Source organism: Lepus europaeus, chromosome 5 (genome assembly GCF_033115175.1).
Source record: "Lepus europaeus isolate LE1 chromosome 5, mLepTim1.pri, whole genome shotgun sequence".
Lineage (NCBI taxonomy): Eukaryota > Metazoa > Chordata > Mammalia > Lagomorpha > Leporidae > Lepus > Lepus europaeus.
This window is the reverse complement of record NC_084831.1, coordinates 19,169,409-19,228,748: the sequence shown is the minus strand read 5'-3', so window position 1 is coordinate 19,228,748 and position 59,340 is coordinate 19,169,409. Positions and strand designations below refer to the sequence as shown.

Below are 59,340 nucleotides of genomic sequence, written 5' to 3'. Positions count from 1 at the left end.
TTAGTTCCTGGACCCTCCTGGAGCAGCCCATGCCGACACCTCCACTTCAGCCATGGGCTCCAAGGGATTACTCAAGGGAGCCGGCTTGGCAGGTGTTTACCCAGCAGGCTGATGGGCAGTTGAGGGTCTCCAGGGTCCCTTCTGGGCAGAGAGAGAGATGAGGGCCCAGCAGGGGGCTGGGAGCCAGGGCAGAGGTCAGGCCTGCAGGAAGGGAAACAGGCCAGCAGTGGGCTCCCAGGAGGCTCTGAAGGGCTCAGACCCACTTCCTCTTGGTGTCTTGACCTCAGAATGGCTTTCCTTCGTTTGTGATCATTGTTGCTGCCGTTGGGCGCCTGCAAGGCTGGGCCTGGTTTGACTCTCACCACTACTTGTTTAACTGTGGATTCCGGAGGGGTGATGCAGAGCAGCAACCTCACCATCGGAAGCCTCCCCACTGGGGGACCCAAACCAGGACCTGTCTGACGTCAGAGCTACTGTGCTCTGCCCTCCCCCGTGGAAGAAAATGCAGGTGGTTTGTTGAGCACCTACTACGTGCTCTGTGTCGGACACTTTTGCCTGATTCTAACCCTGAAGATACCTTTCCCCAGAACCGCTCTACGAAGCCATTAACATCAGAAGGGTGAGACAGTGTGAGGGGACTCCACCAGGTTCCTGGGAAAATGGAATTAAAAGGCAAAGTTTATTTTGGTGCAAAAACTTTTTTGAAATCCATGGGTAATATTTTTCAGGATATACATTGTCCATGAACTTTCTGGAGTCCCCTTGTCTGTAGGGACCTCAAAAATTTTTGTGCCAAAATAAAGTTACCTTTTAGTGACATTTTCTGTGACGTTTGCGACGTCCCCTTGTACAGGCCATGACTGGGGGAGGAAGCACTGAGTTGAATCCCAGGAGTGAGAAGGAGAGGAACTGTCCTCACTGGAGGTTATCAGGCCCTGTCAGAGCCACCTCCTAAGCAGCCCAGAAGCCAGCCTCCTGCCCACCCGCCCTGGCCCCACGCTGGCCTAAGTCACTGTCACTTGTCACTTAGATCAGTGTTGGCCTGTAGTCTCCACTTTCTCCCAGTCTCAGTAAAACACCTGCTCACGGCAGCAGAGCGTCCTGTAAACATACAAACCCTGCTCTCCTCCGCTTTACCTCTGTATTAACCATGTCTGTCTTTGAATGAGAGAGACAGAGAGAGCTTCCATCTGCTCCCCAAATGCCTGCAACAGCCAGGGCTGGGCCAGGCAGAAGCCAGGAGCTCAGAGCACAATCCTGGTTTCCCACATGGGTGGCAGGGACTCCAGCACCTGGGCCATCATCTGCTCTCTGGGTACACGTGAGCAGGAAGCTTAATGGGAAGTGGAGGAGCTGGGACTCCAGCCAGGCGCTCCGATATGAGACACCGGGCGTCTTCACTGCTGAGCCAAACGCCCAGCCTCAACATGTCCTTTTATTTGCTGTCTTTAGATCTTTGGATGCCTGGGCCTCGCCGACCCTGACGAGACAGCCTTTCCCAGCCAGCCAGTTCTCGAGGGGAAAGCACTCTCCTTGTGCCCAGCCCCGGTCCCAGCCTCCTCCGGAGGCTCTAAACAGCTCACTCACCAGTCCTCTCCTGGATCACCCCAGGGCCAGAGGCCAGATAACTGGGGATAGCTCCTCCACCCCAGAGCCTTCTGCCATCCTCCAAGGCGGCCAGCCCTAAGCCTATTTCCCCTGCTCGGCCCACCCTTTCCCGAGGAAGCCAACTGAAAGCTCTTGTGCACCTGTTTCCCGGGCGCCAGCCGCCTCCTCTCCGCTTGATCTGCGAGTCCAGCACGCTCTCTTTTCAATGGACTCATCTTTGGACCTGTCGGCCTCACCACACCTAGCAACACAGCCTGTATTTTAAGGCAAGCCCCAGTGGCTTCCATCACACCTAGGAGAGAGTCCAGCCTCCCTTCCACGGCCTAGCAGGCCTTCTGTGGTCTGGCCCTGGCCACCCTCCAGGACCTGGCCTCCCACCTGCTCCCCCAACTCACGGTGGTCAGCCCCTGCCCCCACAAAGCTGCTTCTGCCCTGGGGCTGTTCCCCTCACTGTTCCCTTGCCAGGAGCTTTCTTGCCCCAGCCTGGCACGGAGCTTCGGCTCAGCAGCCATGTGCCTGCTCAGAGGGGCCGCCCATGGACATGGGCCATCGCGGCACAACGATCACTAACACCGTGTGGGTGTTTTCCGTTTTCTGTATATCAGACACAGTTTTATATGCTTCCTGTGTGTTCATTTTTTTAAAAAAAGATTTATTTATTTATTTTATTTGAAAGTCAGAGTTACAGAGAGGCAGAGAGAGAGAGGTCTTTCATTCTCTGGTTCCCAAATGGCCACAACAGCTGGAGCTGGGCTGATGCAAAGCCAGGAGGCAGGAGCTTTCTCTGGGTCTCCCACGTGGGTGCAGGGGCCCAAGTACTTGGAGCATCCTCTACTGCTTTTCCAGGCCATAGCAGAGAGCTGGATCAGAAGCAGAGCAGCTGGGACTTGAACCAGCGCCCATACTGGATGCTGGCACTGCAGGCCAGGGCTTTAATCCACTGTGCCACGGCACCGGTCTCGTATGCTCACTTTTGAATCTCCACAACAACCATGTAGGGTGGGTATTGTTACTAATTCCATTTCCCAGGTGAAGAAACTGTCTCAGAGAAGTGATGTGACCAAAGTCTCATAGCTCATGGGCAGGAGAACCAGGACTCACACTGGGCAGCCCCAGGGCCAGCACTGTGGCACAGTAGGCTAAGTTACAGCTGGCAATGCCTGCATCACATATGGGAGCACTGGTGCAAGTCCTGGCTGCTCCACTTCCAATCCAGCTCCCTGCTAATGAGCCTGGGAAGACAGCAGATGATGGCCCAAGGGCTTGGGCCCTGTCATTCACATGGGAGACCCAGATGGAGTTCCTGGATCCTGACTTTAGCTTGGACTAGTCCTAGCTGTTGCAGGCATTTGGGGGAGTGAACCAGCAGATGGAAGACCTCTGTCGCTCTCCCTGTCTTTCCTTCTCTCCCTTTCAAACAAAGGAATCTTACGAAGAAATCAGCCTGGCAGCCATTGGCAGAATCTGTGCAGTCACTGCACCTTATTTTCTGGTGCAGACGAGATTCACAGTAAATATTAGCTACTGCTGGTACTGTTGTCGTTTCGACCCGAGCCTGAATTTCACTCCGCAGTTTTCTTTCATTGAATTTGAGATCCGCTGGGCAAGTCATTCACTGTCCAGTTTGCCACAGTCCCTCCTGCTCCCTGCTGTCTTGCACCGATTTTCCCGACTTGCCTGGGCCCTGAAGGCATTCGTGTTTGTGCATGAGGGTGCCGCTGACTCACTCACTCCTTCCGCGCCCACTCTGCCAGGCCCTGTGCCAGGGGAGTGCGGCCGCCCTGCCCTCCAGGCTCCCTGGCCACGCAGCGAGGCAGCTGTGCACGCACGCAGCTCCCCTGCACCGCGGCTGTCACGGGACATCACTGAGGGCTAGGGGAGCACCCAGGAGCCAGGGCGGATTCCCCAAGGAAAGTGGCGTCTCTCAGGGGTTTGAGAGACTGGGCAGATGGGAAGGTGCACAAGCAAATCACAAGGAGCAGCCACATGCGCATCCTGGGACCGGTTGGTCACACCCGCGTGGCAGAGGCGTGGGCGGACCGGCTGGTCACACCCGCGTGGCGGAGGCGTGGGCGGACTGGCTGGTCACATCGGTGTGGCAGAGGCGTGGGCGGACCGGCTGGTCACACTCGCGTGGCGGAGGTGTGGGTGGACCGGCTGGTCACACTCGCGTGGCGGAGGCGTGGGCGGACCGGCTGGTCACACTCGCGTGGCGGAGGCGTGGGCGGACCGGCTGGTCACACTCGCGTGGCGGAGGTGTGGGCGGACCGGCTGGTCACACCGGCGTGGCGGAGGCGTGGGCGGACCGGCTGGTCACACTCGCGTGGTGGAGGCGTGGGCGTACCGGCTGGTCACACCCGCGTGGCGGAGGCGTGAGCGTAGCTGGCGTGTTCTCACCTTGAAGGGCTTCCGGTGACAACAGTGGCCTTTGCTGTAGGGGCTGCAAGCAGTCCTAGAAGGATTCTATGTGTTTATTTTGAAAGGCAGAACTATAGAGAGAGAGAGGGAGAGAGGTGAGAGAGAGAGGGAGAAAGAGAAGTCTTCTGTCTGCTGGCTCACTCCCTAAGTAGCTGGAATGGTCAGGGCTGGTTCAGGTCGAAGACAGACCTCCATCCAGGTTGGAGTATGTGGCAGGTGGCAGGGGCCCAAGCACTTGGGCCATCTTCCACTGCTTTCCCAGGCACATCATCAAGGAGCTGGATCAGAAGTGGAACAGCCAGCGCTCTGATGTGGGACGCCACTGTCATAAGCTGCAATTTAGCCTCCTGTGCCACAGCACGGGCCCCCAGCACAAGTTTAAAGCAGGGGAGGGCACGGCGTTGTTGGCGAGGCTTCCACCCCGCCCCACCCCACCTCACCCCCATTCCCCCTAACCCGACCAGCAGCGTGGTGCTCACCGGGCCAGCCGGTGCTCTGCAGCTTAGCACGAATTTGCCCAGCGTGTGATGGGCTTGCTGATAACAAGGCTGGGAGCCAGGAGGAGACCGAGAGCGGGAATTCCGGCCTGCCTTGGCCTCTGGGCGGCCCTGCACTGGCCCAGCCTCCAAGAATCTTTTCTGATGAGAGGTTCTGGGAAGCAGAGGTTTGCTGAAGCCAAGGGAACTCCCACAGCCGGGAGGGGCAGAGACGGCCGCGCCCTCCCCCCCCCCCCCCCTTTGCAGAAAGCAGCTCCGGCCTGGCCTCCTTTTTCTGGGATCCACGGGGGACTGACTGCCTTGGGGGGCATCCCCCCAACTCAAGAGTTAGGCCTGACAGAGGGGGAGTGTGGGAGCGGCCTCGGAGCCTCTGCAGCCGGGCAGCAAGGCCAGCCAGCTGGCCTCCGTGCACCTCAGTTTCCTGCTATGGACCTCCCAACGTGGTTATGCCAGTTGAATCGGATCGCACGTGTCCAGCACCAGGCACACACGTGTGCCTTCCCGAGTTCAGAGGGAAGTGGACGGGGCTGACCACGTGGATTCAGCACCTGTATCAGCAGAGGAGCGAGCATGCGGGCAGAGGCGTGCAGGGGGTGGGCAGGACTGGAGAGGGCCATGTCTCCAGGCAGTTCGCTGTGTGCGGTACAGGTTGGAGCCAAGAACGAAGAGGTGAGAGACAGATCAGTGGAGTCGGCGTGGGAGGGCCTGGAGGCAGACTGATGGGCTTGGGCTCAAGCTCGCAGGCCCGAGGCATAGCAGTTACCCGGGGACCTGGGCCGCCACTTGGCTGGGTGACCTTGGGCAAGACCCCGGTTCTATTTCAACTTTAAGTTCCCCAGCAGTAGGCCCTGAGCCTTGGGGGCTGGCACTGAATCTAGGAGGTGATTTCAAGACGTAGAAGTGAGGGCAGGAAGGCCGGCGCCATGGCTTAACAGGCTAATCCTCCGCCCTGCGGCGCCGGCACACCGGGTTCTAGTCCCGGTCGGGGCACCGATCCTGTCCCGGTTGCCCCTCTTCCAGGCCAGCTCTCTGCTGTGGCCAGGGGGTGCAGTGGAGGATGGCCCAAGTTCTTGGGCCCTGCACCCCATGGGAGACCAGGAGAAGCACCTGGCTCCTGCCATCGGATCAGCGCGGTGCGCTGGCCGCAGCGCGCCTACCGCGGCGGCCATTGGAGGGTGAACCAACAGCAAAAAGGAAGACCTTTCTCTCTGTCTCCCTCTACTGTCCACTCTGCCTGTGAAAAATAAAAAAAAATTAAAAAAAAAAAAATGAGGGCAGGAAAGGCAAGGCAGGAGGAAAATAAAAAGTACAAAGAAGTGCACGCTGCTGCCCTGCTGGGATCGGTTCTGCTCGGGTCCTCCATCCCCCATCCCGAGAGACCTGGGAAACCCACCTGGGGTGGGCGTTTAACCCCAGCGCCTAGGATGCCTGGGTCCCTCATCAGAGCGTCTGGTCCAGTTCCTGACTCCAGCTTCCTGCTGACACTCACCCTGGGAATCCATCTAAAGATAGGGCAGCTGGGCAATTCATGCCTCGACTCCCTTGGTGGTTGGAGGCTGTCCCTGGGGTGCGTGACAAGGCCCCTTTCCTGATTCATAGATGGCAGAGAAGGGCTCTGGGTGCAGGGGCACCAGAGGCAAACCCCACAAGGGAACTCGAAGCAGGGCGTGGCATAGGAGGCAGGTATCACACGCTGTGGCTGTGACCTTTTCTGCCTGTTTTCTCATCTGAAAAACGGCAAGACTACTTTCTCATCTGAAACTGGACAGCCTCTCGGGAGGGCTCCATGAAGGCACGCAGCATGTCTGGCAAAGCGGGCCATCTGCAGACTGGCAGGTTAGGCTAGGCTCTGCTCCCAGACCACGCCCTCTGAGAATCCTTCCTTGGCCTTCTTGTTGAGAGCAACTCGCTCCCTCCACTGTCCATCAAAGGGCCCTATTTCTTTCTTTTTTAAAGATTTATTTTATTTCTTTGAAAGACAGAGTTACAGAGAGGTAGAGCCAGAGAAAGAGAAAGGTCTTCCATCTGCTGGTTCACTGCCCAAATGATCACAATGGCCAGAGCTGAGCTGATCTGAAGCCAGGAGCCAGGAGCTTCTTCCGGGTCTCCCACGTGGGTGCAGGGGCCCAAGGATTTGGGTCATCTTCCACTGCCTTCCCAGGCCACAGCAGAGAGCTGGATCGGAAGTGGAACAGCTGGGACTAGAACCGGTGCCCATATGGGATGCTGGTGCTTCAGGCCAGGGCTTTAACCCGCTGTGCCACAGTGCCGGCCCCCAAAGTCTTTCTCTTAAAGAGGGTCCCTCCAAATGGTATAAGCTTCAAGCCCCACAAAACCTAGATCTACCTCTGTCCCATCAGGTTGGAGTAACCAGCGATACCCAGGCTGGACCACTGAACCCTTACATCAATTCTGTAATGTAAATACTGCAATCATCCCAATTTTTAAAAAAAAGATTGAGTGACTGGCCTGAAAGGCAGAGTGACAGAAAGAGAGAGAATCTTCCATCTCCTGGTTCACTCCCAGATTGGTTGTGACAGCTGGGGCTGGGCCAGGCTGAAGCCAGGAACTCCATCCTATGGGTGGCAGGGACCCAGGCCCCTGACCATCATCGGCTGCTTCCTAGGGTGCATGTCAGCAGCAAGCGGAGCAGCCAGGACTCTAACCTGCTCTCTGCCGTGGGATGTGGACGTCCCATGCGGTGACTTAACCAGCTGCGGCAGAGCACCTGTCCTGTTACCCCAATTTACAGGAGAGCAGAGAGGACAGTGACTGCCCAAGATGTCACATGTCACAGTCACTGCACGGTCAGTGAAAGGTTCCACTGGGCTCCACAGAGCCTGACCTTCGCTCCAGGGCTTTGCAGGGGGAATGGTGACCCCAAGGTCCCAAGCACATGACTGCCAGCCCTTCCCACACACCCAGCCCTCAGCCCTGGGGCACGCGTGGACACATGCCCAGCCCTCAGCCCAGGGCACACGTGGACACACGCCCAGCCCTCAGCCAGGGCATACGTGGACACACGCCCAGCCCTCAGCCAGGGCACACGTGGACACACGCCCAGCCCTCAGCCAGGGCACACGTGGACACACGCCCAGCCCTCAGCCCAGGGCACACGTGGACACACGCCCAGCCCTCAGCCAGGGCATATGTGGACACACGCCCAGCCCTCAGCCCGGGGCACACGTGGACACACGCCCAGCCCTCAGCCCAGGGCACACGTGGACACACCCCCAGCCCTCAGCCAGGGCACACGTGGACACACACCCAGCCCTCAGCCCAGGGCACACGTGGACACAAGCCCAGCCCTCAGCCCAGGGCACACGTGGACACACACCCAGCCCTCAGCCAGGGCACACGTGGACACACGCCCAGCCCTCAGCCAGGGCACACGTGGACACACGCCCAGCCCTCAGCCCAGGGCACACGTGGACACACGCCCAGCCCTCAGCCAGGGCACACGTGGACACACGCCCAGCCCTCAGCCAGGGCACACGTGGACACACGCCCAGCCCTCAGCCAGGACACACGTGGACACACGCCCAGCCCTCAGCCAGGGCACACGTGGACACACGCCCAGCCCTCAGCCCAGGGCACACGTGGACACACGCCCAGCCCTCAGCCCAGGGCACACGTGGACACACGCCCAGCCCTCAGCCCAGGGCACGCGTGGACACACGCCCAGCCCTCAGCCCAGGGCACGCGTGGACACACGCCCAGCCCTCATCCAGGGCACACGTGGACACACGCCCAGCCCTCAGCCAGGGTACACGTGGACACACGCCCAGCCCTCAGCCAGGACACACGTGGACACACGCCCAGCCCTCAGCCCAGGGCACACGTGGACACACGCCCAGCCCTCAGCCCAGGGCACACGTGGACACACGCCCAGCCCTCAGCCAGGGCATATGTGGACACACGCCCAGCCCTCAGCCAGGGCACACGTGGACACACGCCCAGCCCTCAGCCCAGGACACACGTGGACACACGCCCAGCCCTCATCCAGGGCACACGTGGACACACGCCCAGCCCTCAGCCAGGGCACACGTGGACACACGCCCAGCCCTCAGCCCAGGGCACACGTGGACACACGCCCAGCCCTCAGCCCAGGGCACACGTGGACACACGCCCAGCCCTCAGCCCAGGGCACACGTGGACACACGCCCAGCCCTCAGCCCGGGCACACGTGGACACACGCCCAGCCCTCAGCCCGGGGCACACGTGGACACACGCCCAGCCCTCAGCCCGGGCACACGTGGACACACGCCCAGCCCTCAGCCCGGGGCACACGTGGACACACGCCCAGCCCTCAGCCCAGGGCACACGTGGACACACGCCCAGCCCTCAGCCAGGGCACACGTGGACACACGCCCAGCCCTCAGCCAGGACACACGTGGACACACGCCCAGCCCTCAGCCAGGGCACACGTGGACACACGCCCAGCCCTCAGCCAGGGCACACGTGGACACACGCCCAGCCCTCAGCCAGGAGACACGTGGACACACACCCAGCCCTCAGCCCAGGACACACGTGGACACACGCCCAGCCCTCAGCCAGGGCACACGTGGACACACGCCCAGCCCTCAGCCCAGGACACACGTGGACACACGCCCAGCCCTCAGCCAGGGCACACGTGGACACACGCCCAGCCCTCAGCCCAGGACACACGTGGACACACGCCCAGCCCTCAGCCAGGGCACACGTGGACACACGCCCAGCCCTCAGCCCAGGACACACGTGGACACATGCCCAGCCCTCAGCCCAGGGCACATGTGAACACATACCCAGCCCTCAGCCCAGGGCACACGTGGACACACACCCAGCCCTCAGCCCAGGGCACGCGTGGACACTCAATGGCAGTATCGAGTGATGGGCAGCCCTGACCTCCAGATGTGGCCTGACACTTGGCTGCCTTTGGTGGCCTCAGGCTGAACTGAAATCATTTCCCAGAATGGTGACAGAGGCAAGGCCACTGTGACTGTGTTAGGTCACAAGCACACACAGGACTGCACCATAGCCACGTCTGAACACAGACAAAACCCCAGCCGGTCCCAGCCACAGGAAGGCAGGTTCCCCTCCTGGCCCAGCCAACATGAGAAGCTGTGGGTTTTCCCTACGACAGCCTGGGCCTTGGTCTAGACGGCCCTCCTTCGAGATGGCCACCACGAAGACTCACGCCCGCTTCCTTCCAGCACCCCCTGCAGAGCAGCGCCCCGCTGGCTACCCCTCCCCCTCCCCCAGCACCTAAGAAAAGTGCAGACTCCGCGGATTCTGCCCAGCACCCTCCTCCTGAGCTGTCCCTGCGGAAAGATGGCTCATTTAATTACAGGTTAATTACAGGTGTGTTCCCGGCACTCTGGAATGACAGCGACACAGGCGTCACCTGTTGATGGGTCGTTTAGCATAAAACCTCACTGTCAAAAGTTAGAAAATGTTACTCCTCCCTAGGCAGCCGATGATGACAGATGGAAAACCAGCAGTTCCCTCTGGGGGAGAGGAGGCGGGGGCTGACTGTACACAGAGGAGGCAGCGATCGGGGGACGGGAAGCGTTCTGCACTTTGAGCTCGGTGGTGGTTACAACAAATGCTTCTTAAAAGTTAGGCTATAGGGGCCTGTGTTGTGGTGTAGCAGATAAGGCCGCCGCCTACAATGCCGGCATCCCATATGGGTGCTGGTTCAAGTCCCAGCTGCTCCACTTCCTATCCAGCTCCATGCTAATAGCCTGGGTGAAGCAGTAGAAGATGGCCTAAGTACTTGGGCTCCTGCCACCCACCTGGGAGACCCGGATGAAGCTCCTGGCTTCAGCCTGCCCCAGCCTTGGCTGTTGAGGCCTTTTGGGGAGTGAACCAGTGGATGAAAGATCCCTCTATCTCTTCCTCTCTTTCTGTAACTCTTTCAAATAAATAATCTTTAAAAAATAAATAAACAGGGCCGGTGCCGTGGCTCACTAGGCTAATGTTCTGCCTGTGGCACCGGCACCCTGGGTTCTAGTCCCAGTTGGGGTGCCAGATTCTGTTCCGGCTGCTCCTCTTCCAGTTCAGCTCTCTGCTGTGGCCCGGGAGGGCAGTGGAGGATGGCCCTGCACCTGCATAACACCTGGCTTCAAATCAGCACAGTGCACCAGTTGTGGCAGCCATTTGGGGGATGAACCAACGGAAGGAAGACCTTTCTCTGTCTCTCTCTCTCACTGTCTAACTGCTTGTCAGAAACAAACAAACAAAATCTAAGCTGTTAAGATTAGTGTTCTTGATTATATACCTATTACACTTTGATTAAAAACCATTGTTGACCAACTTCGGCAAGTAGAGGGAAGAACAAGAAACCCAAAGCCAGCCACCCAAATACCAGCTGGAAGTCATTTAACACCAAGCAACAGGCCAGAGTTGGCATGGTAAACTTTGCTCTGTTGGAGGACAAGAGCTATGATGAAAGGCTGGGAAATCAAGGATTTGCTGAAAACCTGCAGGTTTGTGTGGTTTATCCCAGAAAAGGTGAACTTCCTATTCCCGCTTCCCGCTAATGCACACCCTGGGAGGCAGCAGGTGATGGCTCAGGCACTTGGGCCCCTTCCAGCCACATGAGAGACCAGGATGGAGCTCCTGGCTCCTGGCTTTGACCTGGCCAAGCCCTGGCTGTTGCAGGCATTTGGGGAGTAAACCAGCAGATGGAAGCTCTCTCTCTGTCTTTATCCCTCTGCTTTTTCAAATAAACATTAAAATAAAAAAAAAAAAAAAGGAAATGTAATTGAATTCAGCTACTTTATTTTGCTTGAGGAAAGAGTTCGGGCCCAAGGAAGACCCGGCTAGCGGGGACAGAGGAGGAGAAGCAGGAGCAAGTGGGCCTTGTGGCACAGGCAGGCCTCTGCCTGCCATGCTGCTCCACTTCAATCCAGCTTCCTGCTAATGCGCCTGGGAAGGCACTGGAACAGGGCCAAGTGCTTGGGTCCCTGCCACCCATGTGGGAGGTCCAGGTAAAGCTCCTGGCTTCAGCCCGGCCCAGCCCTGGCTGTTGTATTTGGAAGATTCTCCCCCCCCCCCCTTTATCTCTCCCCCTGCCACACTCACACACATGCTCAAATAAATACATCTTTAAAAAAGAAAAAGAAGTAAACCAGGCTGTGACGGTCCCATCCCTGAGAAATCTTAAATCCGCAGTGTGGCCTCATCTGAGAGTAGGAGACTGGAAGAAGCTGTCCCTGTCATGACCAGGGACTCTGGTGTGTCCTGTGTTTCAGGCTCAGCAAATGAGCTGAAGCGAGCCACTCTCGTCTGTGGCCACCACCACCAACCACAGCTTTAACTAAGTCCAGGGCTTACTTACCACAGTGCGGTGCCAACGTCCCTCTCTCCTGATGACTTTTTTTTTTTTTTTTAAGATTTATTTATTATTAGAAAGGCAGAGTTAGAGAGAGAGAGAGAGAGAGAGAGAGAGAGAGAGAGGTCCTCCATCTGCTGGTTTACTCCCTAAATGGTTGCAGTGGCCGGGGCTGGGCTGATCTGAAGCCAGAAGCCAGGAGCTTCTTCCGGGTTTCCCACATGGGTGCAGGGGGCCTAAGCACTTGGGCCATCTTCCACTGTTCACCCAGGCCATTAGCAGGGAGCTGGATGGGAAGTGGAGCAGTCAGGACTTGAACCAGCGCCCATATGGGATGCCGGCACTTCAGGCCAGGGCGTTAACCCACTGCGCCACAGCGCCAGCCCCCTCCTGATGATTTCATCTTGGCTCCTGGAAGGATGGTGGAGGCGAGAGTACGCCAGGGACACAGGTCAGCTCAAAGATGCCTACAGCAGGGACTTTGGACCCTGGGGACTTGGGAGAGTGAGGGGCAGGTGGGTGGAGAGAGCACGTGTAGGACTCAGCATAGCACCCGAGTTCAAGGAGCTCCCAGTTGGTTGAGGAGTTAAGACCTCCACCTAGTAGGTGCCACAGGGCAGTGGGGTTAAGCCTCCAAGTGAGAGGTGTACACACACACACACACACGTCCCAGCAGAGGTCCTGGGGGCCTGCAGGGGTTAGGGAAGCCTCATGGGGAGCAGGGGACTAGGGGGCCTGTAAAGGAAGAAGGAGCAGGCAGCCCAGCGGGCGGGGCAGAGTACTGGTGGTACCAGGGTCCCGGCCAGGGAACAGTGGGAACCTGCAGCATCCCGAGACAGGAGAGGAGGTGAGTGCAGCGGGGCAGGGGGGTGGTGGAGTGCACGAGGGTAGGGAGCCACTTTGGGAGGACCTGAATGCCAGGCCAAGAAGTTGGAGCCTCACTCAGAAGGTTCCAGGGAGCTGTCAAAGGTTCTGATGTCAGGAGAGAAGAGACCGAGTATGAAGCCACAGCCAGACCAGGCTTATTCAGAAGAGAGAGCCTGGGAAGGGCTCACTCCCAGGGGAACACACAGCAGGGCGAGAGCCCCCTCCCTTACAGACTAGCGGTTTCTATAGTACAAAGTGGCGGGAAGGGGCTTGGGGGTCTGAGCTAAACCCTGGCTGCCGAGACAGAGGGAGAGCCTGGGCTCCTTCTAAAGGTCCTGCAAGATCACAGTGTGAGCGGGGAGGGGTCTGGGCCGAGGCTGAGGCTGGGGGAGAGAGCCTGGGAGCAGCGGGGGGAGCTCAGGCTGATGGCTGCACTCCTCAGATAGTGCTGTGTCCAGCAGGCCACGCTGGGCGGGGCTGGCCAAGGCAGGGTGGGGCTGTGTTAGCAGGGCAGAGGGCTGGGGGCCTGCTTGCTGTAGGTAGGTGAGAGGTCAGCCTGATCGAAGGCTTTTTGTCCGTGCTCCATTGAGACCCACGTTAGAGGACTCCAAGGTGGGGCCGTGCCTGCGGCCCTGTTCTCTCTCCATCCCATCCCCGCCCTCTGACATCAGCATACCTGGTCCGAGTATCCTCAGCGCTAAGTCCTTTCCCTGGGGTCTCAGCTGTGACACCGCTCCCTCACAAGGCTGCCCCTCCCCCACGCAGGGCAGGTGCCCCTCTCCAGGCTGTGTTTCCCCTCCTGAGGCACACTCGCTGTGTCGTAATTACTCCCTTGTCCGAATCCTGTGCTTGACTGAACCCTGCCGAGGCCACGGACGACCCTTGATCACCGGTGTGCCCCCACGAGCCAGCACAGGGGGTCACGGGGGTGGATGGAGGGGCCGGGGCGAGGGTGGGGCGCGTCCTCCCTCCTCTGCCCCGGAGTCGCTAAAGCACAATGCACAATCACAGGTGTCAACAGGTCAGGAGGGAACCTGCCCATCATTTGAATGGCCTGTCGCACGCTCTCAGAGGAAGCGCGGTGCGGGGGCGCGGGGGACACCAAGCAAGCTCGGACCCCCTGCCCACGCTGCGAGAATAAAGGGAAACTCCGGCCGTTTCCAGGCACGCCTGGGAACTATTCGAGGACCAGTGAGGCGGCGAGCCGCATAACTATAAGCAGTAACCCTCCGCTCGAGCCTACAACCGCGGCTTCGACTGCGGCCGCGGCTCAGACCACCAGGGGGAGGAATCGCATCGCATCCTGCGCCCCAGGGCGGCCTCTTCCAACCACGGGGTCGCCTGGAACTCTGGGGACTGTAGTCCCAGGACCGTACGGCGCCATCTCGCGCGGTGCACCTCGGGAGTTGTAGTTCCTGGCATGGACGCGGGCAATGCTTTCAAGCGCCCACGTTGAGTCCTGAAAACTACAACTACCAAAGGGCCACGGGCTCCTGGGCGGTTTCTCCTTTCCGTCGAGTTAAACGACAGGGATTACTTCTGAGGGATCACCTTGACTGGTAAGTGTGTTTGGAGAAAGCTGTTCTGAACTGAACTGTCTGCAGACTTTTTCCTGGGGCAGCCCGGTTTGGGGCTTCCTCGCCTGTCAACCACCTCAGGCACTGCGCACTGATCTTTCACCTTCGCCCTGTTTCCTATTCAGACACCCCCAGTGTCCAGCCACACCCTTCAGCCCCCTGCTGTCCAGTCGCTGGTTCCCTCCCCCGGCCCTGGAACCCTACCCTGAGCTCGGTCTGCAGCCTCTCTGAGTCCTGGAGCCTGGGGGAGCCTCACTCCCTGAAACCTGGGCTGGTGCTGCTGCCCCCCCTCCCCCCGATTTATTTAGTTAGTTTATTTGAAAGGCAAAGTTAGAGGGAGAGACGGAGAGAACTCATCCATCCGCTGGTTCACTTCCCAAATGGCCACAATGGTGAGGGCTGGACCAGGCTGAAGCCAGGAGCCCGGAACTGCTTCTGGGTCTCCCAGTGGGTGCAGGGGCCCAAACACTTGGGCCGTCCTCCGCTGCTCTCCCAGGCATAGCAGAGAGCTGGAGTGGAAGTGGAGCGGGTGGGTCTCCAATCTGTTCCCACATGGGATGCCAGAGACACAGGCAGAAGCTTAACCTGCTTACTCTTCTAGCAATTTATTTATTTATTTGAAAGGCAGAACAACAGAGAGAAAGAGGGAGAAACAGAGAAAGAGGTCTTCCACCCACTGGTTCACTCCCCTAATGGCGGCAACAGCCCGGGACGGACCAGGCTGAAGCCAGGTGCCAGGAACTGCACCCAGGTCTCCCACATTGGTAGCAGGGACCCAAGTTCTGCTGCCTCCCTGCGTTAGCAGGGAACTGGATTGAAAGCCAGGAATTGAACCAGGCACTCTGATGATGGGATGCAAGTGGTGGCTTGACCCACTGAGCCACAAGGTCCCAAACCTGGGCTGCCTTATGGGCCTTCGTACCTCATGTGTGTCACTGTTTCTTTTCTTTTCTTTTTCTTTTTTTTACAGAGTGGATAGTGAGAGAGAGAGAGAGACAGAGAGAAAGGTCTTCCTTTTTGCCGTTGGTTCACCCTCCAATGGCCGCTGCGGCCAGCGCATCTCGCTGATCCGAAGCCAGGAGCCAGGTGCTTCTCCTGGTCTCCCATATGGGTGCAGGGCCCAAGGACTTGGGCCATCCTCCACTGCCTTCCTGGGCCATAGCAGAGAGCTGGCCTGGAAGAGGGGCAACTGGGATAGAATCCGGTGCCCCAACCGGGACTAGAACCCGGTGTGCCAGCGCTGCAAGGCGGAGGATTAGCCTGTTAAGCCATGGCGCTGGCCATGTGTCACTGTTTCTCTCACTGTCCTGTTTTTCCTTGCTGTTGGGAGAAGGGTCCCCATTCCTCCTTGCAGATCCTCAGAAGAGCCTTGGACTTGAAGCCAGCTGGCACAGTTCTAGTCCGGCCCTGCCTCTCGCTCTCTGCGACCTTGGGGAAATCATACAGCCTGTTTGGGTCTTTGACTCTTCATGGATGAGAAGGAAGTGACCATCAGTTTCAGGGTGAGGTTGTGTGGCGGAGCCAGTAAGTGAAGAAGGGCGAAGGTGCTTGAAAACTGAGACCGTGGCAGGTGTTGTGGGCAGGGGGTTAAGCCACCCCCAGCAGCACCAGCATCCCATGTGGGCACCGGTTCAAGTCCCGGCTGCTCCACTTCTGATCCAGCTCCCTGTTAATGGCCTGGGAAAGCAGTGCAAGGTGGCCTGAGTCCTTGAGCCCCTGCTGCGTTTTGGGAAGTGAACCAGCGGATAGATCCCTTTACTTCTCTGTCTCTGTCTGTGTCTCCGCCTTTCAAATAAATCAGTAAAGCTTTTTTTTTTTTTTTTTTTTTAAGATTTTATTTGAGAGGTAGAGCTACAGACAGTGAAAAGGAGACACAGAGAGAGAGGTTGTCCATTTGCTGGTTCACTCCCCAAATGGCCACAACGGCCAGAGTTGGGCCTATCTGAAGCAAGGAGCCAGGAGCTTCTTCCAGGTCTCCCATGTGGGTGCAGGAGCCCAAGCACTTGAGCCATCTTCTGCTGCTTTTTCAGGCAATAGCAGGGAGTTGGATCAGAAGAGGAGCAGCCGGGACACAAACTTGCTCCCATATGGGATGCCAGTGCCACGGGCGGAGACTTAACCTACTATGCCCCATAAATAAATCTTTTTTAAAAAATTCTAAAACGATAAATGAAGCTGAGACCTCCACTGGCTACAGCGAGGACTTTTATTACCTTTCTTCCTGCCCTGGGGCACGGCCTGCAGCGGCTGGCCTCTTTGGCCCGCTGTTGCCCAGGCTGTCGCTGAGCCCTGGTGTCTCCGTGTTCTCTAGGAGCAGGATGGCATTTCCTCGCTTCCTGCAGATACCAAAGGTCAGAGCAGGCAGCTCTGAGTCCCCAGAGAGCCGGGCAGTGCTTATCTTGGCCTCCGTCCTGGAATAGCCCGAGATGAAAAGTCCACACAAGTGGCAGGAAGGCCGGCCGTGCCCCCAGCAACAGCGCCAGGGCGGGGCAAGGCCAGCTGTGGTGGAAGCCCCCGCAGTCCCTCGGGCCTGTTCTGGGCCTGGGTCGTAGACTCTCCGGCTTGGGTGGGAGTGTGTCAGGCCTGGGAAGAGAGACTCCATTTCGCCAAAGGGTTTAATCCAGGAAAAATGAAAGAGATTTTGGCTGGGTGTGTTGAGACAGGCATAGCATCATTCGCCAGCCCCTACCGTTTCCCGGGGACGTACAGTGTCCCAGGCCTCAGGCAGTGACTCTTTTCGTATTTAAGTTCCACTTGTGACATGTCCCCGTTTTACATACGAGGAACTTGGGCTCGAGAGGCCATCTAGTTAACGTAATTGTGGTTATAGCTGCTCTCTGCGTTTGTAGTGACTTGTGTACGTCAGGGGCTTTCATCCATTGCTCCAACCTTATCAACAAGCTCACGAGTGTTGGTTGTTTCTGTCACATGGATGAATTAGCAGAGGGGCAGAGTTTGAGAAATTTGCTTAAGATCACACAACTAGGGGCCGGCGCTGTGGCACAGCAGGTAAAGCCACCGCCTACAGTGCCCGCATCCCATATGGGCGCTGGTTTGAGTCCTGGCTGCTCCACTTTCGATCCAGCTCTCTGCTGTGGCCTGGGAAAGCAGTAGAAGATGGCCTAAGTCCTTGGGCCCCTGCACCTGCATGGGAGACCTGAAAGAGGCTCCTGGCTTTGCACTGGCGCAGCATCTGGGGAGTGAACCAGCAGATGGAAGGCCGCTCTCTCTCTCTGCCTCTGCCTCTCTGTGACTCTGCCTTTTAAATAAGTAAATAAATCTTTAAAAAAAAAATCATACAACCAATAAGTGACAGAATGAATAAAGTCATTGTAACCTTTCTTTCTCCCACTAATAGCTTTATTTTTATTATTTATTTTGTTTACTTGAATGACAGAACAACACAGAAAAAAGAGAAGAAAGAGAGAGAAATGTCTCATCTGTTGGCCCACTGTTCAAATGCCTACAATGGCTGAACCTGGGTGAGGCTGAAGCCGGGAGTTGAGAATGCATGTGGGTCTCCCTGTGGGTGTGGTGGGAACCCAGTTACATAGGCCCTCACCATTGCTTCCTGCAGTCACGTTAGCAGGAAGCTAGAGGCAGGTATTATTATTTTTTAAATTTATTTTATTCATTTGAAAGGCAGAGAGAGAGACAAAGAGATCTTCCATCTGCTGCTTCACTACCCAAATGACCAGAATAGTTGGGGCTGGACCAGACCAAAGCCAGGAGTCTGGAACTCCATCCAGGTCTCCCACATGGGTGTCAGGGACCCAAGTACTTGGGCCATCTTCGACTGCCTTCCCAGGCACATTAGCAGGGAGCTGGATTGGAAATGGAGCAGCCGGGACCAAACCATTGCTTCAATATGGGATGCTGGTGTTTCAAATATTGACTTATCCCACTGTGCCACAATGTCAGCCCCTGAGCCAGGTATTGAACCCAGGCACTGTCATGTGGGACAGTGGTGTCCTAACCACTAGGCCCTATACATCTGCCCCCTATTCATTTTTTTGAAACCTTCCCAGGTGTTTCTGATAAGCAGGGTGTGAGAACAGCTGGTCCGGATGGTAGAAAAGTCTTATTCACACGGGTGTGTGTGTGTGCGCCATGAACATTGGCCACGTGTGTGCCATGCTGCAGGCCACCACCCTCACGACAGTGATTCCACTTGGTGCAGTCCTCGTGACCACCCAGAGGCTTGTTCCTACACTTAATGTAGTAGCCTAATATGGCTGATCTCAAGAATTAATTTATCTGAAGAATGCTACTTATCCTTCTACCTCTTCAGACATACTCCCGGGGGTAAAACTGTGTTTTATCCTCTTTGCAGGCCAACCCTCTATCCATGTGTTTTCTTCACAGAGTAGGGACTCCATCCATGTCCCTTCATTTGGCTTTGGCCTGGCCAACCCTAGCCACTGAGGGCATTTGAGGAGTGAACCAACAGATGGAGGTTCTCACTATCTCTTTCTCTTTCTCTCTCTCTCTCTCCAGCCTCTCAAATAAAGAGAGAATCTCGTGGTCTCTGGAAGCGGAGGCCCTAGAGTACCCCCATACGTCTCTGGAAGGTTTCCCAGATGATTGTGAGGATAGGTTCCGGAACTTCTGATCTAGCGTCTCCGGACCTCTGTCGCAGACAAGTCTGACAACCGCTAGAATGGGCGCTCATCCAAGAGCTGCCCTGTGGCAGAGCTGAGGGATGTGAAGCGGGCCCAGGGTTGAGGAGGCGTGGTGGGGAGGCCCTGGGAAGGCTCCACAGAGGACTCAGTTCCACTGGGGCCTGACGGATTGTGAGGCTGGTGGACAGGCACTGCTCTGATTAGACAGGTGAGCAAGAGAAGGCAGCGACGCCTGGACTGATGGCCTGGGCGAAGGCCCTGGCGTTTACTGGAGAGCACTCCAGATGCTCTGGGTGGATTTCTGTCTGGCAAAATTTGTAAGTCAGGTTGGATCTTTGCATCTGCCCATCCGCCTTGGGCATGCATTGGTGTGAGCCTGGGGTACACCGATTTGTTTTCCTGTTACCTCACTCTGGCCTGTTGTCTTCTCTCGTTCCTTATTTCCAAACATAACTTCATTGATGGCCCTGCCAGGAACTTGCCAGGACTACCAGCGCGCTCTGCTCCCCTCTGCACGGCTGTTTACTTATCCTGATGCCTGCCCCAAGCATTAGTTTCTGTGCAGTGAGAAAAAACTCTGCCGGGGCCTGGGCGCTGTGGCGTGGTTAGGTTAAGCCTCTGTGGCACTGGCATCCTGTATGGGTGCTGCTTCGAGTCCTGGCTGCTCCACTTTCTATCCAGCTCCCTGCTATGGCCTGGGAAAGCAGCCAATGATGGCCCAAGTGCTTGGGCCTCTGCACCCACATAGACCTAGAAGAAGCTCCTGGCTCCTGGCTCCTGGCTTTGGATTGGCCCAGCTCCAGCTGTGAGAGCCATCTGGGGAGTGAACCAGCAGATGGAAGACCGCTCCCTTTGTCTCTCCCACTTTGTAACTCTGACTTTCAAATAAATAAATAAAATCTAAAAAAAAAAAAAAAAAATCTTTTCCATAAGCTGCAGTCACCCTGGTCACCAGATCCTTCAGCTGCCCCTCTCCCGTTCCTCTCCAGGTCCACTCAGTCGCAGATCCTATTGTTTCTGCTTTTCGTTCAGTCAACAGATATTTCCTAAGGGCCAGCTGCTACTGTACTAGGTGCTTTTCAAATTTTTTTAATTTAATTTTTTGAATGGGGGGAGGCAGATGACAGATCTCCTGCCTGCAGCAGCTGGCACCAGACCTGGCCGAAGCCAGGTCTCCCATGTGGGTGGCAGGGACCCAACCGCATCTGTGCCTCCCAGGGTGCACAGTCGCAGGGAGCTGGAGTCCGGAGGGGGTAAGGACTCCAGGCGCTCGGCTGTGGGGTGTTGGTGGTTAGACCTCTGTGCTCACGCCCACCTCTTTGAGTAACGCTTTGAATGCGCTATTTTTCCCTGTCTCCGTATCAACCCCACAAGAATGCGCAACGCTCAAGGTAGGAGAGCCAGGCTGCAGGGGCACTGGGCCCGCTAGTGTCTCTCCTGCCCACCCTGAGGGAGTGCCACCCTCCGAGCGCAGTCCCTGCCCTCTTTCCTCCCCTCGTGTCTGTCCCTGAGCCCTGGCCGTGGCTCGCGCAGGCCTTCTTAGTGCTGCCTTTGCTCACACCGTCTTCTGCTGGCCCAGCAGCCTCTCCCGTCCGCGGCCCTCTGCTCCCGAGCCAGTGGGGCACTCTTTATTCTTTGAACTCCTGCGGCTTATCCGACTATCTTTCACGGCGGCTGGGACGTGCAGCTGCCCCGCTGTCATGTGGCTGGTGCGTGTCTTGTGACCCCAGCCGCAGGTCATCCTTGTGCAAGCCTTCAACAGCCGCAAGGAGGAAGAGGTCAGGGAGTGAGAGCAGCGCCCCGGCCACCTTCACTGAACAATCCACTGGCTGAATTAGGAGCGTAGCTTCTTTTGAAAAAGAATTGGGTTTATTTTCAAATTTGTTTCAGAGAAGTGAAATGAGGAAATTAAGCCTATAGTGGGAAGGCAATAATTTTTTTAAAAAGATTATTTATTTGAAAGTCAGAGCTACACAGAGAGAGAAGGAGAGGCAGAGGGAGAGAGTGAGGTCTTCCATCCGATGGTTCACTCCCCAATTGGCTGCAATGGCCAGAGCTGCGCCGATCTGAAGCCAGGAGCCAGGAGCTTCTTCCGGGTTTCCCACGCAGGTGCAGGGGCCCAAGGACTTGGGCCATCTTCTACTACTTTCCCAGGCCACAGCAGAGAGCTGGATCGGAAGTGGAGCAGCCGGGACTCAAACTAGCACCCACATGAGATGCTGGCACTGCAGGCAGTGGCTTTACCTGCTACGCCACAGCGCCGGCCCAGAAAAGAATTTTTAACTTTTTATTTTTATTTTTATTTTTGACAGGCAGAGTGGACAGTGAGAGAGAGAGACAGAGAGAAAGGTCTTCCTTTGCCGTTGGTTCACCCTCCAATGGCCACCGCGACTGGCGCGCTGCGGCCAGCGCACCGCGCTGATCCGATGGCAGGAGCCAGGTGCTTCTCCTGGTCTCCCATGGGGTGCAGGGCCCAAGCACTTGGGCCATCCTCCACTGCCTTCCCGGGCCACAGCAGAGAGCTGGCCTGGAAGAGGGGCAGCCAGGACAGAATCCAGCGCCCCGACCGGGACTAGAACCTGGTGTGCCAGCGCCGCAAGGCAGAGGATTAGCCTGTTGAGCCACGGCGCCAGCCCAGAAAATAATTTTTAAAAATTATTTATTTGTTTAAGGCAGAGAGAAAGAGATGGACAGACAGAGATCTCCCGCCTGCTGTTTCACTCCCCAAATGTCCACAGGAGCCAGGACTGGGCCAGGCTGAAGCCAGGATCCAGAAACTCAATATAGATCTGTTTGGGTGGCAGGGGCCCAACTGTATGAGCCATCACCTGCCGCCTCCCAGGGTGTGCATTAGCAGGACGCTGGCATCAGGAGCAGAAGTGGGGCTTGAATCCAGGCACTCCTATATGGGCTGTGGATGTCGCAGCTGATGTCGCACCTGCTGTGCCAAATGTCCATGCCAGGAAATCGTTCTCTTGCAGAGTTCAGTAGGACGACATTAGCGTGATGTGGATGTTTCTCACTGGAGCAGACACTTGGAAGCTGGCAGACTGGAGATCTGTGTGTGATGACAGTTCCGCTCGTGCCCCTGAGCAGCAGCTTAATCTCAGGACCTTGGTTTCTCCATCAATAAAGCACATGTGTGTACTGGAGGCGAGGTGTTGATTGTCAGGTGGCGTCCAGAAGTGACCTCTGAGGTCTCTGTTTGCCCAGACATGCTTTGACTTGAACTTTCTCATTCCTCCCAGAGTGTCTTAAAGGAAGCAGAATAATCTAATTAACACTGTGGCCTTGGGAGTCAGTGTATATAGTTAGATATTTTTGGTTGCAAACAATAGAAATCTAAATACAAGTTTTCTTTTTTTTTTTTTTTAAGATTTATTTATCTATTTGAAAGGCAGAGTTACAGAGAGAAAAAGAGAGGTCTTCCATCTGCTGGTTCACTCCCCAGATGGCTGCAATGGCTGGAGCTGCACCGATCCAAAGCCAGGAGCCAGGAGCTTCTTCTGGGTCTCCCATGTGGGTGCAGGGGCTCAGGCACTTGGGCCATCTTCCACTGCTTTCCCAGGCCATAGCAGAGAGCTGGATCAGAAGTGGAGCAGCCGGGACTCGAACCAGCCCCCATGTGGGATGCCAGCACTGCAGGTAGAGTCCTTACCTCCTATGCCACAGCGCTGGCCTCCAGGTGTTTTAAGCAGCAAAGAAATCCTAGAGCCCGGTGTTGTAGTGCAGCAGGTTAAACTACTGCTTGTGACATCAACACACCTATTGGACCACTGATTTAAGCCCTGGCTGCTCTGCTTCTGATCCAGCTCCGTGCTAATGTGTGTGGGAAAGCAGCGGAAGATTGTTTTAAGTACTTGGGTCCCTGCCACCCATGTGGGAAACCTGGTTGGAGTTCTTGGCTCTGGGCTTTGATGTGGCCCAGCCCTGGCTGTTCTGGGCATTTGGGGAGTGACCAGCAGATGTAAGATGTCTTTCTCTGTCTCTCCCCCTCTCTGTCACTCTCCCTTCCTTCCTATCTTTGTTTCTTTATTTCTTTTCTTTAAAAATATTTATTTTATTTATTTGAAAGGCAGAGTTACAGAGAGAGAGAGAGAGTGGTCTCATCCTCTGGGTCACTCCCTAAATGGCCACATGGCCAGGGCTAGGCCAGGCCGAAGCCGGGAGCCAGGAACATCATCGAGTTGCCCATGTGGGTGCAGGGTCACAAACAGTTGGGCCATCTGCTGCTGCTTTCCCAGGCGCGTTAGCTGGGAACTGGATCACAAGTGGAGCAGTCAGGACTTGAACCAGTGCCCATATGGGATGCTGGCATTGCAGGCGTCAGCTCAACCCGTTACGCCAGAATGCTGGCTCCTCTCCCTTTCAAATAAGTAAAGTAAGTCTTTTACAACAGAAAGCCTAGGAAAGGGTCAGGTTTCAGGTATGGCCTGAGCCAGGGATTTCATGGCTTCAAAAAAGTGACTCATTTCCCTGTGATTGTCGCCTCTGCCCTTCTCCTTGGGTAGAGACTTCATCCTCAAGGTGCTAAAGTGGCTACTATAGTTCAAGGTCACTCCACACGTGACATGTTCACATCACTCTTGTTCAAAACAAGAGAGAACTTGCTCCCCTCAACCATCAAACTGAAGCCTTGGGCTTTGCTCAGACAGGACCCACTTAATGTCACGTGTCCCCTCTTCATCCACAGAGTGACTGGGGTAACGAGGGCTGATGTCCTGGAGGACAGGGAGGGGCCTGCCCCACCGAAATCCTAAGGCAGCGGGTCCTGGGAGGTTTGAACGTTCTGTGCGGGCCAGCCACACTGCCCTTGAGCAAAACCCGGCTGTGCTAGCTGCTTCCTGTGGGGCGGATGACCCAGTTTTATCAAGCTTGAGTTTCCCCGCGTGTACCGTGAGGTGATAACACAAATAGAGATTTCTGTAAGGATTAAATCCATGGTATGCACAAACAGTCCCTGGTGCAAACAGTGCGGTGGTGGGGGTGCCGTTGCTGATGGTGAATAGAAGAGGGCCAGCTGAGGAGGCAGAGGCGTCCTCGGGATGCCGTGCAGTCGGAAGCGTGCACGCCGTCAACGCCGGTGCCTCCTGTTCCATGTGCTTCCACCTGTCTCCCTATCTCTGCCCTTTCTTTGCTCTTCTACGACGTCTAGCATTCTCCCTGCCTCCTCCTTGCCTCTCTAAACTTCCTTTTTTTTTTTTTTTTTTTTTAATTTTTGGACAGGCAGAGTGTATAGTGAGAGAGAGAGAGACAGAGAGAAAGGTCTTCCTTTTTGCCGTTGGCTCACCCTCCAATGGCCGCTGCGGCCGGTGCACCGCACTGATCCAAAGCCAGGAGCCAGGTGCTTCTCCTGGTCTCCCATGTGGGTGCAGGGCCCAAGCACTTGGGCCATCCTCCACTGCCTTCCCGGGCCATTCTAAACTTCCTCATCCTCCGAGGCTCCGCACAACTTTGGGTTGGGGACTTTGCACTTGTGTGGCTGCGTCTTCCATGAGCGCATCAGTCACGGGTGAGAACTCGGCTTCTGGGTTAGACGGGCTGGGTCACCGGGGACAGTGAGTCAGCCTCTCTCTGCCCTGGTTTCCTCTGTCCAGCAGGGTCTTCCCAGTGCCTGTCTCAGAGCCGTGGAGACAATGAAAGGAGGCGGACGCACTGGAAGAGCTTGCCCAGTGCTGCTGGGACCAACAACAGATCTCAGTTTATTGTCAGCCTCATGAGGGTCTGTTGTGGTCTCGGCAGCAGTTAGTGCCGTGCGGGGCACATAGTAGGTGCTGAATAAGTGCTCACTGGTAGGTTTTCAGGAGTAGGGAAGTTCTGTCTCCGTGATCACGTCCTCAAACTACCAAAAAATAACCCCACCCCCACCCCCCAAACCTTGGCAAAGTCAGTGTTGCAGAGGAGTAGGTGCTGTGCCAGACTCCGTGTGTGGTTGGCAGGGCGGATGGGGTGATAAGATGGGGAAAGGGATGGCCAATGGCCTGAATAAGCAAGAAGCTATCTATGAGGAAGCCAGCATGAGACTGCCCTGTGTTCCTCCTCCCAGCCCAGCGCAGCTCTGCCCGAGTCACTTGCGTCCAGCGGTGATGAGATGGGGGCCAGCCAGTCCGTGTGCTTTCCCCCGGTCACAGGACCCCACCGCGTAGGCTGTGGGGATGTGATGGAAGGCCAGGGTCTGCAGGTAAGTGTCTCCAGCTCTGCCCCGAAACATCTCCGTGGCTTCTGCCTGCACCTGTTTCCCTCCTGGGTCAGCTTCTGGACGTTGTCTCGGTCAGTTCCTAGGCCTTTCTCCTGCTGCGTAGGAGGCACACACGGCCTGCTAACCCCTCACCTATCCCGTGGACAGTGCGTGCTGCCACTTCTGAGGGCCGGCCAGCCTGCCGGGGAGGCCCAGGAGGCCTACCAACACCACCCCGTTCAGCGTGGGGGCTGGGCCTGCAGCTCTTGGGGCTCCCCTGGCGCTGGGCTCAGGGCCAGATTTAAATCTTTCAGTGACCCAAGTGCTCAAAGTTTTGGGGGCACCCCCAGGTGTAAATGTAAATATAGTTGGCTATTTGAAATAACGTAAGCCTAACATATTCGCTCCAAGTAAAATTGCCTCGCTGGGTTTCCTGAAGGTGAGGCTTGGGTACGTTAGTGAACTGTGAGGCTCGTGTCGGTGCCCTGCTTTGCTAGTGCCCCAGACACCTGCCGGGCGGGTCTGCTGGGGCATCCAGCAGTGCTTGGCTTCCTGCTCTCTTCTTTCCTACAGGGGAGCTTCTTTCGAATTTTCTACCCCTGCCAAGAGGCAGAGGAGACCTCGGAGCAACCCCTGTGGATCCCCCGCTACGAGTACTACACTGGCCTGGCTGATTACCTGCGGTTCAATAAGCGCTGGGGGGGCCTGCTGTTCAACCTGGCCGTGGGTGAGGACCAGCGTGGCCCCCAGATGCTGTCCCACTTTGCTTGGTTACATTCCCAGGCAGGCACAGCGCCTGAGCGCTCGTAGTGCCCACCGCCTTTGTGGTGGGTATGGTGTGCGGAGTTGGGAGAGAACTGCACAGTGAAAGCTTTGGTTGTGGACTCTGACTCTGTGGGACTGGAACCCAGACTTTGTAATCTGCCAGCCAGTCAGCTGTTGGAAGTGACTTAACCTGTCTGAGCACCTGCCTCTGCACAGTTGCAGTATGGGTAGAACGTCGAGCCCCGGGGCAGTGCTTGGGACAGCAAATGTCTGCCATTATTGGCAGCTCTTACTTGTTTATTCACACTCTGCACTGCACCCTCTTATCTGTCAAGGGGCATGCAGCCTCCTGCAGCTCTCCCTGCAGTCCTGCCATCTTCTGAGTGGGGTCGTGCCACACCCGCTTCTGCCAGAGGCCCCCTACCAGGGACTCCACCCCTTCTGAGTGGGGTCGTGCCACACCCGCTTCTGCCAGAGGCCCCCCACCAGGGACTCCACCCCGGCTGCTGCTGCAGCACCCAGGGATTTGTTTCCAGTACTGCCCCTTGGGCTGTATCTTCCCATTTTCTATTGTGTTTACTCTACCTTGGGGAAAGATGGGGGGGGGGGAGAACAAAACAAAACTAGGTGATTGGCTGCCCTGGGCTGCCCCAGGGGTGAATGGGGGATCTTTCAGAAGGGAGAAGCGCATGTCCCTAGCCATGCTTGTGCCCACGCTGCCTTGGGATGACGACTTTGGGGCAGCCAGAGATTCTATAGCCCCTGTCTCTGCCAGGATCTTATCGGCTGCCTGTTAGCTGGAATGGCCCCTTTAAGACAAAGGACTCTGGATACCCGTTGATCATCTTCTCCCACGGCCTGGGAGGCTTCAGGTAAGAGCTTCCCCGCGGACACACACCTCGCCATCTTCCTCGCCTCTGAGTCTTGACTTCTCAAAGGGCAGAATCCGCCAGCATCTCCCCTCCTGTCTGCTCCTCCCCGTAGCCCTGGGCCCACCTTCTCCAGAGCGCCTTTCCCAAACTCCCGTCACCTGCCGGGGCCTCGGGCAGCCTCCACAGCCCTGGCGACTCGCGTCCCAGCACCTGTGTAAATACGCACGTTCACTTTCTGCCTGTATAATGCCCGGAAGTGCTCCAAGGAGCGTGAGCTTGCCCGTGGGAGTCGTCTTTTCCCTAAGTGTCGAGGGACTACTCTGGGTGTGACACCGGGGTAGCGGTGGGGCGGACAGACTCGCGCCCTGCGCTCTGGGAGATAGCAGCCCTCCCTGCAGGTCCCAGCCACGGCACCGGTGCCCTGTGCGAGCCGAGGTTTCACCACCTGGCAGGGACAACGCTCCTCCAGGGCGGCTTCTGAGGATTCAGTTCGAGTGGCGCCTTCTCCACATGGAGGGCCACGGGCACCGGGAAACCACAAGATGTCTCTCACCAAACACTGGCCCAAGTTTCATAGCGTGGTGTCCATTTGGAAATTCTTCCCAAGAATTCCGGTGTCTCTGCTGTGGTGTGCTATGTAGCTTTGCACCTGCAGCTCCTATGCTCTCATTTAACTTGTGCATGCTTTCTCTTCTGTTCATCCGGCAATGTTTGCATCTAGTTTATACTCCAGACTGTTAGACATCTCAAAAGCATCTATTTTTGCCTTCCTGCCCCCACTCCCTTGTGTGCGCTGTAGCCAGGGAGGGCTGTTTGAAAACCAAATGTGACCTTATCAATCTAGCACCTAGAACAGTGCCTACTATGTCATAGGTACTCAAGAAAGATTTGTTGGTTAAAGAATGAATGTCCCTCCTCTAATTAAACCTTTTTTTAAAGATTTATTTTATTTATTTGAAAAACACAATTACAGAGAGAGAGGTAGAAACACACACAGAGAGAGAGAGACAGACAGACAGACAGACAAAGAGAAAGGTCTCCCATCCGCTGGTTCACTCCCCAAATGGCCACAGCAGCCGGAGCTGGGCTGATCTGAAGCCAAGAGCCTGGAGTTTCTTCTGGGTCTCTCACATGGGAGCAGGGGCCCGAGCACTTGAGTCTTCCAGGTGCATTAGCAGGGAGCTGGATCAGAAATGGAGCAGCCGAGACATGAAGCAGCGCCCTTATGGGATGCTGGCTCTGTATACCAGGGCTTTAACCCACTGCGCCACAGTGCCAGCCCCCAAATTAAACCTTTTAAAAAAGATTTATTTATTTATTTGAAGGCAGAGAAACAGATCTTCCATCTGCTGGTTCACTCCCCAGATGGCGGCAACAGCTGGGGTTGGACCAGGCTGAAGCCAGGAGCTAGGGACTCCAGTCTAGTATCCCACATGGGTGGCAGGAGCCCAGATACTTTAGCCATCATCTGCTGCTTCCCAAGCACATTAGCAGGGAGCTGGATCAGAACCGGAGCAGCCAGGACTGGAACCGGCGCCCATACAGGATGCAATCATCCCAAGCAATAGCTTACCCTGCTTTGCCACGACGCCCTACCAAAACTTTTTAATAGTTCTTTGAACTTCATTCAGCTCTTTTCATGTTTCCAGTCTCATTCCCTGCTCCTTGCCCCCTCCAGCATTCTGGACAAACGGACCTTCTTTCACTTAGCGAGAACACTGTTATGTCCTGCCTTGGGGTCTCTGCTGTGCAGTACTTCATGGCTGTTCCTTTGCCTAGAATACTCGCTTTCTGCTCTTCTCTTCTTCTTCCCCCTCTCCTTCTTTTGTCTGGTGATTCCAGATTATCTTTAGGTTTTTAATTTGGATGTTACTTTCCTAGAGATACCCAACCTGATCCTTGTATTCGGTTAACTTTTTCTGTTATGCTTGTATATGACAACCTGTTCTTATCAGTACTTAACATAATTGTATTGGATTCATTGTTTTTGTAATTTAAAAAATTTATTTATCTGAGAGGCAAACCTACAGAGAGGGAAAGACAGAGATCTTCCATCTGCTGATTCACTCCCCAAATGCCTGCAACAGCCAGGGCTGGGCCATACCAAAGCCAGGAGCCAGGAGCTTCATCTGGGTCTCACATGGGTGGTAGGGGCCCGAGTACTTGGCCTATCTTCTACTGCTTGGCCAGGCGCATGAGCAGGAGGCTGGATCAGAAGCAGTCTTACTGAGACGTGAACTGGTGCTCTGGTAATGGGTTGCTGGCATTGCGAGTGACTGCTTAACCCACTGTTCTTGTGCCCCATTTGTCTGTCTTCCCCACTCCCTCATAAGCTCCATGAAGGCAGAGACTGTGTCTGCTGTGGCTCCAGAGCCTGGGACCGTACCAGCAAAGTAGTGGTTTCACAGGAAATGTGAGAGGGCTTCGAAAAGTTCATAGAAAATGCATATTATGAAAAAAACATGCATGGATTTCAGAAATTCTTACAGCAAAATAAACTTTTAACTCTATTTCCCAAGAACTTTCATATTTCCTGAATGGCTGGAGGGCTGTGTGTTGCTGAGTTTGCATGGTTCAGCAGACGTGTTGAGCGCCTGCTCTCTGCCGGCCCCTTGACACGAGAGGAAGGTGGGACATTAGAGGTACACAGGGCAAGGATTCACAGCCCTGAGGGGCTGCAGTACAGACTCCCAAACTCTAGCCCGCAGCAAGTAGTGCTCAGTGGATATGGAGAGGGACTAGATTGCTTTTTTCTTTTTTCTTCTTGAAACTTTTTTTTAATTCATTTTTTAAAAAGTTTATTTAAAAGGCAGAGACAGACAGGGCTCCCATTGCTGGTTCCTTCCCCAAATGCCTGCAATAGTCAGGACTTGGCCAAGGCCAAAGCCAGGAGCAGAGAACTCGTTTGGGTCTCCCACGTGGGTGGCAGCATCCTAACTACTTGAGCCATCACCTGCTGCCTCTCAGGCTGGGCATTGGCAGAAAGCTTTGTGCCAGGACTTGTGCCACGGGCGGGCATTCAGTGGTGGCTTAGAGGGAGTCCCTGCTTTCAGGAATATTGTAGTCTATCAGGGAAAAGAAGCGAAGAAACCTCCCCTCCTAAGCCCACAGATATTTTATAGAAAGATTAATGAGTGCATGACTTTGGAGGTGACTTTTTTTTAGGCTTTTATTTATTTTTGTTTTTGAAAGGGTGACAGAGAAAGAGAGAAACCCATCTTCCATTTGCCTGTAATAGTTGGGGCTGGGCCAGGTCGAAGCCAGGAGCCAGGGACTCCATCCAGCTCTCCCACGTGGGTGTCAGGAGCCCAGGTACTTGGGCTGTCATCCGCTGCCTTCCGCGTGCATTAGCAGGGAGCTGGACTGGAAGTGGAAGACCTGGGACTCAAACCCGGCTCCAGTGTGGGAGGCAGGCGTCCCAGCAGCGGCTCCACTGCTGCACCGCAGGGGCCGCCCCCGGAGGTGCCCTGTTGGTCTGAGAATCTGTACTGAGGCTTTACCACTCAGTGGACCGGGGTGAGTCCGTCACAAACAATCTGTTAACCAGAGTGAAGCTCTAAGAGAAAGAGCAGGGAGGGTCGGGGCGTTGCTTCCTGTTGTTGCCTCTGTGGTGAACTTGGGCTCCGCAGTCCCTCCCGGGGATCAGAGGCCTTTGGCTTCCCGGACCGTGTGCAGTCAAATGCTGCCTAGTCACGTGTCACGTGCCGTGTTCTCATTTGGGGCCTGTGCAGTCCCGTGAAGCAGGCAGATGGCGATGCGTGTTTCACAGCCGGCAGGCTCCGAGTGGCAGACTTGCCCAGGGTTATACAGTTTGAGTTGGGAAGGGATGGAAGATTTCTCTGGTTCTTAGACAGTGCCTCCCACAGAAAAGTGGGAGAAGGTGAAAAGAAACTTAAACTGGCCTTCTTGTATCATTTAGATTTTGGGCAAGTTGTCTTTAGCCAAAAACCCCTAATAGAGTTAAAAATAATTGCTTTTATTGCCCTCAGAGGAAGGAAGGCTAGAGGTAGACAGCAGTTCCATGAAGGTATCAGAGATCCAGACTTCTTATAGAATCCAGCTCTGCCACGTGTGGCTTCCATTTCTAGGGTGTCTCATGACCCAAGGTGGCTGTTTGGTTCTAGCCACCACATCTGCATTCCAGGCAATAAGAAGGGAGCACTGTCCATTTGTTTTTGCTTTGTTTTTAATTTTATTTAGTTTACTTGAGACAGAGTATGCACTCCCATTTGCTCATCACAACAGGCCCCTGCTGGAGCCAAAGCCTGGAGCCAGGAACTCAATGTAAGTCCCCCGTGTCCTTTTAAAAATCTGAAGTCTTTGAAGTCGGTGTATGTTTTACACTGGTGGCGTACCTCAGGCTGGACCAGCCACGTTTCAAGTGTTTGATAAAGTCAGAAGCTGCGGTAGTAGAGTAGCTCTAGCCGATGAGTTATCATCATTGTGTTACATAGAACTTTCAGGAAATCTTAAAAGGAGCGTTCTCGGGGTGAGTGTTTGGCCTTGTGGTTAAGACACTGGTTAGCTGCCCGCGTCCCGTATTGGAGTGCCTGGTTCAGTATATGGCTCTGCTCCTGACTTCAGCTTTTTGCTAATATGCACCCTGGGAGCAGTGGTGATGGCTCAAGGAACCGGGTTCCTGCCCCCCATGTGGGACTCCCAGCTTCAGCTCCAGCCCAGCCCCGGTGTTGCAGGCTGCAGGTTGGAATGCTGTCTCTCTCTCTGCCTCTCAAATAAGTACTTTAATATAGATAATAAAAGATTGCGTTAATTAAAAATTTTTGGTTATATATGGAAATTATAGTGTTTTATTTGCAGTGGATTAAAATATATTATTAAAGTTCATTAATTCATTTCTTTCTTTAAAAAAAGACTTATTTGAAAGGCAGAATTACAGAGAAAGAGAGAAAGGTCTTCCATCTGCTGTTCACTCCTGACTGTCTTCCAGATGGCCCAGGGGCCCAGGCACTGGGCCATCCTCTGCTGCTTTCTCAGGTGCATTAGCAGGGAGCTGGATGGGAAGCAGAGCATCTGGGACTCGAACCAGTGTTCATCTGGGGTGCTGGCATCACAAGTGATGCTTAACCCTCTGCACCACAACACTGGCCCCCATGGCAGAGAACTCGTGTCCTGACTGCCATAGCTCTAGAGGAAACCTGGCCATATGCAGTGCTGGTGCTGCAGGCGGTGGCTTAGCCCACTGTGCCACACACTGGCCCTCGTTTGTTTCTTTTTAATTTTAAAATCAATTTTCTAGAAAATTTTTAATTATTTTTGAGGGCAGCATTGTGTTTCTGTTGGACCATGCCGGACTAGAACTCGCCACACAGACAAACCTGGCTGCAGGGGAGGCTGGGAGACGTAACATTTTGATGGCATGACAGTGCTACCAACCAAAAACTGGATTTTATTATTAAGGAAGGAAGGGTTTTCCCTGTCTTTGTAGGTGTTGGAGTAGGCCATCAGCAACATCTGCCATAGTTCTTTTCTTCCTGGGAAGTTGGAGGTCGCACAGAAAATCCACTGCTAAATCACAGATGAAAGGGTAGGCGTTCGATGCAGCAGGTGTGATGTGGCTCGCGGCATCTGCGTCCCATATTATAGAGCTTGGGTTCAAATCCCAGCTCAGCTCCTGGTTCTCGCTTCCTGCAGACTCGCACCCTAGGAGACAGCAGGTGATGGCTCAAGTGTGTGGGTCCCTGCCACCCTTGTGGGAGACCTGGATTCAGTTCCTGGCTCCCAGCTTTGGCCTGGCCCAATCAGGGCTGTTGGAGACATTTAGGGTATGTCTCTGTCTGCCTCTCAAATAAAAATACATAAATAAAAATGAAATCACAGAAGATTTGCACATTAAATAAATATCAGAATACTTCTTTATGGATGATCTCATATGAATACCATCCTCAATGAACTTAGCACCTAATTCGGGAGACATACCATATATAGGCAATACAAATGAAACAGACGTAGCCGAAGTCTATTTGGGGGATGGTGCTGGACTGACTCTTGGTGGGGCTGGGAGGACCTGCGGGCTGAGTTGCAGATCCTTTCTCAGGGAGGAGCCTGGTGGGAGAAGAGCTGTGCCAGCCAGAGAGGGCACCGGCGAAGGCCACCCCACGGGAAACCTCCTTCCAGTCTGCTGAGCGGCCACCGGCACAGTGCGGCTAGAATGGGGGCAAAGACTGGGCCAATCTTCTGATCCCTCCCCCTCTTTCTGGATCTCTAGGACGTTGTATTCCGCCTTCTGCATGGAGCTGGCCTCCCATGGCTTCGTGGTCGCTTTACCGGAGCACAGGTGAGAGGTGCAGTCGTGAGGAGCCAGGCGGGCCAGGTGCCTGCGGTGAGCTAGGGGGAAGGCTAGTCCCTATCAATGCTTTCCTTTTTTTTTTTTTTTTTTTTTTTTGATTTGACAGGTAGAGTCATAGACAGTGAGAGAGAGAGACAGAGAGAAAGGTTTTCCTTCCGTTGGTTCACTCCCCAAATGTCCGCTACAGTCCGAGCTACACCAATCCGAAGGCAGGAGCTTCTTCCTGGTCTCCCATGCGGGTACAGGGGCCCAAGCACTTGGGCCATCCACCACTGCCCTCCCGGGCCACAGCAGAGAGCTGGACTGAAGAGGAGCAACCGGGACTAGAACCCGGCGCCCATCTGGGATGCTGGTGCTGCAGATGGCAGCTTAACCTGCTGTGCCACAGTGCCAGCCCCTCAGTGTATTATTTCTGATCTTCCCAACAACCCATCCAGGCAGATATTATATTCATTGTAAAGAGGAGAAAACCGAGGTTTGAGGATTTGAGTAACTTGCCCAAAATGACACAGCTGAGTTGTGGTTCAAACCCAAATCTGTCTCAAAAATCCTTGATTCTTCTACTTTGCCTGTCCCCAGATGTCCTTCCTTACTAACCAAAGGGTGATCTTGGCTGAAAGGGAGGAGTTGATGAATCGGGGAAGGAGAGTCAGGAGAGGCCTTGGCTTGCTCCTGATGTCACGTGTGTTTCAGGGACCAGTCGGCTGCGACCACCTACTTCTGTAAGCAGGCCCCCGAGGAGACCCAGCCCACCAACAAGTTGCTGGAGGAAGAATGGATCCCCTTCCGTCGAATTGAGGAAGGAGAGAAGGAGTTCCATGTTCGGAATCCCCAGGTAGGCTGTGCCAGCTGGGAGGAGGGAGTTAATGAGCCAGCCTGCCTGCCTGGACTCATTGAGCAAGACTTGGAGCCAGCCTGTCTCTTGAGACCTCGGTCATGGAAGGTTTGAATTGCCGCACCAGCAGAAGCAGTGCGATATTTATCAGGATACTTGAAATGGCCAGTGGCAAGAAGCCCGACTGCCGCTGGCTGAGGCTGCGAAGGGGCTGCCTGGCTGTGTGGGCAGACTGCGGGGAGAGCAGGACCCTGGAAGCAGACCCAGTGCATCAGCCTCTCACCCCTGCCTCTCTGCTGGTTTGTCTCATGTGCAGTTTGCACGTAGGACCACAGCCTTCCCGGAATAATGGACGCTAAGACAGTCTCCTTTCTTTTGCAGTTTGCAAAATCCTAGAAAGGGGTTCCCCGCATAGAGAGAAAACCAAAATGGGAAATTCCCACCAGAAACCCATGATTAAATTTAGGACCAGGGACAGTCCTTGAAGGCAAAGATAACAAGGGGGTGGCAGCTGAGTGCCCAGCACATAAGAATAGCAGATGTGTGTTATAGATGGGTGCACAGACTCCAGTGCTGGGTGGCTAATGAGAACACTCTCAATTCCTTTTGTTTCCATATACAGCAACTCATCTAATCCTCCTGACAACCGTGTGGGTAGGCAGGTAGAGTCTGAACAACAGGGCTGGCTCCGTTGTGCCACCAGGCAGCGCTCATGAGCCCCTCTCAGGACATGGGGCACACAGCGCCTGCTGTGACACGTGTGGGCAGACTGGCTCCGTAGGTCAGTGGGATTCTCGCTGGATAGCTGTGGAGTGTTCCAGCCCCCTCCGGGCCTGTTTTTGCTACAGGTGCATCAGCGGGCGAGGGAGTGTGTGCGGGTGCTGAGGATCCTGCAAGAAGTTGCTGCTGGCCAGCCCATCGACAACATCTTGCCTGGAGGTTTGGATCTGAAGACCTTGAGGGTAAGGCAGCAGGGGCATGACTCAGTTCACGTGTTCATCACGTGTTCATCAGGACTTTCTTGGTTGCAAGTGCCAGAAACCCCACTGATGAGCTTACATGGAAAGAGAACACATTGGCTTATAACTAGAAAGACTGAAGGCAGACTTTAGGCCAGGGGGACTGGATCCAGAGTCTCAGGGCGCTCATCAAAGCTGTGGCACCCCTTTCTCCTTCCCCTGGCTAGTTTCTCTCTGCGGGTGTGGGCTTCATTTCCACCAGACTTTCTTAGATGGTTGCTACCAGTCCAGGCCTGCGTCTCCACTCACAGGGGCAGATTTCAAGAAAGGAGACCCTCCTAGCTTCCACTAGTCTGGGAAGGCTGTGGGCCTGCGTGGGTCCTGTGCCCCTCCTGGACCAGGCACTGTGCTGTCACTTAGCTGCCACACACTCCTTAGCCTGTGTGTATGGCACGGGGAGGGTGCAATCAAACCTGAGCAGTGGGCTTGTCGGCCCCACCTGGGCCACATGGACGGGAGCGAGGTGGTTTGTTCCCCAAAGGGAGAGCTGTTGAGCAATACCGGTGTCTACTGCAGGCTAATTCCTTCCTGTGGGAGAATCCCGGGAACCCTCCCGCGAGGATATGAAACCATACCAGCTTGGAATTGGGTAGAGAAGGTACACACTCCACCCCCATCTCCATCCAGTCTTTTTTCCCCCTAACTCCAAATATTGTTCAGTCTCTATTCAGAGAACCAGGAAATCACACGAAGGCATGAAGAAAAAAACAATTTTTTTTTGACATTTTGATGTTTGTCTCTTTTAAAGTGAATTAACATATATGTGTATACTTTTAATAATATTATTATCATTTAATACAAGCTATCTTATAGATTTTTCTCATAACAAAGTAGTATGAATATATTCCCTTACAGTTAATACTTTTCTATGGCATGCGTGTTAATAGCCATGTAATTGTTTTCATTACCATTGAGTGAGAATGGTATATGAAGTACCCTCATGGGAAGTGGTGCAAAAAATTTGAAATCCATACAAAGTTTTTTCATAATGTACGTTTTCCATGAACTTTGTGTTCCTGGGTATGGGTGTATGTGTGTGTGTATACGTACATACGTTTGTTAACAATAATGTTACTATATTATGAAAACTTACGATAAGAACTCCTCAAATGAACCTACAAAGTAAGCACTATGGCCTTTTTATATAGAAAGAAACCAAGGTTCAAAAAGGCTAAGTAGCTACCCAGATTACCAAGCCAAGTGATAGACTCAAACTTGCAGCTGGGCCTATTTTACCCTAAAATCTGTGCTGTGAACCCCAGAGACCCTTTAGAAAATCTTTCAAAGGCTTTGGTAATGTCCTCCAGGGAGAAGCATCTGCCTGGGTGGCCAGTGACGAGGCAGGACCTGGGATCTAGATGCTGGACCAGCTACTTGGCGTCCCCATGGGACAAGCAGGGGCCCTGGGCGCTGAGGTCCAGACTTACGTACCTGTGAGCCTGAGACAGGCAGTGAGGAAGGCGGACCAGAGTCCAGTGGGGCTAGGTAAGAGACAGCCTTTTGCAGGAAATACAGAATAAAGAAGCTAACTGCATTTTCACCTGTTAGGCTGAGATCACTTCCTCTGTTGACAAAGCTGTAGGGAAGCACTGTTCTCCGGCATGGCCAGCAGGGGCGCACGTTGCCCCATGGAGGGTGTTTGGCAATGGCTGTCAGTGGCACGAACGCTTTGACCCAGTGATTTCCAGTTCTGGGCACTTATCCTGTAACACGTGCACACACGCAGCATGATGCATGTGCAAGGTGACCCCTCCAGTCTCATTTATAACAGAGTGGTGGTGACCTAAGTGCTCACCAGTAAGAGCACTGGTGACACTGATAGACTCTAGAGCAGTGGATGTGTTCACTTGATGATGCTACCTGCTACCACATAAACCCCTATCTCAGTGGCTTTGACACAGTAGAAATTGGTTTCTCTCCCCCAGAAAGCCCGCAGGGTGCTCCTGTGCTGGGGGTAACTCAGGGATCCAGGCTCCTTTCCTCTTACAGTTCCACCCTCCTTCACTTGCGGGTCTGAAGTTCACAGTGTACAGAGCGCGGAGGTCTGTGCGCAGGTTTACCTGGGTATGCCGAAGCGGTCTCTGGGAGGACCTGTGAGACGCTGCAGCCCGTTTGGGGGTAGGAAGGTTACAACAGTGGAAGAGAAAGGAGAAGGTGGGAGACTTGTGGCTACTTCTGATTTTAGAGGTCTACGAATGCATGAACGCTGAAGGGGCCGTCCAGCCGACTTGTGGATCTCAAGGTCCTGGGCAAAGGGGAGAATTGAGGTCCGAAGCCTTGGGATGGAAACTGGGGGGAGCACGGCCTCAGACAGCAGCTGGCCACCACAGCCCCGCGAGATTTCCCAAGCCCCTCCGCAGGCAGCTGGGTAGCTTTTTATATAACCAGGCCCTGATGGCTTCTGGGGACAGCCCGAAATGGATAGCGCAGAGCACGTTCCAGTGAGCAGACTCATTCCCGCTTCGTGGGACTGTGGTGGAAACCAGGACAGATGCCGAAAGAGGAAGTGGGACCCAAGTTAGCTTCTGCACAGGCAGTCGTCCCATCCCCGGGGGGGCGACCCATGGGAGCAGCTTCTAGGCCGGGGGCTCTGGATGTGGAGAGAGCCCTTACTGTCGGCGGGCTCCTGGGCTCGTCAGGGGGCATGGAATCTGACAGTTTCTGTCCACGCATGCACACGTAGACACTTGGATGCCTGCCCCGGTGCAGGTGGTGAGAGTACAAGAATAAAGGTGAGAAGCGGGGCTCTCAGAACTCCCGCCTGGGGCGCGCTCTTCTGCCCAGGGTTGCCTGCCTGGCTGCTCTCCGGTGGGCCAAGGTTCTCACTGGGTGGTGTTGGAGGCTCAGCCACTGTGTTGTCCTCCAGCCCCACTGCCTCACTGTGTCTCCCTCTTGGCCCTGAGGAATTCCTAACAAAGCATCCTGACTTTCTGACCCTGTGCTCTCCTCAGGGCAGCATCGACCCGAGCCGGGTGGCCGTGATGGGACACTCGTTTGGAGGGGCCACGGCTGTCCTGGCGCTAGCCAAGGAGACTCAGTTTCGGTGAGTTTCCAGGTGATGCTGTCGCTGTTGGCTCCTTGCTCCATTCACTCATTCAGCAAGAGTTTGTTACATGAGCATTGTGTTCTAGGCAGCCTTGTGGGGGGATTCAGGGGTCACCAAGGTCTCTGATTTCATGGAGTTATGTTACCGTGGGAGGAGCCAGGCCACGAAAGAAGCTAACAGATGCAATCGCAGCACCCAAGTGCAATGAAGAATATAAAAATGCCTGGACGCCTCCCCAAGAGAGTCACAAACAAAGACTGCAAAGGCAGGGGCCTAGTGCAGGGGTGGGGGTCGCCTGGCCAGGGGGCCTTACCCGGCCCTGCCAAGGCAACAGCGGGAGGGGACCCAAAATCCAGTAAGTCTGCAGCAGGCTATTTTTTTTCTAAAAGATTAATTTATTTATTTGAGAGGCAGAGTGACAGACAGAAAGAGGGAAAGAGGTCTTCCATCCGCTGGTTCACTCTCCAAATGGCCGCAACAGCTGGAGCCGAGCTGATCTGAAGCCAGGAGCCAGGAGCCTCCTCCAGGTTTCCCATGTGGGTGCAGGGGCCCAAACACTTGGGCCATCTTTCTACTGCTTTCCCAGGCTATAAGCAGAGTTAGATCGGAAGAAGAGCAAACCAGCGCCCATATGGGATACCGGTGCCACAGGTGGAGGCTTAACCTATTATGTCCCAGCAGGCTAATTTTTAACTTGATAATTTTGTATGGCCTGCAAATGATGTTATAAATATCTGAATGACCCTTGTGAAAAGAAAAGGTTCCCTACCCCTGATCTGGAGGAAGATCATTCTAGCCAGCAGGAAGGCTGGTGCAAAGGCCCTGAGGCCTGCAGGCAGGAGCGTGCTGTATGGGTGTGAGAGGGTGGTAAGCCACAGGGAAGAAATTGAAGACGACAGTGATAAGCAGGGTCCAGAGCCCAGAGTCTATTGGCCAGAATAAAGAGGCTTAGGTTTCATTCTAAGTGTGATGGGAGACCACTGAAGGATTTTAAGTGGAAGGGGAAAAAAAATCAATCTTATTTACATTTTAAAAGAGCCCTCCGGCTACTGTGTGATGGGGCACTGGAGCAGGATAGGTCTGAGAACTGGGGCTCGTTAGAGTGAGGATCAGGGTGAATGGAGTTAGGATGTGTTTTAGTGTTCAGGACTTGGCGATGGGTTTGTTCACTTGTAGGATTGTCCAGTGTGGAGACGGAGAGACTGGGGGCAGGTGGCTCCGTCTTCCCGCCGTAACCCTGCATTAGGTGGGAGACTTCTACTCTTGGCACCAAGAGAACTTCCCTGACTCCCCTGCTACCTGCGCTCTGGGCTCGTAGCCTGTCGCGCACTCGGGGCACGGAGCTGTTCGTCCGCTGTCCCCTGCTGGACTCGGAGCCCCTTGAGAGCAAGGACTGTGTCATTTATCTGAGTACCAGAAGCACAAGGCCAGCTCGTGTCCGGCACTCAGGGAAGGCCGGTGGGGACTGATCAGAGGGGTGAAGCGCCGTTCTGAGGAGCTCAAGTCAGCCATGCGAGTCGATGCAGGAGACCTGACCCTTGTTCTCAGGGAGGTTAGACTCTGGAGGCAGGTAGAAGCATCCCTAGCCTGCCTGTAGGCTGTGGGCCCTGGCACCCCCTGCTGGGCTTTCTGAGGCTGCAGCTCAGGGCTGGAGGGAAGAGCTCCAGCCCTCCCCACCGCCCCCCTGTTCCCGCCTGCAGTTCCGCGTGGCAGCCCCAGACGTCTCGTCCCGTTCCAGGTGTGCTGTGGCCCTGGATGCTTGGATGTTCCCCCTGGAACGAGACCTTTACCCGCAGGCCCGGGGCCCTGTGTTCTTTATCAACACTGAGAAATTCCAGACAGTGGAGAGTATCAACTTGATGAAGAAGATATGTGCCCAGCACGAACAGTCCAGGATCATAACTGTGCTGTGAGTAACCCCCCGGTCCCGGTCCCGGCGTGCCCCCCGCTTTCCACTCAGCTGTGGCTCCCTTCGTTTCTCCTGGATTGCCCAGAACTTTCTGTCCATTGGTAGAATACCTGAATACTTCCCGAATGTCCACTGTTAATTCCCTTGGAATTGCATATCCGTTCCCTTGTCCACTTAGCGCCACGTAGAGTGACTTCTGCAGTAGTTTGTGACTGTGACAGGATTCACCTGCTGCTGTCTGGGAAATGGGTGCTGTGGGATGGTGTGGTGGGGAGGGAAGGGCCGGAGTCTGGGTGGGGCCCTCACTGGGGGATTTTATGAGGTTTTTTTTTTTTTTTTTTTTGAGAATGTGGATGTAGTAGACCTTTGACATTCACCAGAGAGATTTCTAGAGAGCCGTATACACACCGAAGTCCGCAGACAGAACTCCCTGTGTGCTCTCTCCCATAAACCACCTCTGTTCTGGCTGAGAAGCCACAGCGCCTTCACCTCCATCACCGGCACCGGCAATTGGTTTTCTTCTGGGAACCATTTTTCAGAGAGGGGGAAAAAAGAGCTCCCATGACTTTCCGATGCTGACTCTATGGGGAGGGGGAGGGCTGAGTCGCCCCAGCTCGCTGCCACCTGCACTGGGGCCTCGCAGCCACACACGCACTTCAGGGACTCCAGGCTCTGGTTCAGCCCCGAGTGCCTGTGCGCCACGGATCCTTGGAGTCGCGTGGGTGTTAGAAGGCCAGAGCCAAAGGCCTCAAGTACCAGGGCTCTGCTCAGCGGGCAGTGTCTTCCCTGGCTCACCTTGGCCCCAGCTCTCTTCCCTCTCCTGTCGCTTTGATTTCATGGCGGTGGAGGACTGGGCAGTTGCCCCGGTCACGTTCAGGACAGTGGCACCTGTTGGGAAGGGTCGCGAGAGCCTTTGACAAGCAGCACACGCGGGGCTCCCTGCTGGCAGCACTCAGGACCCACAGCTCTGATACGTTCTGCTGTATCCTACCTGGTGGGCCTCGAATCACGCATTTTTTAAAAAAAAATCTGTTTTTCTGCATGATGTCAGACAAATACTTTGGTGTTTAGACTTTTCCAACCTCACTGAATTGACTCATAAATTCAGAGATGGTTTCACCTGGGAGCTACATGTATTTCATGCCAGAGGACTTAAGTTCTAATCCAGAACTCCCTTTTACAAATGCACCTATCGGGATGGGGGCCGGCCGGCCCGCAGGCCGAAATCACTTGGTCTGGCCCTGCCAGGGCAACCTCAGGTGGGACTCGAAATTCAAACAGCAGGCACATTTGCAAGTTGATAATTTTGTATGGCCTGCAGATGATGTTATAAAAAATCTAAATGGCCCTAGGCAGAAAGAGTTTCCACTGCTGAAGGCCAGGAGCTCCTCTTTCCTGCTTACTCTGTGTGCACTGCTGAAGAAGGGGCTTGTGGGTTTTATGAATATTTGGAAGTCACCCCCAGGAAAGGCCACAGGGTAGGAGACTATAGTGACCGAGGAGTGGCAGGTGCTGGAGGCCTCGCCCCGTGCCCCTGTCCCTGAGCCTTTTCCCTGTACCATGAGGCATTGTGCTAGGGGTTGAGCCAGCTTTGACACCATGCACACCTGGGTTCTAATCCTCGCTCCATGCCTTCCCTCCTGCGTGACTCTGGGCAGGCCATTTCTCTCCTCGGATTCTGTTAAGGGGGAAAATACTCCCCTTACGAGGTTGCTGTGAAGATCAAGTGTGATGATGCATGGGGAGCCCCTTGGACATACAGGTGCATGACGAATGCTCGTGTGCCCCACCTGCAGGTCCCTGCCAGTTGTTTTTCTTCTCTTCTAGTGGTTCTGTTCATCACAGTCAAACTGACTTTGCTTTTGTGACTGGCAACTTGCTTGTTAAATACTTATCCAGCCACACCCGTGGGAGCCTGGACCCCTACGAAGGTCAGGAGACTATGGTGCACGCCATGTTGGCCTTCCTGCAGAAGCACCTTGGTAAGGAGCGACCTGGGGCCCCTGGGGCAGCCAGCCAGTGGGTCCCTTGGATTCCCCTGCAGCCCAATGGTCTATATTGACACATCTGGGAACCAGGAAACTTTACGGCGTATGGAAAACAAGCGTGAAGGAGAGAGTTAATGGAGTTATAGGAAAAGCACTTGACAGAAAGTTTGGAGATCTTGCTCTCTTACTGTGTCAATGACCTTGGCCTCCCTGAGCCTTGGTTTCCTTACCTCTCCGCTCTGCTATCCCTGTCCTAATCCAAACTTATCATTCACTGTGTCTGAATTGTGGGGGAGCTCCTGATGATGCCTGAGCTAAATCTATGGAAGTGCTTTAAAGAAACCGTCGGTGGGTTGTAACTGATGTCGAAAACCACAGACCAGGGGTGGGCGTTGTGGCACAACGGGTTAAGCCACTGCTTAGGAGGCCCACATCCCATATCAGATCACCAGTTCCAGTCCTGGCTGCTCCGCTTCCCATCCAGTTTCCTGCTGATACATCCTGGGAAGGAGCGGGTGATGACTCAAGTACCTCCTATGGGAGGGACCTGGGTAGAGAACCAGGCTCCTGGTCCAGCCCTGACTGTCACAGGCATTTGGGGAGTGAACCAGCAGATGAGAGATCTCTCTGTGTCTCTCCCTCTTTCCCTGTCTCTCCCTCTCTCTATATAAATCTTTTTAAGAAAAAAATCACAGGCTGGCCGATTGGCAAGGTCTTTAGCGGTCTCTGTCCAGCCTCCACCCGGAGGAGGCGGCGCCTGTGTCTTCCCTGCATCACTGTTAAGTGCTCCAACACTGGAAGTTTGAATGGCGAAGACCGGAAGTTCACTCATTTGCCTTGAGTGCAAAGGGGAGTTGATGAGAGTGCACCTGGCCTAAGGAAGTGGCAGAGTTTTAGGAGCCGAAGTCACAACATGCAGAGCTGATCTGCCCGTCTGTCTCGTGGGCTCAGTCTGTGTCTCCTTCCTCTCACTCTGCCTGGTTTTCTGTTTCCCTTCTGCCCTGTGTTCTCGCCTCGCGGAGGGGGTCTGCTCATTGAGTTTCTGCTCCACATGACTTCACCAGGCCCGAGCCGCTGAAGGCTTGCTCTCTCCGCCTTGTAGCCTCCGCTAGTCTTCAGCTCCCACTGCTCACAGCTGTGTGAACATGGTTTCCTAGGCCAGATTCACAAGAGGGCAAGACGGTCGCATCAGCTCCACCCTGCCGGCCACACGCACAGTAGGCCGCCGTGCAGCCGAGGCCTGCCGCTCTCCAGGGCACAAGCCCCTTTCTGCCACAGTCAGGACACAGGAGGGTCCATTGTCTGCCTGAGGCTGGGCCCTGGGCAGGTACCTCGCACAGAGCACTTTCCATCCGAAGGGAGCCAGGCTTGTCTGATTTCTAAGGTTTGACCTAACTCCAGGGTGATGCGAGACCTGAGACTAGCCCCTCTCCACTCGGGGGTTATCCCCCGAGAAGTCGCCTGTGGTGTCCTCCAGGAGTTCTCTGTTCAGCTCAGTGTCTGTGGCACCACCACTGTACCCTTTCTAGTTCTCTGTTTTGCCATTCGGCACCCACGCCCCTTGGATGCGCTGCTCATCAGTGCCCTTTTAAAGTGTGTGGTCCTGGCTTGAGTGTGACGTGCTAGGAAGGGCCTGACCAGACCTGGGCCAGTGGGACTGTTGCTCCTGTGCCCTGGACACTGGATGTCTGGCTGGGTGACCTGAGTGCACCCCCTTTCCCATAAGTGCACAAGCAGTCTGGTTTGGACTGAGTTTGCTTTTAGAACATATATCCTTTTATTTAGTGTAGTGACCTTTTGAACCTGGATTTCGTGTTTGTCATTTCATCCAGCCAGCTGTCAGCAATTGGGTTTAGAGACTTCAGGGCTAATAACAGAGACCCTGGAGCATCGCTCTTACCGCCTGGCAGGGGAAGGGATCCCAGTGTCTGTGTCCCGTTCCCGCACCCACTCTCCCTGTTCCTCGTGAGCACCATGGCATTATAAGGGCTAAGAGCAGAGACGATGGAGAACAAGGTGTGAGCAGGCTCACTTTAGGAGCAGTGCCTGTGAGCTAAGGTGCCAGTGCTGGCGACCACAGAAGCGGCGATGGAGGGAGGCAGGCGGCTCCGACGGTAGGCCGCTCGCTGAGGACTCCTGTGTGCCTCGTGCTTGAGCATCGTGGATGCGTTCTGGAGGGTGGGTCTGAAGACAGCCCTTTCCGGGAGGGACTCTTGTTATTAACTCCGCTGGGCAGGTGAGGACACGGCAGCTTAGAAACTTTGGGTAATTTGCTCAGGGTTCTCTGGGTATTCAGTGGCAAAGCCACTATGGAGCCAGGCCGTCCAGCTGCAAAGCCCACGTGCCCAGCCACTGCGCAGTGCTGTCTGTCGGTGACTCTGATGGCCCAGTCTGCACCCAGCACTGGGGAGACCCAGGACTGGCTCCCACCATGAGGGGAGGGGAGAAGGGCGGGAGGAAGGTGTGCTGCACACCGCGGTGCTTGCCTTTCATCTTCACAGTGAGGAGAAGGCGCACAGGCTGGGCGGCCCAGGTGCCTTGGGGAACAGGTTCTGCAGCCTGGCTCTCAGGAGAGTGACTTTAAGATTCATTTATTTATTTGAAAGAGAGCGAGAGCAAGAGAGAGAGAGAGAGGTCTTGCATCCTCTGCTTCATTCCCCAAATGGCTGCAACAGCTGGGGCTGGGCCACGCTGACGCCAGGAGCTTAGAACTCCATCTGGGTCTCCCTCCCGGGTGGCAGGGGCCCAGATACTTCAGCTGTCACCACCGCCTCCCAGGTACATTAACAAGGAGCTGGGTCCAAGTGGAGCAGCCAGGCCTTGAAGCAGCACTCAGATATGGGATGCCGGTGTCCCGGGCGGTGGCTTAATCCTCTGTGCCCACCCCAAGAGAGTGACTTACGGACAAAGGCGAAGTGGCAGACGCAGAGGTGGAGCCCATGCGGGTGCTGAGGGAAGTTTGGTTTTATCCTCCAGGCTGTGGGGCGCCCTCGGTGGGTTCCAGGCAGGAGAGCTTCACGACTGGACTTGTGTTTGCGGTCGGGCGGCAGCGCAGGTGGGCAGCGCGGGCAGTAATCCAGGTGGTGGGACATCAGACAGGGTCTGAAAGAGGCCCCGGCTCTCAGGCTGACGTCTCACAACAACAAGGAGGCCTCTGTGTGGCCACACCGTGCAGTCACCTGGGAAACAAAAATCAGCTGGTGGCGGCCCGGCTGAACCTCTCTGGAAAGTCCCAGAGAGCTGTGAGAGGACCAGTGCCTCCTTCACAGGCACCCCGCGCAGCTGCCGTGTCCGCCCCTGAACCCCCCCCACCCGCCTTCTCCCCTCCCTCCTCCTCTGACCTCTGAGCCCTCTTCCCTCAGCTGCTTAACTCTGCCTCCCACTTTCCCGAGCAAGCGGAAGCTGCTCACTCCCTCGAGCCTCTGCACCGTGGCCAGGGCCGGCGTTATGGCCAAGCAGATTAAGCCGCCTGTGATGCCAGCATTCCACGCGGGTGCCAGTTCTGAGTCCCGGCTGCTCCACTTCGCTTCCGATCCAGCTCCCTGCTGACAAGGCTGAGAAAGCAGAAGATGGCGCAAGTGCCTAGGCCCCTGCACCCACGTGGGAGACCCAGGTGGAGTTCCAGGCTCCTGGATTCGGCTGGCCCGGAACCCAGCCACAGCCGTTGCAGCCATTTGGAAAGTGAACCAGCAAACCAGCAGATGTTAAATTCTCTCTGTCTCTCCTTTCTCTCTCTCTCTGTAATTCTCCCTTTCAAATAAGTAAATAAGTCTTAAAAAAAAAAAAAAAAAAAAGACTTCACCTTGGGGCTGTCATTGTGGCACAGCGAGTTAAGCTGCTGCCTGCAGTGCAGCCCTTGGGAACGCTAGTTCGAGTCCCAGCAGCTCGGCTTCTGATCCAGCTCCCTGCCAATGCACCTAGGAAAGCAGTGGAAGATGGCATGAGGGCATGGTCCCCTACTGCCCACATGGAAGGCCTGCATGGAGTTCTGGATTCCTGGCTTTGGCCTGGCCTAGCCCTGACTGTAGCCACCATTTGTAAAGTGAGTCAGTGAAGAGAAGATCTCTCTCTTCCTCCCTCCCTCTCTCTGCAACTCTGCCTTTCAAATAAAAATAGAACAAATCTTAAAAAAAAAAAAAAAAAAGAAGAAGACCGCACACCTTCCCACATAGACGCAGCTTCCGCTCCAGGTGTGGGACTCGGGCCAGCCCACTGTTCCCATGCCAGACTTCATCCTGCCATCTGTGGGCATGATTGCACCAGTTGTCTTTCCCTCTTTCCCTTTTTTATTCAACAGCATTTTTACTTGAAAGGAAGAGAGAGGAATCTTCCATCTGCCGGTTCACTCCCCAGATGCCTGCAATAGTCCGGGCTGGGCCAGGTCAAAGCCAGATGCCAAGAACTGCATCCAGGACCCCATATGGATGGCAGGGACCCAAGTACTTGAGCCATCACCCGCTGCCTCTCAGGGTGCAGGGGTGCGTTAGCAGGAAGCTGGACCAGAAGCGGACCCAGGCACCTCAGCGTGGGACGCGGGCGTGTTAGCTGCTGAGTCAGATACGTGCCCCTTGCCCTTCACTACACCCCTGCTGGTTCATTTCATGATGAAGTGTCTCTTTAAGAAAAAAAAAAATCTCTCTTGGCCTCAGTGTGCCCTCCGGTTACCCTGTTCTCTGCCGCTGCAGAACTGCTCAGAAGAATTTCCTGCTCCGTCCCTTCCTGTTCTCTCTTACACCCACTCCAGCCAGGCTCCATGAAAACTGCCATTGTCCCCGGCCCCAGCGACCGCCGCAGTGCCGCAGGAGTCCTCGGCCCTCACCTCGCTCCTCGCGGCGGCTGCCCACGGAGTGGATGGTGCCCTCCTTGGGAAGCGCCGCCTCTGCTTCGGAGAGCCGCACTGTGGAGTCTGCCATCTCCACGTCTGCTCCGCTCTGGCCTCTTTCAGATTTAGTTTGTTTATTTGAAAGCCAGGATGACAGAGAGATCTTCACTCCCCACACGGCCAGGATGGTGGGAGCTGGGCCAGGCATCAGGGACTCCGCCCGGGCCTGCCACGTAGGTGACAGGGACCCAAGCACTTGGCCATCCTCCGCTGCTCTTCCAGGCGCATTAGCAGGGAGCTGGGTCAGAAGCCAAGCAGCCAGACTCAGCCGCCCGCCGCTGCGGGATGCTGGTGTCGCGAGTGACGGCTAACCCTCCGTCCACAGCACTGGCCCCTCTCTGGCCTACTTTCTACTTCTCATGGCTGTAAATACCGCTTCTGTGCTGGCCACTCCCTGGCTTGCATCTGCCGTGTGATGGCCCACCGCTGCCACTCGGCATCTCTACCTGGACATCTAACGGATGCAACACTGCCCAGAAAGCTAATGGCACCTGCAGCCTCTCCCATTCAGCTCCATCCTTCCAGTTACTTGGTCAGAATCTAAGTCCAATCTGTTCTCTCTCTGTCTTTCTCTCTCGCAAGTCCCATCTGTTCTCTCTCTGTCTCTGTCTCTCTCTCCATCTCTCTCTCTCTCTCTCACACACACACACACCCTCACCCTCCAGTCCCTCGGGACATCCTCATGGCTCCGCCTTCAAGCTACACATGGAATCTAATCGCTTGTCAGTGCCCCGCAGCTACCATCCTCAGTGGGCTCCCACCTAAATTCCTGCAAGCGGTCCCCGGTCTCCTGACTGCGGCACAGTTGTTTCTCGGTAGAGCAGCCGAGTGATCCCTTCAGGAAGTCCGTCCTGACGCCCTCTGCTCAGAACCTCAGTGGCTCCCCTGGGCCGCAGTCCCGCCTCCTGCCCGGCCTGTGTGATGTGGCCCTCCAGCTCCTGCTGCACTTGCCTTACCGACTTTGCCGTTCCTGTGAGGGCCTGCAGTGCTCCAGGCACACCTCTGCCTCGGGGCCTTTGCACTGCTGTCCCCTCTCCTACAATATTCCTGGCTAAACCCTTGCTCAGCGAGGCCACCCCGACCACCCTTTGCAAAGCGTTGTACTTCCCCAGCTGCCACCGCGCGTCCCTGATCTGCCTGTGCTTTCCCATCTAGCCCCTTTCTGCCTCCTGTGTAACTGATTGTGTTAGGTGTTGCTGCCTGCTGGATGGGGAGTTCTAGGAAGATACAGGTTTCCGCTCCACGCCAGGTGCTTGGTAAGGAGCGGGGGATCTGGCGGTAACTGAGTGGCCCCTGCCTTCTGCCCTGGGTTCTGCTCGCGTTGAGCAGTGACACCGTTTGCCTGCTCGGCTGTGCCCAAGGACTTGGCCCCTGCTGGGTCGTCCTTGCCTTGTGACTAGGCCCATCTGCCTGGTCTGTGCTGGCAGCTTCCTGATGCTGCGGCCCTGTGGTTCTGCCCTTCACCAAGGAGACCCTGGATCTGCTCCCACAGACCGCAGTGCTAGGGATCTCATCTTTTTTTCTTTAAGATTTATTTTATTTAATTGAAAGGCAGCGTTACACATAGGGGGAGAGAGCAAGAGAGAGATCTTCCATCTACTGGTTCACTCTCCAAATGGCCGCAACTGCCTAGGCTGGGCCAGGGAGAAGCCAGGAGCCAGGAGATTCTTCCAGATCTCCCACGTGGGTGCAGGGTCCCAAGGACTTGGGCCATCTTCCACTGCTTTCCCAGGCACAGAGCAGGGAGCTGGATTGGAAGTGGAGCAGCCAGGACTCGAACAGGTGCCCATGTGGAATGCTGGCATTGCAGGTGACGGCTTAGCCCATTACACCATAACTCTGGCCCCAGGGACCTCCTCCTCTTCTTCTTGTTTCTCTTCCTTTTCCTCTTCTTCAAGATTTTATTTATTTATTTGAGAGATAGTTAGAGAAAGAGGGAGAGACAGAGAGGAAGATCTTCCATCTGCTGGTTCATTCCCCAAATGGCCTCCACAGCTGGAGCTGGGCCGACCAGGAGCCAGGAGCTTCCTCTGGGTCTCCCATGAGGGTGCAGGGGCCCAAGGACTTGGGCCATCCTCCAGTGCTTTCCCAGGCCATAGCAGAGAGCTGGATCGGAAGAGGAGCAGCCGAGACTTGAACCAGCACAATATGGGATGCTAGCACCGCAGGTGGAGGCTTAGCCCACTGCGCTACAGCGCCAGCCCCGAGGGGCCTCTTCTTTCTCAGCAGTGGAAGTGGAGCCTGGGAGATTTTGCATCTGCTCTGTGTTTCTGGGTTTGAATATTTTATCTCTCCCCAGCTGAGATGACCCTGGACAGCTCAGCTAGCTTCCCTGAGCCTGGTTTCCTCCACTCTAAACACGCTGACAGAGTTCTCTTAGTGCCTAGGGACGTGCTGGAAATGAAACACATCCATGCATGTGAAGCATTAAGCACAATCCCTCGGACGAACTGTCCTCTGATTTTCAGTATTGGGTTGTCATAGATGAGGTCAGTCATTCGTAAATGCACTGAATAGTGATCATTGCCGTCTCCACCATCACGCGCACTGTGCCTGGTCCCCGTGTTTCCCTGGTGCCCCTCTCTCTGGGACGACCCGCTAGATCCACGGGAGCAACTCTGCCCCAGCCTGACGCTCCGCCTAACCTTCCTGTTTTCTCCCATTCAGACCTGAAGGAGGACTACGATCAATGGAACAATCTCATCGAAGGCATTGGGCCATGGCTCACTCCCGGGGCCCCCACCCACCTGTCTAGCCTGTAGGCACAGCTGGCCATCTGTCACAGGTCACCTGAGCTGTGTCCACGTGGGGGCTGCCCAGGGGCACACGTCACCTCTGTCAGGAAGTGGTCAGCTCCACCCTTTTCCTCAGATTGAGAGGATGTAATCTCACTGCTGATTGGATAATGGGGGGCTTTGATCTTGGACTTGATCTTAAACTCACCCTGGGGCTTGGGTCACTGGGGCTTGGCCAGGTGACTTTCTGGGGCCTGCGCCCTCAGGTGTGGGGAAGAAGCTGAGTGCCTGAGGCTGAGTAGGAAGCCTGGGCCCCACCTGCTCCTCCTGCTCCCACCACAGTTGCTTCTCTAGTGGAAGTGCCAATGCCAGGGGGCCCCCAGCCCCACCTGGCTCTGTCTCTTTCTCGCCCTCAGCCTGCGCCGTCCCGGGCCGCTTGGTGAAGTGGGCACGTGAGCACACTTGCTGGAGTGTGGACATCCTCAGATTTTCTGATCGTTGGCAGGCCTTGCCCCTTGCGTGAGACGTAGTACTGGGTACTTAGCAGTACTGGGCCACACCTGGGAGCCCACACGGAGCCAGCAGCCGTGGTCTCCCAGCGCTGGGCTCCCTCTTCTTCAAGCTCCGAAGCTCCAGAGGTCTTTGGGGCCTTGCCAAAAATGTGTCTCGACAGGAGAAACACACGTAGGTTGAGGTGGGAGTGTTAGGATCAGTGCTAAGCAGGCCCTTGCTGAAGAGGGAAGGAGGCTGGTTAGTCTGACCCGGGAGGCCTTCCCTGGTGAGGCGTAGGAACACCTGGGTCTCGCCTCTTAACTCTGATTTGTGAGCTGCCAACCTGCTCAGGGCCAGCGTGCTTTGATTGTCTGGTCTTTTGGTTCTGAGGCCTTTGCCCCAACTGTAAGTCAGAATACAGTCCACACTTCCATTCTGTCCCATTTACAATATTAATTATATCAATACCAATGAAAGTTGGAATGGTCTCTGTTTAATCTGCAATAAAGCAAGATGGGAAGTGCCTGCTCCTTCTGTCTGTCTTTGTTGGCTTCCCCTTGGGCCCCGAGGGGAAGTCTTCCCAGGGATCTGGGTCAAGACCATGTGGGAAGATCAACCTGGAACTCCCTCTCCACTACTGAGGACTTCTCACCCCGCTCCCAGGAGGGGACCTGCGGCAGGCAGGAGCCAACACTCGTCTCTACAGCACAGGGCCACCAGCCAGCTGGGACTAGATCGTCGCCTCCCAGCAGCAAGCCTGCAGACCTGGGGTGGATCTGTGGGTCCAGCGAGAGCCTCGGCGGACTCATAGGACAGCCCTGGTGCCCGGGAGTCTGGAGCCTGGAACCTAGCCTGGCTTTGAGTCCTGGCTCTACTGCTGCTAACTGGGTGAACGGGAGCGAATTATGTTCTCTTTCCAATCTCAGTTCTGCATTTCTAAAATGAGTGCCTGCGTTATGAATAGTTAGGAGGATTGAGTGACAAGATGCATATCCCTTAGGTTATTTTAAAGCATGTCTCCTACTTTCCAAAAATAAGAGATTTTTCTCTTTGTCTTATAGTTATGATTTTATGGCTTAATGGTTTCATGTCCAGGGACAATGACCCAGTGGCTTCCATCCTTCAAAATATGTTGAAGGGACCAATGCTGTGGCACAGCAGGTTAAAGCTCCAGTCTGCAACGCCGGCATCCCACATGAGCGCCAGTTCGAGTCCTGGCTGCTCCACTTCCGATCCCACTCTCTGCTATGGCCTGGGAAAGCAGTAGAAGGTGGTCCAAGTGCTTGGGCCCCTGCACCCATGTGAGAGACCCGGAAGAAGCTCCTGGCATCAGATTGGTTCAGCTCCAGCTGTTGCATCCATTTGGGGAGTGAACCAGCAGATGGAAGACCTCTCTACCTCTCTGTAACTCTTGCAAATAAATCCTAAAAAAAAAAAAAGATTTGTTGAAACTTTCTTGTTGGCCCAGGGTAAGGTTGAGTTGCAGATGTTCCACTGATACCTGAAGCTGTTCACTTTCTTCCTCAACAACACACTCAGGAAGGTGATAGAGCCATCCAGCCCTCGCATGGGGACCAGAGCCCATCAGCGGTCACAGAGCCAGCCCTGGGCCAGCCTGGGTAGATGCCACCCTTGTGCTGGGAGCACAAGCACGGGAGCCACCCTCTGCCTGGGAGCCCTAACCAATGCAGGTATACTTGGCAAGACCCTGACAGGAGATCCAGAGCGCCCCCAGAGACAGGAGGCATTAGACATGGGAGCCCCCTCTCCTGCATTGGGCGCTTGTCTGGGTGACTTTTTTTCCCAGCAACCTTGGAGTAGGTGAATTTTCCCAGTAGCTGAAAATTAATCCTTAAGCCACAGTACAATATTAATGTTTCTGAGTAGCAATGTACCAGAAAGATCACACACACACACTTCTGGATCAAAGTGAGCTGGCCTCACTCGGCTTTTAGGATGTGTCGGTCAGTGTTAGACGCTGAGCTGGATTTGTCTCCCCAGGGTCGTGCAGCTGTTTAATGTCTCAATGATTGATTAAGAGTGGAGACTTGATCTAATGATGGCACCTGAGAGGCGGGGCCCATGGGAGGTCTTTGGGTCCCTGGGGACGTGCCCTTGGAGGGTGGTTCTCGGGAGAGGTTTTGATGATTTAAGTTCAAGTTCAGCCTCGATGTGCTCTCTGCTCCCTGGCCGCCGGTGTGGTCCTGCCCCGCACCCACCATAACTGGCCATCGTGGACGCTGGGCCATGGAACCGCCTGATCCCATGACCCCAACTGTGAGCTGAAACAGACCGTGGCTCTCCCAAGGAACCTCCTTTCCGGTATTTTAGTTAAAGGAGCAAGAAGCAGAATAATGCCGGCCATCTCTCTTCACTGCCTTGAATGTGCCAGCCCCTGGCAGCCCTCCCTGTCCCCCTCACATTGGGGACTTCTGGGGTGCGGTGGACTGAGAAATCAGTCATGTTATTTAAAACTGAAAGATGGGGTGGTCTCTGCAAGAGGCCTTCAGGGGCTTTCCTGCAATCAGACTCACACTCGGGCCTCGGGTGCTCGGGCTTTGAAGTCCCTGTGGCTGCGCGGAGTGGGACCTCTGGCCACTTGTTCTGCTTTGGGGTGGGCTTCCAGGGAACACCTGACCAATGGCCTTTAGGTCAGCAAGGTCCTCCTGACGCTGATTGACGTGTGCTGAGGAATTGTAGCCTGTGAACCTTTCAATGTGCATTTCCTCAACCCTACCCCACTGTGGGACTGTACCCCTGCTGGGAGGGTCTGTGACCCCACCCACTTCCTGGGTTCTCGCTTGGTCCCCAGCACCATCGATCCCTGGGCTCCTTTCCACTGTGTGTCCTGACACAGCCGCTTGGCTTCTGCAAGAAAACTACTGGGGTCTGGAATCGTCTCTGTGCCTTGACCTGTGGGGGCCTTCACTGCCCACGTTCTCTCCGGAGACACCAGCTATTCCCAGACCCATAAAAGGACAGACAGGAGAGGCCATGCTTGGGACTCCTTGTTGTCACGCAGCTCACGTTCTGTCCATCACAGCCAGATGCAGAGGCCACATGCCCCTGGCCAGAACTTCCTGGCAAGATGAAGCCCAAGACTGCAGTCGCCAGTGTTCAGCGGGCCTGTCCTGTGTGCTCCGTGCTTTGGCACCTTGCCCATTGCTGCTTACAGGACCCCTGTGAGGTTGGGCGGCGTGTGCTGTGTGTTAGGTACGAGAAGACAGAAGTTAAAGACCTGATTTCATCACGCTCACTGTCAGCAAGAATTTGGAAAAGCTGATATTTAGGCTTGAAAACCCAAGTTCTTGGGGGCCAGTGTTATGGCACTGTGGGTTAAGCCGCAGCCTGTAACGCCAGCCTCCCATGTGGGCACCGGTCCAAGTCCTTGCTGCTCCATTTCTGATCCAGCTCCCTGTTAATGGCCTGGGAAAGCAGCGGAAGATGGCCCAAGTGCTTGGGCCCCTCTACCCATGTAGGAGACCCGGATGAAGCTCTTGGCTCCTGGCTTCCGCCTGGCCCAGCCTCAGCCATTGCAGCCATTTGGAGGAGTGAATGGAAGATCCCTGTCTCTCCATCTCTTTCTGTGGTTCTGACTTTCAAATACATAATTAAAAAAAAAGAAGAAGAAGAAGAAGAAGAAGAAGAATGTGGTCTTCAAAAGCACTATTCATCCTATCACTCTGTGCTGATTTGTTAACTCCAGTGACTTCCGGTTTTCTCACTGGTAAAAAGAGCATTCTCGTAGTACTTGGTGCTATGACACTCACATGAGATAAAGCTGGGAGCACAGGAACCATTAGGTCTGATAACACTCTTCCATTTGGCCCGTCTCACAAACCTGCAAGGAGACAACTGGCCATTTCATCAAGTGGCCCACGCCGGTCTTGGTTTAAAGATTAATTCATTAATTATTCATTCAAAAGGCAGAGCAACAGAAAGAGGGAGACGGAGAGATCTTCCAGCCACTGGTTCAAATGGCCACAACAGCCAAGGCGGGGCCAGGCAGAATCAAAAACCAGGAGCTCCATCAGGGTCTGCCATGTGAGGAGCCCAAGTGCTTGGGCTATTTTCCGCTGTGCCCTCAGGTGCATTAGCAGGGGGCGGGCGTAACCCACTGTGCCCCTGTGCCGGCCCCTGATCGCGTCTAAGTCTTAGCCTAGCTGCTGTGGATTCAGTCCCTCCCTCACAGGAAGCCGCCTAACCGCCATCCAGCCCCGGCCGCGGTGTGCTCCCATGGGGTGAGCGCCGGGGAAGAGACAGCTCCCTGAATTCTCTGTTCTGGCTTTCCCTCTGCTTCCTGCTGCCAATCCGCCTGAATCTCTACTTTGTATCGACAGCCGGGGTTGACAAGGTGGTCTGGGGTCAGAGGCCCACAGGGGCTGCGTGGGGCCCCACATTCTCGTTTCTGCTGGGTGCGCCGCTCCTCTTGGGACGGCAGCGTCCCTGTCTGCAGTTGGGATGTGGGCGGTGGCTGCTGGTGGCTGTCAGGAATGCATCTCGCATCACGGCATCTCGCAGTCTCCTGTCCTCATTCTGTCGGCCTCGCCCTTCTCCTCCCGTCTCTTTGCCTTGCGCTCTTCCTCCCCCCGCCCCACAGTCCCCTTGGTACCCCCACTCATTCCCCCCAACACCTCCGCCTCTGCTATGTTCTGCCTGCTTGCCAAGCCCTCCCAGCCTCCTCTCTGAATATACAAATGCTGCTGCTAGTCCCGGCTCCTCCCTGATTGAATTCAGCTAACATTTGATCCCTTGGCCTCCTGCCCCCGGGGGAAGCACAGCCTGTGCCATACCCATCTGTTGGTCGGGAAAGAGCAGCCTCCTGTTGATTGACGTGGGGAGCAGGGATCCCCACCCTCCCATCATTTTCTTGTTCCCCAGCCAGATTTGGGAGCAGCTGGTGTTCGCCCAGCCCTGGGATGGCTCCAGCTGCCCCTGCTCCCTTGGCCTTTGGATTTCCCAGACCCCAGCTGTGGGGCCAGGGCAGAGCCAGCAGCCGTTCGGCCAAGGGCGGCGAGAGCCAGCCTCTGAGCGCCGGGGCCGGGGGGCACATGGGCGTCAGAAGGAGGGCAGAGCTGAACGCAGAGTGCAGAGCGGACCCAGCTTGGCAGTGAGGGAAAGCGGTTTGCCAGTTTGCTTTCCCCATCTTGCTTTCATCTAAAAAAAGAAGCCGCTCAGAAATTCAGGCCCCCTCAGGCTGCTCAGCCAGATGGCCCCTAGAGCTCAGTGCGCATAGATAATTACAGATCTTCATGGAGTCACACCCAGGTTTGAATCCCGTCAGGGACGCTTTTTTTTTTTTTTTTTTTTTTTCTTTCCACCATGTGCTCTGGAATCCATGAACCCTCGTGAGCTTTTGTTTCGTCTTCTAGAAAATGGAGTCCCTGCCGTCTGCCTTGCCCACCCCAGGGTGGCTTGGCCGGAGCTGAGGAGCAGGTGCGGTGTGAGATGTGAGAGCAGGTGTGTGTCCTGTGCAGAGCTCTGGAAGACTGTGTGTCGCCGTTAATAACATAAAGTGCCGTGACGTGTTACTCCTTACTGAGCATTTACCCTGTGCCAGGTACCGTGCTACGTGTTTCGTGTTCACCCCACCACTGAGCCCTAACGCCATTTCTGCAAGGCGGTGTGTGTTGTCCTCACCACGCCGGGCTCTGGAAAGGTTTGCTAGTTCTGGAGTTTCTTTTTTTGGGTGATAAAAACGTCCTAAAGCACAACTCGGAACAAACCAAAGCTGTTGGGTTCTTTATCTTAAAAGGCTGGATTATAGCCTATGCGAATTGATCTCAACACACAAAGCAGAAGATTTGCTGACCCAGCCAAATATCCAATATGCAAGTGCTGGAGCGGGATTTGAACCTAAAGTCAGTGTTCTGAATGCCCGCTCATTACCACCCCGCCCAGACAGAGCTTCCTGACGCTGTGAAGGCTGCAACAGCCCAGCTGAGTGCAGCTGGGGCACCGTTGAAGATTCGACTTTGTCCTGACAGTAAAGTGCACACCTGGCGTTGCTTTTCTAGCATAAGAATGGGCGCCATCCAGCCACACACCTCATATGAAGCGAACAGTTCAGGGAAGAAAGCCATCTGGTGCTGTGCTCTGCGAGCCCCACAGCCAAGCAGCCGGCAGAGGAACATTAGACGTCCACGCGTTGTAGAAGGCGATTCTCAGCTCTCGGGCATCACCTGGGGCCCACGTGAGAATACAGGGGCCTGGGCCATGTCTCAGAAGTGCTGATTCCGAAGGTCTGGGTTCAGGAGTGTGTGTGTGTGAGAAAGAGAGAGAGAGAGAGAGACACACATACAAGCTCCAGGAGTAGTCCTGACACATAGCCACGTTTTGAGAATCCTTGCTATGGTTTAAGCCTGTTTGCCTATTTTCTCTCATGAAACAGGAGTAGCTGCCAGCCAGAAATGTAAAATCATAATTAAATTTTGGAATCAAGAGAGCCCTGGAGTTGTCCCGTCCAGGAGGAAACCCGAGCTCAGGCAAGCTCAGCAGGTGGCTGTCCAGAGGACAGACAGACATCCGGAGTCAGGCAGGCTCAGCAGGCAGTTGGCAAAACCTGAACTAAAACCCACATCTCCTGTCTTGTCTGGAGCTCTGGGTACACCCAGGGTGGCAGGATTTTGTTGGATTATTAAGAAATTCTCAGGACCCACTCACCATGACATCCGTGATTTCCAGCAACTGTGCTTTGGAGTTTTGTAAAAGAAGGCTGAGGGGGTGGCACTGTGGCACAGTGGGTAAAGCCTCAGCCTGCAATGCTAGCATCCCATGTGAGCACCAGTTCAAGTCCTGGTTGCTCTACTTCCAATCCAGCTCCCTGCTAATGCACCTGGGAAAGCAATGGAAGATGGTCCAAGTGTTTGGGCCCCTGCACCCACGTGGGAGACCCAGAAGAAGCCCCAGCTCCTGGTTTTGGCCTGGCTCTCCTCTGGCTTTTGCAGCCATTTGGGTAGTGAATCAGCAGATGGAAGGCCTCTCTCTCTCTCTCTCTCTCTCTCTCTCTGTGTGTGTGTGTGTGTGTGTGTCTGTCTCTCTCTCTCTGTAACTCTGCCTTTCAAATAAATAAAATAAATCATTTTTAAAAATAAAAAAAGACGCCTGGGCTGGCAGGCTGCGGTGACTGACCCAGGTGGCCATCCTCACGCGTGTCCTGTCCTCATGGAACTGAGTGGGGTGGGCAAGGAAAGCGGGCCAGCAGGTGCCACGGGGGACGTGCTGTCCAGGGAAGGGGTCAGGTGCGCAGTTGAACTTCAGCAGAGGAATGGGGCTAGGAAGGCTTCACAGCGCATCATGCCCTTGAGCTTGGTATCTCCATTAGTGCTCCCCTGCCGCTCAGTGAATTGTCCCAACGTGGAGCAGCGCGCAGAGCCGCGCCTCGTGTTTTCTGTGGCTGAGGGAACAGCAGGGCTGGTTGGTTCTGACTGAAGATTTCTCACGAGGCTGCAGTCAGGATGTCAGCTGGGATCGCTCCTATCTGAAGGCTCGACCCCGGGCTGGGGGAACCCTTCCAGGATGGCCTACTCACGTGGCTGGGGGCAAAGGCCTTGGTCCTCACCCCGCGGAGCTCTTCAGGGGGACTGGCGTGCAAGACTCCACGGCAGCTTCTCTCCGAGCTAGTGATGGAGAGTGGGATGGAAGCCACGGCGTCTTTTATATCCCAGACTTGGAAGTCGCCCTCCATTGTCATTTCCACGGCATCGCGTTGTCCCGCAGGTCAGCCCTACTCGGTGCGGGAGGGGACTCTACAGGAACGTCGATGCAGGTGGCAGGGGCATGGGGCCACTTCATAGGCTGCCTACCGCAGCGCTGGAGATGAATGGAGTGGCCTAGATGGAAAGCGGAGAAGAAAGGCATGTAAAAGACAAGGCCAGAGCTGTGGCGTGGTAGGTTAAGCCTCTGCCTGCAGTGCTGGCATCCCATATGGGCACTGGTTCGAGTTCCAGCTGCTCCACTTCCAATCTAGCTCCCTGCTGATGGCCTGGAAAAACAGTGGAAGATGAAACAAGTGCTTAGTACCTGTACTAAGTGCCTTAGTACCTGTACCCATGTGGGAGATCTGGAAAAGGCTCCTGGCTCCTGGCCTCAGATCAGCCTAGCTCCAGCCATTCCAGCCATTTGGGGAGTGAACCAGCAGATGGAAGACTTCTCTCTCTCTGCCTCCCTGTAACTCCACCTTTCAAATAAATAAATAAATCTTTAAAAAAAAAAAAGAAGAAGAAGAAAAGGTAGGGCATAGCATGTTCAGGACATTGTAACCGGTTTGCAGAAGACAGGTGGAAACTAAGGCTATGGGGGCACTTATTGAAGACACTGGAGTTCAGCCTTTATCATACAGGCAGCGGTCTGTACTCAATGCCAAAGGACACCCAGATCCGTTAAACAAGGATCTCTGGGAATGGGCGTGGTCTCGCAAATGAGTTCGCCTTGCAGCCGAGGCTGGGAAGCAGAGCCGCAGCAGCTTGAAGGAAGCGGGATGCAGGGGCGGGGGGTGGGGGGAAGGCAGGCTCGGAGCAGCGGAGTCCTGAGAGCAGAGCTGCCTCTCCCTGGGGATGAAGCGCAGCTGTCCCCTCCCCCTCTGCTCATCTAGAACTACACAGACCCACCGCCTCCGGGTCTGCTGGCTTCGCCCGGTTCTCCTACCAGAACCTCAGCAGAAAGAGCTAACCTCTAGGCAGTTCCCAGATCCGGAATGGCCTGTGGCTGTATACAAACTCCAAACCTAACGTGCATTTGCAGCCTGGAGGGTTCCTGCACCGCACACCGTTCCACACGTGCCTGTCTGTGTTTCTCGTGCTGCGACAGCACAGTGCAGAGGTTAGGGCCAGGGGCTCCCGGCTCAGGTGGCACCCCAGATGTGAGTGTTGACGTCATAACTTATTAACTAGTCGGGTGACTTAATGTCCCATGGCCTCGGCACAGGTGGAACGGTGGCACCGACACCTGCCTCAGAAGATTCTTGAAGATTGTAAAGACGAAGCGGTGCGAAGGGCTCGCTCTGCCCAGTGCCTGCCCGTGGGCGATGCTGCTCTCTCGCCTCGACCCCCTCTCCCCGACCCTGTCCCCCCACTGCCAGGCCAGCTGAGCCGTTTCTAGTTCTTAGCTGTAATACATTTCTTTGGATGACTTGTTGGTTTAAAATGCTTTCTCCAGTTTTGCTATATGGAAACAAAAGATTAGAGGAGTGAAGGAGCTGGTCAAGCGAAGTCACGTGGCTCGTAGCGTGGGGACCAGGCCCAGAGGCCCTGATCCTGACCTCTTGTTCTCCTCACCCTGCCCTGCCCCCCTCCCCGTCCTCACCGGAGACCCAAAGCCAGGCCCTTCCTGCCTCCTGTGCTCCAGGCTGTGTGATTCAGGTCTCCCACGGGGTCCTCTGGTCTCACTCACCCTTTCATCAGCCCAGAA

General features: G+C 55.1%; 1 protein-coding gene across 2 annotated transcripts; it reads left to right on the top strand.

The window, feature by feature from the left end:
- Positions 1-13,775: 13,775 nt before the first annotated feature.
- Positions 13,776-50,462, top strand: PAFAH2 (platelet activating factor acetylhydrolase 2). 2 transcript variants are annotated; one of them, XM_062190673.1, is made up of 11 exons: positions 13,776-14,264; positions 24,951-25,085; positions 25,656-25,809; positions 26,623-26,719; positions 32,946-33,014; positions 33,720-33,861; positions 34,710-34,823; positions 37,832-37,923; positions 39,665-39,835; positions 41,663-41,817; positions 49,373-50,462. In XM_062190673.1, the coding sequence occupies exons 2-11, from the start codon at positions 24,996-24,998 to the stop codon at positions 49,465-49,467; spliced, it is 1,179 nt and encodes a 392-aa protein (XP_062046657.1). In that variant the 5' UTR covers positions 13,776-14,264; positions 24,951-24,995; the 3' UTR covers positions 49,468-50,462. The 2 variants fall into 2 exon arrangements, with proteins under 2 accessions (XP_062046657.1, XP_062046658.1); XM_062190674.1 differs by lacking the exons at positions 13,776-14,264; positions 25,656-25,809 and having other exon boundaries at positions 25,005-25,085.
- The last annotated feature ends 8,878 nt before the right edge of the window (positions 50,463-59,340 follow it).

Coding starts and splice junctions, on each gene's coding strand:
- PAFAH2 (XM_062190673.1), top strand. CDS start 24,996: ATGGGGGCCAGCCAGTCCGTGTGCTTTCCCCCGGTCACAGGACCCCAC. Junction 26,720..32,945: donor CACGGCCTGGGAGGCTTCAG/GTAAGAGCTTCC, acceptor CTGGATCTCTAG/GACGTTGTATTCCGCCTTCT. Junction 33,015..33,719: donor GTCGCTTTACCGGAGCACAG/GTGAGAGGTGCA, acceptor CGTGTGTTTCAG/GGACCAGTCGGCTGCGACCA.